Here is a 72,089-nt window from a genome sequence, read left to right as displayed (position 1 = left end):
TTATCAGATGCCATTAAGTGCATATTTTTTAACATTTCATGTAGACATCTTGCAAATAAAAAGTATAACGATGCAAATGCAATTATTGATTTTTTTAAGTGAACAAACATCATTATACAATTATTGACTAGGTATGAGGGCAACATATGATTTGTTGGAGCTGAAGGTAAACATGTTGCCCGGGCAACATTTAACAAATCATATGTTGCCCGAATCCCAGTCTATAAATGTTTTGTTATACCCTTCAGTGCTTTCATAAGATTTAATCAATGGACACTATATCAATTACTTTATATGGAAAATATAAACAAACAAGTACTTCTGCTTTAATTTTCTTTTGGTTTGATGAATCTTACATTGACAATAGCCACAGCACCTGGGCAAATCTTTCTCCTAACTGTGTCAATTAACGCTTCCTGTCGGGTAAAAAACAATGGAGTAATTAAACGACAATAGTCACAATATTAAAGAAATATACAGGATAATGAAAAATGTTAAAGCTTTAAAGTCTACCAAGCAATACAAATCATGAATAGAGCCAACACGGACTTTGAAAGTAAGAAATTAAATTAATCAAAAGTGCTTAACGGTAATGTTTTTAATTTTATTTAAAAGAACCAAAGGACTATCTGGGTAACGACATGATGTTATATAAACAGTAATTAAGGGACTCCGACCCTCAGCCAGGAAGGAAAAATCTTTAATTTTTAATTTAATTCAAAAATCCTTTAAAGTAGCTTGAAAATTAAATCTTTTCATGCAACAATTTTCATTATATGCCTCTCAATGAGCTTCAAGTTATTTGAACTTCTCAGATAGATCTAATTAAAAGTAGAAATTTGTATCCTGAAAAAGCATTTTTAGATACCAATGTTTATTAACATGACATAAAATTAGAACTGATTAATGGAGCTTTGCAAAGAAACATGAACCACATTGAGAGGCATATAATGAAAATGTTTGCATGAAAATATTTAATTTTCGGGCATCATTTTTAAAGACTTTTGGAATTAAATTATAAATTGTAGAGTTGTCCTTCCTGGCTGAGGGTCGGAGTTCATTAACACTTTAGGAATTGACCAGTTACCCTGCGATCTCAATCTGGAGTCCTCTAATTACCTCCAAATATTCTTTATTATAAGATATGTAAAAACACGAAATAAAAATCTACACATTGCTTTCCTTTCTAAAAAAAACAAACAGAAGAGGATTTTAAGGAATTGCACTCAAATTCACATATGTATTATAATTTTTCGACTAACCGATTACGCATTTTCTAGCCGATTATCATCGTTCCAACCGATTATCATCGTTCCAACCGATTAATAGGTTACAAATTGCCACCCCTAGTTAGAATTGAACAGCAGCTTTAAAATATAAAGCCACTGCTCATGGGTAACATTTGTTGCTCATGTTGAAAAACATATTCAACACTTACGGTATATCACAGAGCGTCCCGGAATAGCTATCTGGACAGATACATGTGTCGTGTATCCTACAAATTCCATTGTTTTTACATGGATTCGGTGTACACATAGAAACAGCCTCTTTCTCCTGTATAAATAAGAAAAAATAGTTTATGTTTCCAGAGAAAAGAAGATACGATTAAATATCAAGTCGGATATTAACAATTATTCTATTATAAGCTATTCCTTCTCTAACCTATTTTTTCTATAAACTATCAATGACGCTAGCAGCCTACCTTTATCCTAGATCCACTCCTTCTGTGAATGTTTAAAAAGGCAGCCATCTTATTATGGCTAGAGTCGGTATCTAGTCCTCCCTGTTTAACGATAAATAGACATTTATATATAAAAACCTTACATCTAAACCCAGAATTACTTCAACTTTCATATTTTTGTGGTTTATTTTTTGCAAAAAAATTCTTTCGTTAATACTGTGTAACTTTCTCCCATGATCATCAAGTGATCTTTAAGTTATTTCAAAACTCGAGACCATCTACGTACTATCCAGTCTATGACAGGCTATTGCCAAATATATAGATGTTAAAAGGGTATCACCATTTAAAACTTCTGATCTGTTATACTTAGTTTAATTCTTTGCTTTAACATGATGTTTTGTCTAATGGTCTAATGATGACTGACGTTCTTTTTTTCTTGTCGGGCCCTATTTTCATATTTATTCATCATTGGTTAATTAATCCACTTACATGATGAACATGTAGATACATTTTTGTTAGGTGACAGGTTTATGAGACATGCTTTATAATGGTTATTGTATTAGCGATTGGCACTCAGCATCCCTTTTTAAAGACGAGTGACATGAATATTCTTAAAAACTACAGACCATTGAGTTTAAAAAACGCCGATCACAAGATTATAGCCTTTGTTCTCGAAAAAAAAAAAACAAATTGTCAAAGATAAATAAATTAGTAATGAACAATCGGTTTTCAAATATCGTTACGTATAAATTCAAGGTAAATCTGAGAAATTTACAGTGGGAGCATGTCATCTGATCGGAATTCCAAAATGAGTTTTTAGAAAACCAATTGTGTCCTTCATAGCATATAAAACGTATCAGATGAAAATGTTTTGTAGATGTCAGGTTAAATGATATGTTGTTTTAAATGTAAAATTAATAGTAAAAAGCAAATTGACATTTTGATGAATGGAAAACCCATATGTTTAAAAATAAGATAGTGACATATGTAGAAAGTCTTTAATTAAATGTAAAATTTGCATCTCTACTTATTTTTGTTCTATAACTATCCTGGCTAGGGATATTTAAAAGTTGTAAATAGGTTTGAAGCCAATTTATAAAATATAACTTATTTTACATTGGCTTCCGTAAAATACAGTAAAAAAGAAATAACTTAGAGATTTAAGTAACTCTTGCAGGCATAAGGAAAGTCGACGATAGAAGAGTTGAAGCCATCACAGTAAGCATAAAAATAAAATTGTTATAATTGTTAATTTGTCTCATCATTGTCCTCATTAAGGAGGTTAAATGTTCGAACATAAACATACGTCTCATATTCAAGGGTGTCTTCATTTTGAGTTCAGTGGGATATATCGAAGCAACGTATAAACGAAACACATATTCATGATTTATAAAAAGTTGTAGATTTATATCAATGTTTAAGTAAAACAAAAGTTTGGCAGAAAATATCAGTTGATTGCTCACCAAATGCCATAAAAATTGTTTTTAAAAACCGTAGCATCCTCCTAATATCTAGTTCTAAACTCAACCCAAAGAATCATTAGTTAAATAAAATGAATTTCAGGAAGACAAGACATAATTTTTTATACTGACCAGTTGGTATTCTTGACATAACACTGTGACAATACAAATGAAGAATACGACTTCTCTCAGCATTGTGTTGAGTTTTAACAATTAGATACAAAATCAGCTGATTTTATAACAAAGAGACCCCGACTATGTACTATTGGTGATGAATTTGATAAACTTTATCAATTTCCTATATCTTTATAAGAGAGTAAAAATAAAACTTAAAGGCTTTTTTTCCCTAGCAAAATTTCCTATCATGTAAGGTGCATCAAGTTCTTTTATGAAAGTAATGAATCAAACCCCTCTAGCAAGGAATTTAAGGACAGGATAGCTAGCAAAACCTTTTCATCAAATGCATAATGATTTTTATTAGCCTACATAAGACATGATTTACTATGAAGAACCCTGTTTAGATTATTTTTAAATTTTTTTTCCTTAAACAAAAAATTTAAGGAGAGGTTTTTTTTCTGTATATTCCCATTGAATGGATTCAAAAAAGAAATCCATTATATTTCAAATAAATTAATATGACGATTATCAACAGTCGTTGAGGTAAAACAAAATTACTCTAAATAACTTGAATGGGTTCTGCTTTTTAACTTAATTAAGCTCATAGCTCATGTGATTTTTTATTAATCATATGTTGGCTAAAGTCCATCTGTTTGTCTAGCTGAACGTCCTTCCGTTAGTACACTTCTGACTTTTTTGACTTCTTCTTCGGAACCAAGTCGTCAATTTTACCCAAACTTTCCAAAAAACATCCTTGGGTGTAGAGAAGTCAAGTTTGTTCAAATGAAAGGCCATTTTTTCTTATTTAAGGGAAGATACAGGTTATTAAGAAAAAAAATCTTCTCAGAAACCACTCTACGATTGACTGATTGTATACTGTTTAACGTCCCTCTCCAGAATATTTCACTGATATGGAGACGTCACCATTGCCGGTGAAGGGCTGCAAATTTTGGCCTATGCTCGGCACTTACGGCCTTTGAGCAGGGAGAGATCTTTATCGTGCTGTGACACGGGGTCTCGATTTATACGGTCTCATTGGAAGGACTGCCCCATTTAGTCGCCTTTTACGACAAGCAAGGGGGTACTGAGGACCTATTCTAACACGGATACCCACGGGATACCACTCTACGAAAGAAAGGTGATATTCATATTTATGGGGAAACACTCAAGGTAGTGTACATTCAAGTTTATTCAAATCACGACCCCTGGACGAAGAGCAGGACTACAAGGGACGATCATTTTAAAATAGGAATATAAAGGAAAGATCTTTGAAAATCTTCTTTACAAGGATTATGACAAAGAGCACACGGCGGGTTTGGCCAGTCGGCAGGGGATGCTCTTCAGAGCTAATGGTTTTTTGTTCAAGTACCCGACTTTGAATAAATATTATCTTCTCTCATTTCATCTTATGCTCACTCCTCCATTGTACCCCAATGCAACTGAGATGTTTAGGAGTTCCGTGTTTGGTCTGCTCCTATTTTAATTGCTCAATGAACTTTTGAACTTGAACACTGTTCGTTATTTCATTATATTTCATTTTACATAGAGATATATAAAAGAGAAATTTTTCAAAATCTTCTCAGGAAATACAAAGCCATGATTGGTTATATTTGATGGAACCATCCTCAAGTAGTGTAGACTCAAGTTTGTTCAAATCTTGACTCCTTGGGGTAGGATGAATCACAATGTATAATAAAATTATTTACATCGTTATATAGGGAACCTATTAAAATTATTCTTTAAGAAAGTCATGAATAAACATATGTATGTGTTGAAATCATAGTCCCCTCCCTTTTAAGGGTAAGTTGTGACCAATTATGGATGTAAATTTCTCTATACCGAAAATGATATCTGCTTTTTTTTGTAGCCGCAGTACTCGGGTGAACGATGTTGCCCATGGGCATCTAATAGTTTTTGTTCCAATTGACTTTTGGTAAGATTATTTTTATACTTTTCAAATATATTCTAATCAATGTTTCTGTCAAATTCACCAATAGATGAAATTAGTCATTTCATACAAAAAATTGATGTTTAGATGAATTTTGTGTTTTTATGATCTGAAATAGTACTTATTTGAAATATTGCTAAAAGTCAACAGTTATATGGTTATAATCATCTATGAATTGTTGTATTTCTTTGTTAATTCTATATATATTCGTTCCATGTAGAGTTTATGTCTAAATTGGCTTCTTTATATGAAATTGAAAAGATCACGAGAAAAATGTTAAACAAAAAAAATATGTTGGTAATAAAATATATTTTGTTGTCAAAGTTTTAATCTTAGATTTCCAAGGGAATGGTGCTAGAAATAAAGTTGAACTGTACTTCCCGTGTGCAAAGCTTTGTCAAAGTCTTTTTATCGGCTTTTTTTATGTATAAGTGTTTCATTTGATCAAAGAAGGATATGGAGATAAAAAAGCAGTATTCAATCTCCAAGTCTCTAAGTCCATAAAATAATAAACAAAAAACAAAAGCAGAGAAAACACGGACCTCCCAAACATCAGAGGTGGGATCAGGTGCTATGGAGGAGTGAGCATCCCCTGCTTACAGTTCACACCCGCCTTGTGCTCATTGTCATGATCGGGAAAATCCGTCGTCAATTCAGTGTATAGATAATGGACTAGCAATAGGTATGAAAAACGTCAGTCAGCATTTGACTCAATGATAAATTGTATTTACTGACAAGGTCATTGTATAGACCATAGAACTTACGAAATGATGACTTTAAACGAGACTCTTGATATTCTTGTTTCATCAAATTGCTTGTCAATAATTTACCTCATTTTAGAAATTGTTCATACGTAGAATATGCTCTTGCATATCGAATGAACTGAGCTATATACACTCCGTATGCAGGTGATGAAGGTATATTGCTGCATAAGTAAGAGAAGTTGACGATAGAATAGTTAAAGTCGTCACGTTTATCATATAACTTGGTTGTTAGATTTCCATTAACGTCTTTTTCAAGTAAAATATTCAAGTATGAAACAGAATTGTCGTCCTCTGTGGTATTTTTTATCTCAAGCTCACCAGGATATATCGAATCGACGCAGGAATGGAAATTACCATTGTTAATTGACAATACGTCAATATATCTGAAGGTCAAGGTGAAGGCCACAGCAAATGTTTTCGTCGTTTCATGCATAAAATTTTGTATAAATTCTGCTTCTTATGAATGCAAAAATAGGTCTGCTAATAACGGAGCGCAATTGGATCCAATGAGAATTCAAACAGATGGTTGGAAGACCTGGTCTCCAAAAACCACATATATATTGTCAATCAGAAACTCAAGCATCTTCTTAATGTCAACTTCAGAGTACTTGTGTGTGAAATCAGAATCTTTATAACAAAATAATTTTGCAAATGACCAATGACCAGGTGATGAGTAAGTCTACGAGTTCCATTTTTATTGCAAAAGCAGCTGTAAATGAAACTAGATGCTGTCATGAGACAGTAATACCCGCACTAAGGTGTTTGCCTCTAAATACACAATCCTTCATGCGCGGATCTAGAGGGGGGGGGGTCTGGGGGGTCAGGACCTGGAATTTCCATGGTTAGAAAATGTATAAATGAAATTCTTCCCAGGTGTGAGAGAGTCTGTCGTTACTGCACCTCAATTCCAACTGAGGATGAATTGCATTTTTTGCTAGAATGTCCATTTTATAATGACTCAAGAAGAGAGTTTTTAGATAAAATCTTTAAAACCTTTCCTAATTTGATACTTCTTAACAATGTTGACCTGTTTACATGGATTATGTCAAATGAAGATTCTGAGTTTGTTGTTTTATTATGCCAACTTTTAAATGCAAATTTTAATAAGAGAAAACAACATAGTTTAATATAGGCATATTGCAGATATTATAAATAGTATACTTATAATGTACATTTTATACATCCTAAAAGAAGATAGCTCACTCTCTGTTCATTATACAATGTTTGTTTTGTTCTGTTTTGTATATGTATAACTGTGATGATTTTGGACACTGTTCTGTATGCTCCACTGTGGGCCCAAATTGGTTGAATAAATATTCTAATATTCTAATATTCTAATATACTAAAGCATGAGAAAAGTCACCTTGGACCCCCCCCCCCCCCCCCCGGAAAACGCTGACCCCCCCTGGTGAACATGCACATGTTTGAAATGGGTATGAAATGTGAGAGATTTGAGGCAGTAGAAGTTTTTCATTACCCCCCCCCCCTCCCCCCAAGAAATAGGTTTTTCACGTTTGGGCGAGTTAAGGTTTTTGTTTTTTTTTTTTTGATTGTCAAGAAATTTCTGGGATTTGATTTCTTTTTTGAACTGGGTGGACCCCCCTGGAAAAAATTTCTGGATCCGCGCCTGCAATCCTTCATATTGGACTTTCCAAGGAAGAAGTCAAAATAATTCTATAATTATCACCGTACATGTATTCGTCAAATTGAACATAAAATTTTCAGGTGACCATATGATCTACATGTATGAGCCTCACATATGTATTTTGAATACTTAATTCATTACCAGTCTGAAATAACAGAATTTGATTAATGATTGAAGTAAATTACTTAATTAGATTCAGATAAATGTTTTGCCCATAATTTGGAACTTTTTAAATTTACTTTCTCAACGACATAAAATATTATTTTAGTACAAAGCGTTTTTGATGAATTTATCAAAATGTGCAAACTGATTTTAGTACTTGGTCAGGAAAAAACCCCATTGAAAATACAACCCGATTAATTTGTCAGTGCCTATCTCTCCCCCCCCCCCACACACACACACTCTCTTTCACATTTTTTAAAAATAAACCTAGATGGCAAAGTTATGTTAAAACATAGTTAATTATGATAGTTTGAAATTTGTTTTTGTACTAAATAGTTTTACGTGTGAACATCTTATTTTCTACATTCACATTGGATTTGCGTCATGCACCCATTATCATGTTTATAGATATCACCTCTCGGCACACCTCGGCCGATTCATACTGGCAACGGAATCAGCAAAGGTTTGTCGAATGAAATTATTTAGCACATGTATGCTGACGATGCAGTGTGGTCAGTTAAAATCATTTGTGTTTTAATTGGATTATATGGATTATATTTCATGAATTCGTTGTCACGACCTATGACATTCGGTAAGTACAAGATTTAGTATAGATTGCATTAAAATAAATAAATGCAAATGGTTAGGTTGAAGTTCAAAAAGGGTCAAAGATCATCGCATGCCACAGTCGACAAATTTCACATTGTCAAGTTATCTCCCGTTGCGGACATTAGCAGATCCAGAATTTTTTTTTCAGAAAGGGGGGGTGTGTGTCACACCTAAGTCAAAAAATCAGCCCAAGAGTTCCTGAGAAGCAAATAAAAAATAAAAATAAAAACAATGATGGTGGAGTCCCTGTTTTCTAAGGGGGGGGGGGGATGTCCAAAGTCATTTTTACTCTCTACAGTACAAAGTCTTATTCAAATAACTGCTAATTCCAGGGGGGTGTCTGATCTCCCTAGCCACTGACTCCCTGTACCTGAATGACAATTGATCTTATGACTCCATAATAGTAGAACTTTTTTTCATTTGATTATATATACATATTTTGTTTCCTATGCTTATGTATGTTTGTCTGTCCACAGAAACTTTAACCTTGCCCATAAGTTTTAAGTGGATTGGGCTATACACATGGCTTCGATATTTCATAGGTAAATTTCTTTTGGCAAAATCTTTTAATGGGTACCACCAATTTTGACCTCTTGATCTCTTGACCTTGGGGTTTGACCCACTTTTACAAGAAAAATACCTTAAACTTGGCCTAAGTTTTGAACAGGTGGTGCTAGGACTTTAATGCTCTAACATGTGTAATCATTGTGAACTTTCAACAGGTATAATTATTTTTGACCTAGACCTTAGAGTTGAACCCAATTTAACTTAACCTTGGCAATAACTTTTGAACAGGTGAGGAAGTTCTAGGGATTTCTCTCTTTTTTCACATGTGTATTCCTTGTGACAAGACTTTCCCTTTGATACCAACAATTTTGACCCTTTGACCTTGACCTTGGAGTTTGACTTACATTTGAGAAATTTCAACCTTTGCCAAAAGCTGCCGTAACAGTTGCTGTCACAACAAACAAACAAATTACTAAAAAAAAAAACACAGTATACATGTACATATTTTATATTCAACAGATATACATCTGGTCATATCTCTAGTTCTCCCTTGAATGAGACATGGTGATATAAATTTTAAAAAATAATTATGATAAGAGTTGAAAAGGTTGTGCATATTAAAATATACTTAGCTCTGCGGATGAATTAGATATACCAGTTTAGCTTTATTTTGCTACCCAAAGCACCTTGATCAACTATTTATATTAAGCATACTGTTTTCTGAAATGTACTGATTTCTGTTGTCCATCTATTTGTCTGCAAACTTTTCACATAAACTTCTTAAGAACCAATGGGTCAATTTCAACCAATTTACATGTAAATATGCAGGGGACTTTTTCAAACATAAATCTTCTTCTCAAGAACTGCAAAGACATTTATTGTCCCCCATTTTCACTAAAGGTAGGGTACATTAAATTTCATTTGTTAGTCAATCTGCCCATCTGTCACAATAAATTTAACCTTGGTCATCATGGTCGTATATTTTGAATGAGAAGAGACAGGACTTTTATATTAAACATGTGTATTAATTAGTATTAAATGAGACAATACCATTCTAAATACACTATGATTTTTATTACCCATGAACTTGAAGTTTTACCTAATTTCATAAACAAATTAATTGCTTTAAATTGATCATTGAAAGATAAATGAAAGGGCATTCATATTACCTGTGATAATACCTTTGCAAATGTATCATGACTTTTTGACTCTGTGACCTTGACCTTGAAGTTTAACTTAGTTTGCATTAATGTTGTATTTCCTTTTCATTGAGAAGAGATTCGACTTTCACATTTCAAGTGAACATTACCCATAACAAGATGTTTCCCAACATGCTATGATTTTTTACCCTGACCTTGATGTTTTAACAAAATTTCAAAAGAGTGAACTCTCCCAAAAGAGGATAAGACCACTGTTTAAAACGAAAAAGGAGTTTAGGGAAGACTAAGCTTTTAGCATAAAAACGTCATTTTTCGACCCCCATTTGACCCCCTGGGGCAAAATCAAAATTCCTAAAGCTTACTGCACATCTGCATGACCCCACCAATTATCTCCCAAAAGATGATTAGGCTCCTGAGTAAAATGTAGAAGGAGTTCAGGGAAGATGGGGCTTTTTGCTTAAAAAACATCATTTTTCGACCCCCATTTGACCCCCCGGGGCAAAATCAAAATTCCAAAACCTTACTGCACATCTACATGACCCCACCAACCATCTCCCAAAAGCTGGTTAGGCTGCTGAGTAAAATGTAAGAGGAGTTCAGGGGAGACGGAGCTTTTTGCTTAAAAAACGTCATTTTTCGACCCCCATCTGACCCCCTGGGGCAAAATCAAAATTCCGAAAGCTTACTGCACATTTACATGACCCCACCAACCATCTCCCAAAAGCTGGTTAGGCTGCTGAGTAAATTGTTGAAGGAGTTCAGGGAAGACGGGGCTTTTTGCATAAAAAACGTCACTTTTCGACCCCCATTTGACCCCCCGGGGCAAAATCAAAATTCCAAAACCTTACTGCACATCTACATGACGCCAACAACCATCCCCCAAAAGATGATTAAGCTACTGTGTAAAATGTAGGAGGAGTTCAGGGAAGAAAAGTGTGACAGACGGACGGATGGACGGACGGACGGACGGACGGACATGAGTAACAACAATATACCCGAACTTTCTTTAGAAAGTGCGGGTATAATCAAAATTTATTTATCGTGGCGAATGGTTGTGTATAAAGTTGAAAAGACGTAAGTATTGAAGCTGTTGATTTTGGTAAAATCTTGTGATTTCAAATTGTCCAAAAATTATTTAATGACAAATCTCAGTTTAATTACCTGTAAACGCTAAATAAACGCATTCACATGTATCAAGAAGCTATTCCACAGATATTTTTGAGTGGTTGATTGCTTTCTGTTTTATGCCGAGTAGGCAATATTTCGGTGGTTAATTTTGTTTTATCCAGCTTCATTATAGTTGTGCATTATTTTGCTTAAACCAGTAACTAAGACTTCAAGTAATAACGAATCGTTTGTGATTCTTTTTTGCATAAGCTTTAAAAGCTTGTTATCGGCCTTTATGTGCTTCATAAAGTAAAAGTAGTTGTACAGTTCTAAAAAGCTCATCATGCATCGAAGACAAAGGTGCTTCTTCAAGGTAAGTACAAACCTTTTAACTATCTTTTAATTATATAACTTGGTATACCTCAATATTACAGATTACTTAATACACACATGCTTTTTCTATAATCATCAAGAAAGCATATATTAAATGATATTAAACAAAAAGTTTTTCGGTACTTCATTTATCTAGTTCCATTCTAAAACTCTGCAATGATTATAATTTTATTTCAAAGTACTTAAATTAGATAGATGGTGGACTCGATTGATCGGATATTGGTGTGTCATCTTTTACATAAAGATTTGAGGAATAATCTGCTGATCTGCAGGTAACGCTTGTTATGAGATATCGATTTGATAGGTACATCGCCCACGGATAGTTAACAGGCTGATGATTATATGATAATCGTTAATTTATCACACACAATCAGAGAAGAAGACATTATACCGTCATAAACATAAAGCACAGTATAAGACATACAACTGTATAACCATTAAGCGTTTTATAGAGAACCTTTTATATCCGGTCACAATTTAGCAAAACGTTATTAATGATCAGCGTGGACCCCCAGTTTATTGTACATATACTCTGTGTAATTTGTCAGAGTCGATAGTTATGATATTTTTTGTCGTCAAAATAAAAATTTGAAGATTGTATTTTATATTTAGTACATGTTCTTAGTTTAGTATACCTTTGCGTTTTGAGTCAACTGAGAGACATACATGATGCAGATAAATGCAGGAGATAACGGTAGGCTACTCTATAAATGAAGAGGCTTACGATAGAAAATGTAAAACCATTACGTTAATCATAAAATCTTGTTCTTTTGTTGCTATTTTATAGAGCCTTTTTCTGGTGAAAAATCTAAACATGGAACTAATTTGGTAGACTCTTTGATACATGTATCTTCATTTTACGAATTCAAAGTGATATATGCATATACCCTCATGCTGAACTGAACGGCACAAAAATAGACATTCAATCTCTATGATAAACATGATAACAGCTAACTTTTCAATTGTTCACTTCTCTTTCTTATGCGGCAATATACCTTCACCACCTGTATATGGAGCTTATATCTCTCAGTTGATTCGACATGCAATAGCATGCTTTTCGTATTTTTTGCCAAGTATATTTTTAGTTTCTACATACAAAGCTTAATTAAAATTCAAATCAAAAACTGGGGGTCAATATGCTTCTTTTAGCGCTTCAGTACATTTAATATGACCTTTCTGCACTGAAATTTGTGTCTTAATTAAAAATTACATCTTCGACGTTTTCCCTCCAATATTTTTATCCAATTAAAGCATGAAACAAAATGAACTCTAAGTCTGTTTAAAAAAGACACTTAAAATTGTGACTAAGAAAAAGTTTCAAATTGCTTTGCATAATCAATTATTTGACCTTTCTGCACTAATAAAATGTTATTTTTCCGGCATTGAAAATATAATAAGCAAGAACATTATTTTAAAGTCAAACTTTTTCTGATTTTCAGCAAATAGGTCAAAGGTATCTTGAATATTTAGAAAAGAACATCAAAATTGGGGGTATATGATGTACATTTTCAGATATAACCAAAAAAGTGTGAATTTTACGTTAAATTTGGCTCAATGTTTTCCCGGATTTTCAGAATATATTTACTATATTTGGCACACTTTGCTGATAGAATTCATAAGAACTAATTTAATAGATATTTCAGAACCAGCATAACATATTTCACTGCAAAAAACAGCTTTGTGTGCAACCAGCATGGAAAAATAGGCATCCAAAATTAACAGTACTGTTATAGTTCAAATGGAAAAAAAAATGACCATTTTCGTCTAAAAAAAACTTCTGCCACAAAATATAGTCCCTAGCTTAATTCTACTTGAAAGGAATTTAATCGCGGTTTTTTCATTGAATATAGTTTAATTTGCATTGTAGAATTCAGTTCTATTGTTAGAACCTAAAAATGATGCTTAATTTTATGAATAAAGGACCTGCGCGAAATACCTCAAAATATCAGGATCGAACGTCCTTAAGTTATCATTTCGTAGGTTCTATGGGGGATATAATGGTTTTGTCAGCAAATACAATTTATCAATGAGTCAAATGCTGGCTGACGTTTTTCATACTTATTGTTAGTCCATTATTTATACACTGAATTGACAACGGATTTTCCAGTTATTTCTAAATTATGGCAACGAGCACTCGGTGGATGTGACTGGCCGGCAGGGGATGCTAACTACTCTGTAGTATGGAAAGGAGGAATAAGTAAACTTATATTGAAAAATCATTATTATATTACATTTTGAAAACATATGGCTGGACCGGGAATAGAACCCGGGTCCCCTGTCTGGAGTTCTAGCCACTGAGCTATCCAGGTCGATGTCCTCAGTCCAGCCTAAATTCCTACACTTCCATGGCACCTTATTGCACCTGTGATATAGTATTGAGGTCCTCCTTTGCTCTGCTCTTACTTTGAATTATTTTATGGACTTCAGGGTCCAAACACTTTAATACTTTGACACTTTAATGAAAACTTTGAATTAATTTAATGATCATAATGATGACTTTGAATTTTTAATTTACTACCGTGAATTACAGTAAACTATAGTATTTTTTGTTAGGGCTCCCCCTTCCTTCACTAAAACAATCAATCACATAAGTGATTAACCTCTAGAAAGTCTTTTGTCTTCATAAACCTTGTACAAATTATAAAATGCTACTTCAAAAGAATTTTCAAGTTATAGATTAAACTCAAGAATCCCTCATTGTTCGAATAAAAACTGTGTCAATCATTTTTTTCACAAGTCACCTACATAATATTTTGACAATTAATAGATAAGCCTTTGCTATTTTACGTGTGTAATATTTGTCATAAGACGATATAAAAAAAACGAGAAAAGTAAGAGAACTTTACTCTTGACTTAATAATTTTATATCAGAACATTTGCTGGATTACACTGTTTTCAAAAATGTGTTTAATGATTGCTTGTCGAGCTCCATTTTTTAAGTATTTAATGAGAGTTATCTTTCGTTCAGCTACATTACATGACGTGCCTTTCTTCTATAATGCATAATACACGTATATATATTAATGTATCTTTTCGCAAGGATAAATGACGAACCTTTCAACTTATCATCAGTATTTCTCATAGATTTTTGATGAAATATATATCTTACCTGGATAATGTTATTTAAAGAAAATTGGGGAATTTTTGTGAAATTATGTCACAGTGTTTAACATATGTACAATTTTTTTTAATAGAATTACAAAAAAACGACACAAATTCGCATACCTAAGTACGAAGAAAAACGAAAGAAAGATTTCTTTGTGTCAGGGATTTATTTAAATTATTGATGACATTCTAATTAAAATATGTCTCAGATTAAATACATAAATCAATGAATCATTTTTTTGTTTGTGAAATGTATCCTTAACAGCGTTTTTGTCCTGTGATCGACTTTGGCTTTTGTGCAAAAAGAATTCCTCTTCTTCTCAACTTCAAATTCAACCAAGTAGGGCTTTCGTTAAAAAACAAAAACAAATTATGTTTTATTCAAAGACAATAAATATTGGTTATAGTATAAGTTTCACAGAACTTAAGAGGTAAACACAAAAAAACTCAGCAGAAGTATTTTTAATATGTATTTGTCAACAAAACTGTAATAAAAGTTTTTATTGTGCATAAATAATTTATCAAGGTAAAACAAAACATAAATAAAAGAGAGAGAGAGAGAGAGAGAGAGAGAGAGAGAGAGAGGAGTATATTCTTAAGTGGACTTTACTATAAATCTTTTTACAGTCAAGATAATATTAAGTCTGGCCCACACATGCGTCATTTCTACGTATTGATTTTTATGTTTACACACGTTATCTCTGACTCGGTATTAACCTGTTACCTGGTTGTTTGAAATGCTGTTACCAATAATGTGAAGGATGTATTTAAACCTAGGAAAAATTACATTTCTGTGCGTATTCTTATTTCTCTAATATTATTTAGTGTTAAAAGAAAAAAAATCAACCACTTCAAAGTCTCTATTTTCGATTCATCAAATGTATTTGCTTTATAACATGGCTGGCAATACTTTGATAAGAACAATCAAAGGAAACCAAGCAGATTCGCTTTCAAAACATTGTTTAATGAAAGAGCTCATATGCATCCTCAAAATAGATAGTTCGTATTCAGATAATCATGTGCCCTTTAATAAAGGGCATATCATTGAAAAATTAAGGTTTTTCCATCCTCCTATGATGCCATAAGTTTTTGAAAAAACTGTTATTTATTTAAATTTATGCCGACTAGAACAATAATTTTTATAAGAATCCTTATCAATAAGTGTAATGATAAATATTGTTAAGTAAAAGAATGTAAAAAATGTTGTTTTTTTTTAAAATAAATTTTTCAAACTTTAAAAAAATTGACAAGGGCAATAATTCCTCCTCAGTTAAACTTCATTCAGACAGTTTCATTCTTGTAATTCTTATGTAAAATAGTTTCCATGGTATTCAGAAATCAAAATTATTTCAGAAGTAGCAAGTATATCGGAACTTTCAACGTCAGAATTAGGCATTTAAACCAGTTTTTACATAATTTTATCATAAAATTTACAAAAAATGTACAATTTTTTTATGTTGAAATGCACTTCTGTTTATTTATGTCACCTATCTTAAATAATATGTCGACCTATACATTTTTAAAAATAATTAGTGAATTTAAACTATATTTAATGAAAATAAATGCAGCTTTTGTACTTTGAATCATTAAAATCGTGAGAGTGGAGAAACCTTAACACGTTCTAATCTGGTTTTCAAAATTTTAAAAATTACCTCTTTTTAATACTTTTAAGATATTGCTAAGCTTAATTGGTCAAACTCTTGATGAAGTTATGTTCTAAGTAGAAAGCACGGAAACTTACACATAATAAATTGATATCACCGTCTCTTTTATTTTTAGATATATTTAGCGGTACGTGTGTATTGTATTCACTGATGGATGATTTTTTTTCAAGATATAAACTCATAACTGCAACGGTGTGTGCAAACAAATTTAACAACGCGCAAATAAAAATTTGTTTGCACACACCGTTGTAGTTATATGAGAATGTATCTTTAAAAAATGACGATTTATTGTTTAAATCTACATTTTGAACTCTTGTCTTTCATTGCAAAGGTGATTTATATTTCAAAATTACTGTATTATCGTTCGGTTAAGTTCAAGTTAATGGGAGAGCCAATGTAACAGCTTCTATTCAAAGTAAACGTGTTATTTGATTTTTTGTATATGACGTTGCACTTCAACGACGTTCAACGTTTGTGATATCAAAATGAAACGTAATCCTTTACCCTTTGACCCCTTGTCCGTGTTATGGTGTTTTGAGTGCCGTAAATTTCCAAACAGTGTTTATGCAAAATATATCTGTAATGTAAACATTTAAATTTTAACTGATACGGATTGCAAATTAAAAACACATTGATCCTCCTTCACATTGCAAAACCTTTTATATAATTATGACATAAATCAGACAAGGGTAAATTATATTGTTCCAAATTGTATACGATCTATTAAATGATATGAATTTGTAAAATATTTTGAAAGGAATTATACGATTATTAAATGATTAGTATATAATTTAATTTTGTTTGTATTCTAGCCTCTCATTGGTTGATTGCCGAAAAATAACGCAAATTATTCTGTATAATCTGGTTTGGTATCAGGACACACCCCCTTAACAACCAGCCGAATCATATGTATCCATGCGATCCCCTCATTCCCAGTCCTTGGTATACATGGAAAATTCCAGATCTAATAAATATATTACATTAATTTAAAACAGTATCTCGATCTTAACTCATGTAAATAAACATCATAGCTACTAGGTCTATAAATCAGTTATACCCTCGCTTCTCATCACTTCTGTTACTATGGGTGCATTATTGAGTGGCAAACTCATTAAAAGCAAAACAATTTTACATCCACAGTTGTTTAATTATTTTAAAATTAAATTATAAGGAATAACTCTAATTCTTAGCCACATTATTCGATTTACTTAATTATTATAAAATCAAATTATAAGGAATGACTCTAATTCTTAGCCAAAAAATTCGAGTATAACCTGGTTTTGATCAGTTTACGCTTTTTTATAATCCGCTTCCGTATAATTTAGCCAGGAATGAGAGTCCTTAAGGCTGAAAAGCGTCATTTGATTGGACAAAAATAAATCTTAATTGTATAACCTGGGTTGCCTACATTACAATAACCTACTGTAAATCATTTTTTATTCGCGAGAACTTTATTTTCGCGTAATTACGCGAAACGATATGCTCGGCAAAATTTCATTCTCGCGTATAATAGAATTCCATAAGATTATGTAGAGTAATGACCACAATTCGTGAAAAATTTGTCTCGCTAAGAAAGAGTCAATGACTACCTCGCGAAAATAAGGTGTCGCGAAAATTAAGTGATCTACAGTAGTCAACAACATATATAAGCCACTTGATGTTATGTTTAAAATATGAACAATTTGAAAAAAAGTTTTAAGGGATATATTGTCTTGTTTTCTATATTTAGTGATTGAAAATAAAATTAAAAGTAATAAATTAAATAGCAACCCAAGTTATACTGTTATAACCTGGGTTGGAACAGTTTAAGGATGAATGACACACAACGTTTTATTTCAAAAATCTCTGAGTCAACCTTTTCAAACAACGGTTTCAGCATTGAAAGATCGACATCAGGTCTCAATTATTTTATATGATTTTTTTTTTGCATTTTTCAAAGAAAATGAAAAAAAAATTTACATCCAAATTAGATGCTTTGTAGTAAATATTTTGCTGTAAATGAATGCATCACATGAATACGTCATAAAATATCTAAAGAAGAACCGTAAAGATATCCAAAAAATAATAAAAATATATATTTATGAAAATTTAACACATAATTTGTGAATATTTTTTAAATTTGTGGTTAACTGGGGTAAACGTGTTCGTGAATCATATTTATAAAAAAATTGAAACGAAAGAGCCAAATTTCAGAGAAAATATTAAAAAAAAAATCTTTTTGGCCAATCCCGATCAAAATTAAACCGATCCTATCCATAATTGTAAAATTATTGGAAAAAAAACACAAGTCTGATTAGGTGTAATAAGAGTTAAAATACTATTGAACCTGACAATAAAATAAGTTTCTTTATTGTAAATACACGAAGAGGCAATAAATTAGCATTTTATTCATTTTGTGTTAATTTTGATTGGGATCAGTTTATTTTTGTTCGGATTAGGTTCAAATATTCGAAAAAATTAATTTCACTAAAATTTCTCATTTAGTTTCATTTTTTTTTTTAAATATGATTGACAAACATGTTGTCCTCAGTTGTGACTAGTTTTATGGTGTTTTTAACTACATGTACAGGTTTATTAACATATTCACAAATAATGTTTTTTATTTTCATAAATTATAATTTATTTAAAAAATTTAAAAAGTCTAACCAGCTTTCTTTTTATTATACATATTTTATTTATGGAATGCCATATACGACAGCCAACTGCTTACTGCCAACTGCTGACTGCTTACTGCCAACTGCCAGCTGCTTACTGCCAACTGCCACACATATTTGAAGAAATTTTATCTTTATATTAATATTTAAGTAAATTTAAAAAAAAAGGCGCGGATCTATAGGACATTTGTTCCAAGAGGGTCCCTCTGGTAACAAAAAAAAAATCCAAACCATAAATATTTGACAAGAAAAAAAATACGTAAAGTCCTTTCCTAAATATGAAAATTTATTTCGGCCGGGGAGAGGGGGTTCTTATGCGTCATACCTTCATGTGTATGACATTTTTCATACCAACTTAACACGAATCCACATTTTTGGTCGGGGAGGCTCCTTTTTAGTTGATTTATTTTATATATGTAGCATCTTTATTGGCTTATACATTGCATATAAATGCCACATCTATGCATGTAAAACATATTTTATTTGTACAAACAAAGAGATATAAATGTTTGATCGGCGTTTTCTAAGTGGATGGTCCAAGATCACTTTACCGGTAGTTCGTTTAGTTTATTTAACGTATGACTGCACAAATTTTAAATCACCCCCCCCCCCCTGGTCTATGCAACATTATAACACACAGATATATACATCTTTAATTTGAGGAAATGTTTAACTATAGAATATATTGGAAAATGGAAATTTATTTTCAAAACATCTTTCTCTGCGAAACGAGAAATCTTTTTTATTATTATTCTCTCTTCAAAGGTTTTGTTGTCTCCGGATGAAGGGGGGGGGTTACTTTAAAGATTAAAAGTAGAAAATAGCCATTTTATTACCTATTTCAAAAAGGAAAACAAATAAAATAAACAATGTACTTTATCAACCGCATATATTGAATATTACATAAGATAAAACATATTGGTCATTTTATTCTTTTCAATGTTACCAGGGTGATCCTCTTGGAAAAAAAATGTCCTGGATCCGTGCCTTTTTCCCCTTTTTCGTGAAAATTCATATAAATATCAATACAAATATAAAATTTCTTCAAATATGTGTGGCAGTTGGCAGTAAGCAGCTGGCAGTTGGCAGTAAGCAGTCAGCAGTTGGCAGTAAGCAGTTGGCTGTCGTATATGGCATTCCATATTTATTAGATATTCACATGATTCATTCTTTTACAGCTAGCTTTTATCTCGAAAACAACTTGTTTGGATATAAATATTTTTTTATTTTCTTTGAAGAAATACAAAAATTTCATTTAAAATAATTTAGAGCTAGTATTGCTCTTTCAGTGTTGAAGCCATTGTTAAAAAAGGATGAATCAAAGATCTATCAAAAAAAAATTGGTGTGGCATTCCACCTTAAGGTTATTTTATAAACCGCTTCGAGATTAAGCTTACTGTTCAAACCCAGTTTATACAATTTAAAGGACAGTATGCACGGTAAGATTTGTATAATAAGATTTGTATTATAATACAAAATCTTACTGTATATACACTCTTTATACAGTATATCATAAGATTTTTCGAATCTTATAAAACTGTATTAAGAAAAGAGCAATGTTCTATTTTCTAATACAAACCTTAATTTATCTATCACTTTCAACCTATGAAATGTAATGACACTAGGGGCATTCTATTTTTATCATTAGTAAAAAAGCACTTGGTAAATAATAATGATAGACTTTACAAGTAAAGACATCGAGATACTCGTGGCTTAATGAAAAGAGAAAAAGGACTTGTGGAATATATCAAACAGTGCATAGTACGATTATAGACACTGCTATCAGAGCCTCATCCTCCATTTTTATTATCTTGACAGAAAGAGAATAATGGCGGGGGAAAACACATTGGAATACGTAGTTTATTTACAATCTTATAAGATATGTATTAGCGTGTGTACAAGAAAGTGTTATAATACAAATGTATTATAATACTTGTATTATACTACAAATCTCATCATGTATACCGACCTTTTTGTAAATTTGAAATTAATTTTACTAAAATCAATACCTTGAAACTTATATATATTTTAAAGGTTTTACACTACCATTCCAATCGATAAATTTAAATCCCGGCTGGAACTCATAAATTTATTTACCTTGTAATTAATAGTTTGCTAAAACATTCTTATGGTACACAGTACTCTGAACATTTAAAACAAGCTCGAATTTTCGATTGACAATACAGTGGCTGCAACGTTATTGTTGACAACTAACACGAACGATCACGTTACGCGAACGATTCCGCACGATTAACGCATGATTAAACCTATCAAATTACACGAACGATCCTTCAGGCACACCATTCTATACACGTTGCACGATCTTACACAATTGCTAACGCAAACGCACGATTCTTCAAAATATTTAGGAATCGATATTTCAAAACGGCTACATACTATATTAAGATTTCATAGAATTATCAATATTATTTCATAGACTTTTAAAAAATCCGGAAATGGATGTTTCTGTAACTAAATAAATGTAAGACTTCATATTTTAGATTATAAATAATTATTTACTTGGTAATTCTCCGACCTAAGAAAACAGATCTTTTTCGTTCGATCAGAAGATGTACATGTATGTGAGCCATATATTTTGATTGAATTGGATCTCATGATATACAGAATGAGGGATACGATTGAGAAAAAAAAGTGGCAGCATGGAATGACTTCAGTTACAAATATATCCTTCTATTTTCATTGATTCAATGTTTTAATGTTTCTCTAAAAATAAGCTTGCCAATTATCTAACTTTTTTGCAGAAATTTTAAATTAATTAAAAGTAAGCTCAGATAATCAAAAAACCCAAAATCATGTCGCGTGCATGTATATTCTTCGACTAAATATTCATGTAAGCATTGAGAAATGTTTATGCTGTTGTAGAAAATATTTATTTTTGATGTATTGAATTTAAAAATATCTTTACCAAAATTAGCAGTAAACAAGAGTGAAAATTAGATCTAAAAAAACGTCGAAGATCTAAGTACGCTTTATCACAGTATTTATCGCGCCTATTTGACGAGAACTTAATATTGTACGACTTACTATATTGCTTGTTTACGAGCAATAATTAGTTCGTTTTGCATTCAATTACGTAAATTGCGCTTCATTCATTTTATTTGCATTTAAATAAATTAATTAAAAGAAAATGTAAATCCCATTGAGCTTGAGAAAAAAAAAAATACCACGTAGTCATGACATATTTGTCTTATATATCTGGATATTTCATATGTAAAGAACGTTAATTGTTATCTAGCAAACAAGGTTTTTGATAAACGTGATAACTTTGACTTTTCCATCGTCAACTTCCCTTACTTATGCTGCCATATACTTTCATCAGCTGCATCTCTCAGTTGATTCAATACACAAGAGCATGTTCTACGTATAAACAATTTCTTAAACGAGACATATTGAGATAACGAACAGTATCCAAAATCAAAAGTCCATTAAACAATACAAAATAGGAGCTGAGCAAACACGGTAAATTATTGACAATTAAGTTGATGAAACAAAAACTGCAGTATCGTATATTATCATCATTATGTTAGTTCTAAGGTCGTTACAATGTCCTTGCCAGAAAATGCAATAGATCATTGAGTCAAATGCTGTTGAAGAGTTTTCATACTAATCGTTAGAACACTGTTTTCACAATACATCGCTTTCAACCGGGGTCTTTCCAAATAAGCTGAAACGTGCACTAGTTACACCACGTCTAAAAAAGCCAGGACTGGATATGAATATCTTCACTAACTATAGACCAGTCTCAAATATTCCTTTCATCAGCAAGGTCATCGAACGTGTTGTTGCACAACAGCTTAATGGTCATCTCACCAGAAACGGTCTTCATGATGACCTGCAGTCAGCTTACAAGACCGGTACCAGCACTGAAACAGCCATCCTACGAATAAAAGCAGACGTAGAAGCAGTACTGGATGAAGGTGATGCCATGCTCCTGGTCCTTCTCGACCTGAGTGCTGCATTCGACACCATTGATCACACCCTCTTACTGGAGAGACTACATGTGGAAGTTGGACTTACGGACACGGCACTCTGTTGGATACAGTCTTACCTGAGTAGCCGCACTCAAGCAGTAAAGATCAACAACAGTGTGTCCTCAGATGTGCCACTGTCCACTGGAGTGCCACAAGGGTCTGTTCTCGGTCCCCTCCTCTTCCTGGTGTACCTCCTACCACTCAGGAGAGTCATCAATCAGTATGACATTAGCCGTCACGGATTTGCAGACGACACCCAATTGTACAACCGTCTGAGTGTTAAAAACAATGTCAGGTGTACGGAACAAATCAAGGTTATGGAAGAGTGCATAGCGAGTGTCCGAACCTGGATGACGGTAAACAAACTCAAACTGAATGATGCAAAAACCGAGATAATGGTGATTGCCAGCGCTCATAACCAGAACCGTGTTAAGAACATTCAGCTGAGGATTGGTGACGCAATAGTGACATCTCAATCTACTGCTAAAAACCTCGGTGCTACCCTGGATGCCACCTTATCAATGGAAACGCAAGTCAAGTCCATGCTAAAAAAGATATATTTCAACATTAGGAGAATCTCCAAGGTGAAACAACATCTCACCCAGGAAGCGTGTGCAAAGGTCATCAATGCAACAGTCGTATCCCATCTCGACTATCACAATGCCCTTCTGCTTGGCATAACCGATCGAACCATGCACCGATTACAAGTGGCTCAGAACAATGCTGCGCGTTGTCTCACAAAAACAGGCTACAAACAACATATCACGCCAGTACTTCAACAACTGCACTGGCTGCCTGTAAAACAACGTGTCGTGTTTAAAGTGCTGACAACCATGCACAAGTCTCTACACTCCTCCTCAGCATCACCATATATGAGAGAGTTATGCCCTACTTATCAGCCACAAAGGACTTTAAGATCATCGTCTGACAAATGGAAAGTAATAGTAAAGAAATCATCGAACAAATATGGCGCAAGAGCCATAAGCACATTAGGCGCACAACTGTGGAACAACTTGCCTTTAGAACTACGAGAGCTAGAAGCACATGGATCATTCCGCAAGAACCTAAAAACACTCTTGTTCAAGCGTGAATATAATCTATGAATGTAAATATCCCAACATAACACCTAGGACTCCATGTGTACCCTCTCGTATACTCAACTTCAGAAGTACTTTCCTGTGTACATAACAGTTTTTTATTTTCATTTTATTTTGCCTTGTCTACGTTAACCAATTTCATCTTACTACCATGTTTTATTTTAAGGTCCCTTTGTTTTATCGATTATTTACTTTCAATTACAGATTTATAGGTTTTATTAATCTATATTGTTTTTGAATATTAGCAAAACCATTGTACAGCGCATAGAAACTATATGTGATTTTGCGCTTTATAAATTAATAAAATAATAATAATAAAATAATAATAATGAGATGTCGACATATTTTTCCATTATATTCCGATCACGACAAAAAGAAAACTCAGGGTTCACTCCCCCATGGCACCTATATTTGCTCTGTTCCTGTTAAGTATTGTTTTATGAACTGTTGAGCTTGAGTACACAGTTTGTTACCTCAATGTGTTTCATGACATTGAAGATATTATACTAAATCAATTTAATTTGTAGGCTTGCCAGCGTCTTTTGTTGTAAATGTGCTACAATGTGGAACAGTAAGGTCAGTATTGAAACTTTTATTTATTAAGTATTGAAAAGAAAGCTGACTGCACTCAGTGGCAGGTAAAATGTTGTAAACTTCACATAAAAGAAATGCAACCAGTAGTTTAATTAAACATCTGTATTTTTATACATGTAAAATTGTATTCACAATTTAACATAGATTTTAACTGGAAGAAAAACTTAATTGAAAAAGACCAATCCGTAAATACTACAGATAATCGGTAACTACAGATGCGTATTAGTGCTACCTTCAACTCAACATTAAGAAATATCGACGACGCATTGTCAATTAACAATGGTAATTTCCAGTCTTATGTCGATTCGATGTATCCTGGTACGCTTGATATAAAAGATATCACAGAGATTGACAAATCTGTTTCATATCTGGATATTTTATTGTAAAAGATGTTAATGGTTATCTTAAAACCAAACCCTATGATAAACGTGATGACTTTAACTTTTCAATCGTCATCTTCCCTTACTTGTGCAGCAATTTACCTTCATCACCAACATACGGACTTTTCATTCTCAGTTGATTCAATAAGCAATGCTCTACGCGTATTAACAACTTTCAAAACGAAGTTGATAATGAAAAAAACAAGATGATGAAACAAGAATATCAGCAATCTCATTTAAAGTCATCATTTCGTAAGTTATATGTTTGATACAATAATCTTGTCAGTAAATGCAATTTATTATTGAATCAAATGCCGACTAACGTTTTTCATAGTAATTGATAGTTTCATATTTTTACTCTGAATTGACAATGGATTTTTCTGTTAATCCCTGATAATGACAAGGAAAGCACGGCAGATGTAACCGTTCGGCAGGGGATGCTCACTCCTTCATGGCACCTGATCCCACGTCTTATGTTTTGAAGGCCCGTGCTTGCTCTGCTCCTATTTTGTATTGTTTTATGGATTTTTGATCTTTTATGCTATACGTTATCTCCATATGTTTCATATAGATATGTTCACCTCTTGACATTGAAAGTTGTATTCCCACTTCTAAGAACAGATTGTTCTTTTGTAGAAGATGGGAATTCAATTTCATTCCATAGTAATGTTGGTACTGATTAATTCGAGGTTGACTTTTATTACTTGTTATCCCCTATCCAGAAACAGAAATTTTTTCTGTCCTGATTCTTGGATATGGAAGGGATTAGTTTATTTCTCTCCAAGAATTATGTCAGAGAGTCATTTTGCACCAATAACAGAGTTGAACTTCTAAATTATTATCTTATAAATTATCAGACAATTGATTGATCGCCTGCCGTAACACAGGATATCGAATTTTAAGGTCTCTCCCGAAAGACCTGCAACTTTTAAGTTGCTAGCCATTTTGTATCGATTCAGTTCAGTCGCGACCGAGATTTGAACCAACGACCTCCCGATCACGATGCGAGTGCTCTACCGAATAAGCTACTGTGAACGGTGTGTACAGTAATTACTTATAGACTTATTTTAAGAGAAACTATATTGAAATAGTAATACATATATCATGAATATATTTTCAATAAAAAAATCTACAGATTTTTTTGACAAGCATAGTGAGTATTATGCCCGATGAACACTTGCATGTCTTACGGATTTAAAAACGGCTGTGGAACAACTTGCAGTTGTGTTACAGTATCAAAGACATGCATGTATAAGGTACAATATTCAACTGTCGAACATTTTATACAATTTGCTTTTGTATTTTATAATGAGTAATAAACTTTTTGAAAGTTGAAAGTGAATGAGAAAAAACAGAAAATTTTTATATTGAAGAATGATAATTGAAATCCCTAATACGAATGAATAGTTTACATTAAACGTGCGTTTGTTTCCTAAGATCTATAATAATTTCACGGTATTAAAAATCCTGATGTGAGGTTTCCAACTCCAACATTTATCATCATTGAACATATTAACATATAAAAACAGAACACGACAAACATTAATCTTTGAGCTCCTTGTATGTCAATGGTAATAATTACAATTCGTTGGAAAAGAATAGTTTAATTATAGCTTTATAATTGTTATAATATTAAAACGAAGTAATAGGTTGTATTTGCAATAGGTATGAGTATCGATTTTAGATTAAAATCGATATAGAATATAATTATGTAAGTCATGTGTAATTTAGATAATTTTTTTTTCATTATTGAAAATTAATTGACTGTATAACATTTCGCTGTTTTTGTTTTATGACATTTCTGTGCAAAATAACTGCCTACTAAACTTAATGTTTTATTAACCCATTAAATAAAAGGCTGAAATGCAAAGTGAAAGAATATAAAAAACTACTTTGATCAACAGATACGACATATGAATTCTCTTTCATCTCTTGATATAAATTACAATGTATGGCTACTCCTTAAAAAGTAATAAATAATGGTGGATAATAATTCAAAAAATACTTCTGTACGTCATTACTACGAGCAAGAAAATATTGCAGTAAACACTGATATTGTCACTTCCATCGAAAAGAAAAATTTATGTCTAACTGGTAATGACTTAAGCAACAGATTTATTACTTTTAGGAGGTTTCCACCCAAAAAATAAATCAAGGTTATCTTCGAAATTTATAGCACATCTAGTTTTATAGTAATATTTGAAACATTGATCTCCCAATGATGTCAAGTACAATGTATCATTGATTGCAACGCGTGTACTTAGTAGATTTGCACTAAATAAAATGAGTTAGCCAACTAAACTAGAATGACACCCTCAATGCAAGATGAAAATATTGACCTAGAATCCGTAACATTCCTCGAATAATCATACATTATAGAAATACCAAGGCTCTTTGGAAGTTATTGAGACATTTTTTATACTCCATAATTGAAAGAACAGAGATAAATTCAGTAAAATTGGTCAACATTTTACGCAGAACGAATAAAACAGTTGTGCAAAATTTCTAATTTCTGTAGTAATTAGAAAATTTCTTGTGAATTTATAAACTCGTGTATGTTTAAGGTCCTGGAGCAACGAAGCTACGTTATTTTAACGCCACGTCAGTGGGAGATGTTTTTGCATACAAAACGATCGGGGATCGTTTACTTTCCTGTTTTTGTTCTCACATTTAACATAAGAAAAAACAAACTTTCTCTTTTCGTAAAGGATTCTTTAAAAACACATTTTGTAACAAACTGCTTATGAACTTAATGAAGTAGTGACTTTATTACGATTGATATAAATGAAGAGTATATGTTATGATAGGCTGAGCTCTTATATATTTACCGTAATAATGTTATATCTTTAAAGACTGCAGGATGTTATAACAAGATCTGCAACGTAACTGATATAGAGGATCCAGATGGAAAGGAACAGTGGTATCTAGTAAGTAATTAAGCATTAAATTCATATTTTGGGATGTTTTCGGTCCTATAACACATCTGGCCGTCCAGACAAATTGAATACCGTAGAATATGAATTCAATACTTATATTTACATTCTTTAATTTTTCTTCTTCATAACTGTTTATTTCGGTAATTTTAAATGTGAATTTAGAGCCCTTCAAAACTGGTATGCATTTTAGACGTAAGAGCCAATTGTGACTTCCGAGACTCGTTAAGTTAAATTACGCAAACGAATATTGCAAGGAAAAAAAGTGATAAATTAATTTAAAATGTGTTCGCATGTTGAAAACTGTTTGTTATCTCTTTATCCTTCATGTAATTAAATCACAACATGTAAGAATTAATCACAAAACTAATTGTAAGCATTCTTAGCAAATTAACGAGAACTTATCTACTTGGAAATTACAAAAACAGATTGTCAAATATTTTTTTAATCTTTAATACACTAGTATACTTGTACTACAACTACATAAATAATGGAATTAATAAATAATTATATGAAGGAACCCCAACAAACTATTGATTTTTTTTTTTTGCTTTTCACATATTATGCAATATCCAATAACATTTATTGAAAAAAAGTGGGAATAACCTTTTTGTAGTTAAAAGAGGGCATATCAAAAGAGAACATTAAAAAAAGCAATGTACCTTCATCAGCTGCATACAAAGTGTATATATCTCAGTTGATTTGATGCGCAATAACATGCTCTACGTATTAACAATTTCTTAAAAGAGGTAAAGTATTGACAAAAAAGTTGGTAAAACAAGAATATCAGCAGTTTCATTTCATGTCATCATTTTGTAAGTTCTGTGGGCGATTTGATGACCTTGTAAGCAAATGCAATTTATCATTGAAAAAATGGTATAATATTTTTAATCATTTACGTCGGTATGTTTCTATACATTTTAGTTTTCGACAAATCTGACGAAATATGACATGAATGTTTTGCCAGCATGGTGTGATTGCATTACAGGGAAGGGGGTTAATGTAGCTGTTGTTGACGAAGGTGTAAGCAACCATACAGATCTTCGACTTGTGAGTGAAATAATATATCAACATGTTTAATGTAAATTAATTAAAAGCAATTAAGCTAGGTTTTCTAGTCCAAAAGAGTCAATAATGTTTATTTATGTAAGAGTTGTAATTTGTAACTAGTTCTGCACGCACACATGTCCTTTGACAAGGTTCACGTATAGAGTATGTGGATCAATACAGTTGAACTGAATGGTCCAGGTAACAAGAGCCAATAACCTATTTTATATCAAAAACCTGATGGTTTTAAGTGTATATGAACAAAAGAATCTCACATTAAGCATGTATACATATTTACATACATTGAGAGAGGCCTTCTGTTTGTTGAGATTGATGGCCTCTAAATCGGACTCGGTGGTCAAGACCTAATAAAATGGCAGGTCGAAGCAAGTACATAAAAAACTTCATACAGTATTGGTTTATTAACGGTATGAATTGGCGCAAAACTCTCTGAGTTAAATTTGAAAATATGAATCCCGTTTTCTTTATATACTAATACTGTGTCCCTTAACATTTCCTCTACATTCTAGGTCATCATCGCTAAACTTTCAGCTTGCAGAAATATATTGCGATTTGTAGACCAAATCGCTAGATTAGCATTACTCGTAGGGCATTTACTTGTTTCAAAATGAAATGTATAATGTTATAAACGTAAAGTTTATGAAAGAAAATTTGGATATTTTAAAGGGTATGGTATGTGAATGTTAAATGAACATCGCTTGTTAAAAAATTTACTTTTAACAGGACTTAACCTTGGGCTTTGATCCTATCCATGATGAAATTCGTGAGAATAAGTAAGATTCTTATTTAATTATCTTCTAGCATGCTTTGCATTCCATAAAATCTAGAAAATACTTATTTTTGCATATTTATTTCTTTGTGTATTTAATGCTTGCAACCCTCTGTTATTAGTTTTCGAAAAATATTTATTCTAGTGTTATGAATTTAAATAAAAAATAAATTAGAAGTAAAAAGGAACATTAATTAAAGGAATATCGGAATTGATTACTGTATTAGCCGAATAGAACAACATTTACATTCGGAGTCTGTGTGAAAAATTTGAAACATATGAGCCTCTCCATGTGTTTTTCCAGGGAAATCTTTATTTATACAAAACAAAGCTACACTACTTAGGTTATATTATGCTTTTGAAGTGTCATATATATGATTTGAAATACATCTTTGGATATAAATATTAAAACAACATTATCTCTTAAGTTCACGCAATTTAACTTACAATATTTATGACGTCCGAAATTAATTAGTGCGACAATTATTCCAAAAATGGCCAACATTCAGGGACCACCGATAGTTTTAATGGTTTCATGATTTAATAGATATGATTGAGATCTAATTCTATAAGTAACAATCAAGTAATACCCACAGATCCTTTCTGAAGATGATATTCTTCAAATAAATATATCAGGTTTAAATATTTACAATATTTCCATAAAACAAAACGAATTTGAATCACCATATCTGTACTGGGTTCCGAAACTTCAATAAAACCCGACAACAAAAAGTACATAGCGAGTTTCAGAAAAATTCTAGTAAGCCCCTTTCTTTGTAATACGGAAGCGTAAATGGCTCTACACTTGTTGTATCATAACTTTGTATATTGTCTTATATTTTATCGACTTATCAACATATAAAGGGTTATACTTCCTTATTTATGTACATATATTAAATTGTTTTCAGATTTCTTAACATAATAGATGGCAACTTCTTTTGTTCAATAGATTTTATTGCTTTAAGTTTTATCGACTGAAATAATATTATTAATATTGATTTTCAGATATTGACTAAAACAAGATATTTAATCATATTGATAAAATATTGTTGATATGATAAAATAAAGATATAGTTTTATCAATTTTAATTCATGAATATTTGCGAAAAAGAAGTCAGAATAAAGTGTTTTTTGGATTATTTTGCCAGGGCGAGAATTCCAATGAACCTTCACTTCTCTCGGGATTCAGTGAAAGCTTATGTATCATGTCAGCATGTACGATTAAAGGCTGAATCAAATTAAAAAGTATATTAAAAAAGGGAGATGGAGACAAATTGAACGTTATAGATCCATAGTGGGCTATTGCACCGATCACCACTTTTGAAAAGGGGAAAAAAAGAGTATCTTTGTGCCCCTTATCCAGCTATAACCCCCCCCCCCCAAAAAAAAAAAAAAAAAAAAAAAAAAAAAAAAAAAAAACAAAAAAAAAACTGAGTACAGCAGAGATCTACTGATATGTCCCCAAATTTAAGAAAATTCTCGCAGTTAGATTATTAAATCCCTTGGAAGTTTTTCTTGTTATGAATTTATTTTGGCTGACACTACACTTTTCTCCTTTAAACTTTGTGACTAAGCTTATACAGATTGGCTGAATTCAAAAATTACTTTTATAATATTATTTAAAGCAATAAAAAGTTAGATCTAGTGTTATTATATTTTTATGCAGGGGGGGGGGGGGGAGGACTTCATATCTATTTCTTCAAATCGACAATACTATATTGACATGAATAAATATTTTGTTTAGATCGATATTTGAAAATTAGTATAATATTTCAGTCGATAAAAGTTAAAGCAATAAAATTTATTGAACAAAAGAAGTTGCCTTCAATTATGTAAATACACCTCAATACAATTCAAAATATGGGCATAAATAAGGAGGTATAACACTTTTAATGTTGATAAGTCGATAAAATATAAGACAATATACAAAGTTAAAACATAACAAGTGTAGAGCCACTTACGCTTCCGTATTGTAAAGATATAAAGCAGTTAAGGAGAAATGTAACAAGAACTGTGAAGTCGAGAAAATTAGATGATGTTACTTAAAACCCCCAATAATTTTTGAAAACTTAAAAAATATTTTACAAAATATCGATACCATGAGACGGTACAAGTTAATGCTCTTAAACACATCCAACAACAAATTAAAGTCCAGATTTCATGACAATCATGGACAGGTGTTTTAAAAAAAATAATGGTACTGGTTAATTAATAGGTTATTTGCAAAATTCTTTTATTACAAAAAATTTTGATTGTACGTACGCGTACTTTGAAGTTGATTTGTCAATAGAAAAGAATTGGTACCCTGAAATACCGTTTATCAGGGTTTTTTCCGCGTGTGTCCTATTTCCGCTTTGTTCGCGACGAGTTCTGAATCGCGGAAAAAAATCGGCAAAAATTTAATACAAAGTTTTTCTTCTTGTTGTAAAGTTATTTCTTCATGTTTACCTTGTACATGTAGAGGGTAGAAATATCGGGATCAGAGGATAAGCGCACGATACGGTAATAAGTATAAGCCCTATTATTTGTTTAATTGACAAGCTAATTATATTGGTCACGTTCCTTGCGAAAACCCATTCTAATAATACTTGAGCTGCTAATCAGTTTGGAACATTAATGACCTATGGTTGTTTAAAGCTTTAAAAATAATATCTTGAGATTTGAGATTTTGAACGCAACACGGATGTGTAATTAGCTGATCGAGTCTTCCGAAATAGACGAGGTGAAGGCCGATCGATCTATTTCTCACCCGTATAATCGAAGTACATGTAACTTGAGTTTCACACTTCATATATTCATCCAATTCTTTCGTAGGCTTAACAATTGTTAATGAAATATTTAGTGGGACTTTGAAATGGTGAAAATTTGATTTGCGTTAAGAATGACTGCACTAAAGCTATGAGAGTTGGATCCCGATGTTTTGCGCAAAATAAAATTTAAAAATTCATTAAATTTATGTTTTATAGGTATTAAACAATATCTCATTAGTAGGTTTTGGTATATTATACAACACGAAAGTATTAAATAATGCCGAGCGACACTAGCTTTTGAGACGGGGGTCTAACAGTGATGTCTCATTTCTATTGTTATTCATTTGCATACCAGTTTTCAACGACATTGTTTACATCGCGCCGCAACTTGGCCATTTTTCTTATTTGCACAGAATGTGTATTTTAACTTAAACTTATACATATCCAAAGGACAATGTTGGCCAAGTTGCGGCTCATATCTAATTTAAAAAAATAAATGTACTCTAACCACAATCGAGTTAGCTACTAAATTAGCAGGTCACCGAGTGTCAACCCATATGACCCGTTTGATATTATAATCACTTTTCCCACGTGACATTCAAGTATTCGATACGCTTTCATTGTGTCAGTCGTTGGAAATTTTTTTCTAACTACTTCCATCTTCAAAATATTGAAGATCCTTGCTTTATTCGGTAATAACCAAAATTTGCCCCCCCCCCTCAAATCAAACTTTGATGGAGATATATTTGATTAAGTTCTTAAACAGGGGAGTTTATGCTGACTTCAAAGCACTGAATATTTTCATACTTAATGACGTCATATGTACTAAATGACGTCACAAGCATGACGTAAATTTCAGTTTTTTATGAATTTTACAGAAAAATGTACATATTACGTCGATATTTTGAATAAAAGTCATTGAGCGCATGTGTGTTCAGGATCAATATTTTGATATAATGTGTAGAATGATAATATCAATAAAATATGTCAATATTGTTCCGGAACAAACTTGCGCTCTATAAATTTTAAAGCTAGAATTGTTGAAATTTTGTCCATTTCGTCCTCTTTCTGAAAAAGGATATAAAATCGGACTAGTTTGTGACGTCATAAAAACGAAAATTGTGAATACACGGCTGTGTCACTATGATATTTTCTGTGAATTTATATTTCTCATACAATTTATTGAATTCAGCATATTTCAGGAAGTTTTCAAAATTTGACTTTTGTGGGGGCCAATATATGCAATATATTCCGCATGTAGTTCTTTTATTGGCGTTTTAAAGTTTACGTTGACTTCTTTCACTATAGTGTTTTTGTTCGGGGTATTTTAAAGGGAAAAGGTATTATTTTGCTGATTACATGCTGTACATATATTTATTACACACTTAGTAATAAATACAGGTTTTTTGCATATGCGATATGGCTGACGTCACAATAGCCGTATCAGCCCTGCAGGGCTGATACGGCTATTGTGAAGTCAGTATCACACCCTTAGTAAATTAAACAACAAAAACAATACTTGTGATCATACACAATTTTTGGTGGGTTCATAATCTCTTAATTTTAACTTTCTGAAAATAAGGTTAATCTTTATTTACAAATACATGTAATAGATTATTTTCAAATTACGGATCGAGTGCATTGAAATAGAATAAGAAACAAACCCAAATCGTATGAGACAATAGACCATATGCATGTATGTAAGAAGTCCATACATGATTATTTACTTTTTTTCTTGTCAACTTAATGCATGCTGTATTTTATTACTAAGTATGTAATAAACATATTAATACATACCTTTTCCATATCACATCTTGTATCAACCCTCGACCAATATCAGCCCTCGGGCCTTCGGCTCTCTGGCTGATATTGGTGTCTAGGGCTGATAGGTACAGGATGTGATATGGAAAAGGGTATGTATTTTTCTCTATATAGCACTGTATAGAGGTAATATTTTGGCTTGGGTGGGATATTATTGGATTTTTACGAGTAGCGCTGACTTTTACAGTTGACGCTTACTTTTACAATAGGGCTATGTATGGTAGCTTTTTTATGATATAAATATTTTACTCAACATTTAATTAAACGAAAATAACCGGATATTTCAATGCACAAATAAGTTGTCCTTGAAGAAAACGACAACCACCCTACCTTAACTCCTGATATTCACATGTTAGTGACCCTAACACAATACCTATGACCACTAGAAAGATATTCTTATGCATTATCAATTCTGTACTTCCGTACATGATACAAGTTTAAATGTCATAGTAACCGTCAACTGTAGAAGTCAGTGCTTCTCGTAATGGTCCATTAGTAGTATAAACATTTATTAAAATCAAGGTAAGTACATTTGGGGCTAGTTCTTGGGGTGGTTGTAGCTTTTCGTAATTTGCTAGGACGTTTTGATCCGACGCATATTTTGGGTTTCCCGGCCACAACAAAACAGGGACTTTATCATTATAACCATATGGCAGGCGGGGGTATCATTAAGTGAGCTCATTGCTCACAATACCTCTAGTCTTAATATATTTTATGCAAAATTCCTAATTTATAGCTATTATAAGGTCTTGATGGGGCTAATCTGATCAAAGCCATTACAAAAAAAAAATTATGAAAATATAGTTTATTGTACCAACATCACAATACAATTTACTTCAACAACATAATCAATGTACTTGAAATTAATTTCTTTCCCAATCATACGACACGATTATTTGTACATCATTAATATCTGAGCTGGTTAACTATACTTTTTATTTTATTTTTACGTTACTAATAAGTCCACAATTATTATTTAAGATGATTAAGATAAAGGGAAGTGTCATTTTTTTTATTACACTGTAGGTACGATCACATAATTATTTTAAGATTTAGTTGATTCGCTGCTTGACAGCAAATACATGAGCAGTGAGATTTAAAGCGTTCCCAAATTCCGGACTTGTGTTAATTTTAAAACATCGTTTGGTAGGGAAAATTATGTAATGCTTGATAATGTAGAAGGCGAAATTCATTTTACAATGCATTGTCCTTTGCACTCTGAATACTGATCAAAACTTTTTGAAAAGTGACAATAAATCAAATGGCATGGTCAGATATGGATTTACTGTGTGTACGTATCTCAAGTTATCCCATAGGCAAATTGCAAAGTATTTTTCATTGATACGAAGACAGTCCTTTATGTTCACAAAAAATATTTAAAATGTATTTCATTGTCATTTTTATCTAGCAAATATGCTTAAAACAGACACTACCAACCTAAGCATACAAAATGCACATAGGCGTCGGAACCGGGGAACATTTTTTGTAAGCATTGTATAGGCATTAAACATTGCGGCATTGGTTTAGCCCCCCCCCCCCCCCCCCCCCACTTTCCATAGACACGTTGAAGTAAAGGCAAAATAAGGGGAAATTGTTGGAAAGTAGTGGGATTTAGAAGAAAATCTGGTACTGAAAGAACCTCGCCTCCCCCCACCCTGAATAGGATTTTCGTGTTTGGACAATGGACCCCCCCTTTTGAAATTTTTTTTTCTTGTCAGGTTTGTAGGTCTAAAAAATTCTATTGAACTTAGCCCCCGTCCCCACTTTCAATTTGCTTCCGACGCCAAAGATGCACATATATTTATAACAATTGTGTTTATTTTAATTAACGGTTTTGTTTTTCTCTTCATGTTATTCTCTTTATTTTCTATAAATTGTATTTCAATTTTGTGTTTAAAGTGGCATATAGGCCCGATGGGCCGGGTGGGGTGTTGATTGTTTTCTTTTATAAAGTCTGTAAACAATAGAATTTAATAGTTATGTACATATCTGTCACTATAAATAAATAAACTACAGTAACGTACTTACTTTACTTACTGACGGGGATACAAATAAATGAAATTATATGCATGGTTATAAATCATTTATTTTTTGTATACAATGAACACAAACAGTCCTCTCCGCCTTTTTCATATATAATATAGATTGAATACGGAAATCCATGTGCTTATGATCCATTTCCATGCGATTTAAATGCCTCTGCCCCTTTGCTGCGACCTTAAAATCGAAAGCGGCCCAGTTCAATATTCCGGAATTTATACCTTATATATGTTCTTTTCAAAAGCGTTGTCTGTAATTATGGAAATATAAATGACTGTAAAATCGAGACACACATATCAAAAGCATATACATGCACAATAATCATTTATTAGTTTAGCGATACATTAAAATCAAAAGCTTCATTAACATGGATAGCCGAAAGGTTCCAAATAACGTCCTTAAGTGCAGTCATTCTTTGATATAATGATTTAAGCTCGGATTCGCGGAAAAAAACCTGATGCGGAAAAAAACTTGATTTACGGTAACCAGAATTATTTTAAAAAGCATTATATTTGAAACAGAATAATCCAAAATACTAGAAGAGGGATACTTGCATATAGATATATCGACGTTGTTTTATCAATTGACAATAGTTATTCACATTCGCATGTCGACATGATATATCTCTATTAGTTTTGAAATAAAAAAATCCGACACGTCAGTTTCATACTTCTTTATTTTAATTGAAAAAGACGTGATAGTTTACTTAACAACAGAGCATTATGATTAACTCATGAATTTATCATTTAATCGTCAATTTCATTACTTATGTGGCAATTTGATTCTTGTCTAACAGTCAAGCTATACGATAAACGTGATGACTTTAACTTTTCTATAGTCAACTTACCTTACTTATGCAGCAATATACCTTCATCACCTACATACGGAGTATATACATCTCAGTTGATTATATACGCAAGAGCATCCTCTACGTATAAACAATTTCTTAAACGAAGTAAATTTTTGAGAAGCAAGTTGATTAAATAAGAATATCAGCAGACTTATTTAACGTCATCATTTCGTAAGTTTTACGGTCGATACTGACCTTGTCAGGAAATACAATTTATCATTGAGTCAAATCCTGCCTGACGTTTTTCATTCTGATTGTTAGTCCATTACTTATACACTGAATTGACGACGGATTTTTCCGTTATTTCCCGATGATGACAATGAGCACACGGCGGGTGTGACCGGTCAGCAGGGTATGCTTACTTCTCCATGGCATCTTATCACACCTCTGATGTTTCGGAGGTCAGTGTTTGCTCAACTCCTATTTTGTATTGTTTAATGGAATTTGTTATTGAATACTGTTCGTTATCTCCATATCCTTCTTGTATTTCTCACCATAAAAATTGCTTTTTATAACAAAGACTGTTCATTTGTCAGAAATGACTAAATCGCAGAAAAAGTATGGGTAGATAAAAATACGTTTTTCTAAAACTAGCTTGGAAACCATCATAACCTGAATCCTCTGCCTTTGAAGAGTCGTGTATTTAAATACAAAGTAGATAAAGTACGGGTGCCTCCTTTGTATCATATTTATAGAATGATTTAGAGATTTAATAATTATTTAATTGTTAATATATTCAACTATTCCTCTCACTTTAAGTTGGCGATCTTTTCTGTAAAATTGTTTAACAAAGGATATATCTCTTCCTCAGTTTGCATTCACTTAAGAAATGAATTTAGATTTTAAATTATGAATTTTTGAAATCATGAATCTTCGAGAATTTTTTAAATTTATATTATTTTGTTTCTGATGACTTACCAAAAGTTTACGCCAACTGTCATTTATAAAGCAAAAACAGCGTGGACTATATTTTTTGACGTAAAAAAATTGCATTTTTTAAAAAAGAATCATAGGGAAATTTATTGGATATGTAAATATTAGTCAAAAGATTAAACATCATATTTAAACACATTCCTTCCCTCACTAAAACAATCAATCAAATTAATGAATAAACTTCTGGTAAGTATTTTTGTCTTCATAATTTTTATACAAATTATTATGAACTGCTGCAAAGGGATTTACAACCGTTCTTTGCTCTAGATCGACTGGGTCAACCATTTTGTGTCACAAGTGATCTACATTTTGAGGTCATTTTCACATTGGTAACGTCACAAATATGGAACATAATATTTCATTGCATATGCTATCAAAAATATGCATATAACTCTATGTGTGCCATTTTTTGTTTTATAGAGATACTTCGCTATTTTTTTTTGATCACCCCTCGTATTTTAGCGCTGATTTGTAGACGAATTTATCCTTCATTTTTGTGAATTGTCTCGAAAGTTTTTTTTACAACCCACATTTTGAAAATTCATTTGACCTTTATATACAATTTTATGACAAACTAATTTTAATAGTTTATATTTTTAGAACAACTCCTTTCATACTAATATCAAATTTCAGCTAAGATAAGCTAACTCTTTGCCAAAATTATTATTATTTCTTATATTAATTTGCTTAATTGTTTAGCCATGGAACCAATGTTGCAGGAGTGATAGCCGCAAAAAGAAATGGCCTTCTTGGTATAGGAATTGCATATGATGCAACTATAGTAGGTAATTTATCAAACATTCAGTAATTGTGATTTTCAGTGAAGACTGAATGATCTCGGACCATCGTGGTGTGTTCTTTTTGTCCCTTCTCTTTGACATTTTAGCATATTTTGACCATTTCACTTCTATTTATGCATACATTAGATGTAAGAGTCTTAACGCCTGGCTCAACACCCGAAATCATAGGACGGGCACTGGCTATCAACAGGGATCGGATTGATATTTACTCAAATAGTTATACGAATTTTCCCAATGGAATAAGCATATATCCACTCCACCCTCTCATAGAAGAAAGTCTTCGCATGGGAACAAAATATGTATGCAGTTTCTTTTACATCAAACATTCTTTACGTTTAATATTTGTACTACTATAAAACTAACAAGAAACATCTATATTACGTTGACCATATATATCAGTTTTAATCAAATTCAATGTATAAAAGGCAACACAAATATTATTTCGTGTTTTGTAGGGCAGAAAGGAACTTGGTTCGATTTTTGTTTGGTCAACAGGAAACGGAGGTGAAGAAGGGATTTTGAAGGACTACTGTTCTTATGAAGGACTAGTTAATAATCCGTGGGTTATACCCGTTGCAGGTTCGAAGAAGAGATGATCACATAATGAAATGTGATTTTTCAAAAAAAAGTTGTTGATTAACTGTTGGTGTCTTATATATTTCAGGGGTGACATATGATATGAAAAAGTTAACTTCTGGTGAACAGTGCAGTGCTATTTTCATAACAGCTTTGACAAAAAATCCTAATGATACTATTCATAATATTGTAAGGAACTTTCGACAACTAATTAAATAGAAAACACATTAAAAATAATGTTCATTGAATTATAAAGTTTATTTTTATGTTAGAGAGAAAAATTCAATAACGTTTCACTGTACTATAAACCCGGAATTGAGGATACAAAGACAGTTTATGGTGTCTGAACATATTATTCATTTCTATATTTTATAGGTAACAACTGAAGGGTTTAATGGAACCACAATAAACTTTGGACGCAACTCAGCTGCAGTGCCTATGGTGTCAGGAGCAATAGCTCTAGCACTCCAAGCTAAGTAAGCTTTATGATCATAAAATTTGCCATATGTATATTTAAATATTTTGCTCACCCAAACTTAAGTTACAAATAAGCTGCTTATATGATTGCGTGACTTAATTCATGTTTGTGAATTTGCTGACATTTCATATTTTCCTCTCAAGAACCACACGCATTTTGTTAATTAAAACCAAATTTGCCGCAAAACGGTCTTGGATGAACACTAATCAACTTAAAACTCTTACAAACATATTTTTGGTTAAGCAAATGATCTAATAATATCTAAGCTAATCGTTATAAGCAAATCTTTTTTTGTATTGATATGAAGTAGAATTTGTGCAAAATCTTTTGGGTGAAAAGAAGAAAACACTCGCTGTGGCGTTCAATTCGACATTTAGATATATCGAAGACGACGTATTGTCAATTAATAATGTTAATTTTTATTCATATGTCGATACGATACATACTGGTAAGCTGGAGATAAAAGATACCACAGAGCCTGACACATCTGTTTCATATTTGGATATTTTACTTGAAAAAGACGTTAATAGTAATCTAACAACCACGCAATATGATAAACGTGATGACTTTAATTTTTCTATCGTCAACGTCCCTAATTTTTGCAGCATTTACTGTCAGGGCAGCCGTCAAGCTCTGTTCAATTATATATAACAAGATTTTTTTTCTATTTACAATTTTTTTTTATTAAATCAAAATATAAACAGTATATACAACATAGTTTTACAGCTATTATTTACAATAAATAGTACTTAATGTCTCTTTAAAACCTCAATGTTATACTACTGTTGGCACAGAGCCACGTCCATACAGACACGCCTCGTTTCACAACGGACTCCCGGTGGGCATCCCGGTCTGGTTAAGGTCGTCGCCAACATACACATGGCTAAATGTAGATTATAATTGGATTACATCAGGAACCTTTAAATTAAATAACATTTTTGAGCCACAGGTTACGTATACAAAATAAGCAGTAACAAAACAATAATTAATTCAAATTCGTACATAGCTTTACGTCTTAAATGTAGTACAAAAAAAAAAAAAAAACGCTTACATATAAAAGAAAAAACAAACTTACCCTTCATGGAGAAATAATTACCGTTGAAAAAAAAAACGTATCCATACATCTTGGATTGTAGTAACTCCAGCATGTAAAAATTTATGGAAACGTGTATCCTGGCTATGTGGTCAGCTATGCAGCACTTTAAATACCCTCTAAACAATAGTCTGTAATTGACCAATGCCTGCAAAACTTAAGGTTCAATGAAAGTAACAATATAAATAGGTCCAGTAAAGGTTAAATAAAATAAAAACCATAAACATAATGTAAATACAATTAAAATTAAATATTGATTGTGACATATACCGTCTCTAGCTCATCAGGGTATATCATATCGGCATTAGAATGGAAATTACTATTGTTAATTGACACTACATCGTCTTCGATATATCTAAATATCTACAAATTCTGCTTCGCTTGAATACAAAAGCATGTCTACTAATAACAGGGCGCAATGGGTACCCATGGGAATTCCGATAGACTGTAGGAAGATCAGGTCTCTAAAAACACAATTGTCAATCAGAACCTCAAGCATATTTTCTTGTCGACTTCAGGGTACTTGTTTGTACAATCACAATGTTTTTAACAAAGTAATTTAGCAAACGACCAATGACAAGACAATTTGTTCCCATGGGTATTCAAATGGATTGTTGGAATACCTGGTCTCCAAAAACCACATATTGTCAATCAGAAACTCAAGCATCTTCTTGATGTCAACTTCAGAGTACTTATGTGTGCAATCAAAATCTGTTTTAACAAAATAATTTTGCAAATGACCAATGACGAGGTAAGTAAATTTACGAGTTCCACTTTTACTGAATAGGTAGTTGTTAATGATATCGTAAAGCCTGGATTTTAATTTATCGTGGAGAATGGTTGCTCATAAAGTTGATAAATCGTTAGTGTTAAGCTGTTGATTTTGATAAAATCTTGTGGTTTCAAATTTTCCAAATGTTATTCTGAATTTTTTAGTATTCACATCTGATGCACACCACTTCTTGAATATTATGTCGCACAGTACTCTTGAAATTTCTCCTTCACTACTGTTAGTATCTTAGTGAGAAGTAAAGACAGAGGCTTAGATGAACATTTACTGGAACCCGCTATGGATCTTTGTTTGTAAGAACTCTTATGAAGTTTTGGAATCCAAAATATATATATGGTAGTTCAAAATCATTTTTTTTCTTTAGGATATTAAAAGTATTTAAAACCTACATATGATTTTCAAGAATTTCCTCCTCAGAAAGGGAAATATGAGTATAAGTTGGATTGCCACTTGTAAAAATAAAATCCAAGTTCTTCTAAAATACAATCCATATAATGAACCTTTCGAACAAAGACAATGTTGATACCTGCTTTGTCAGCAGGGACCATTACGTACTGATCACATAATCTATCTAATTCTTTTTTTTTTACTTCTTGATTATTGAACACAGAAGGATAGATGGTTTACCTATTGCCCCTTAAATTTTAATGCGCGATTTTATCATGGATCTTTTTTTGAGAGAGTGAGTTATTTTATGCCACAAAATGTATTAATTAAGGTTTTTAATAGTATTGTATTTCCGCATTTTCTTACTGTTTCACTGTTTTGTGCAATGTGAAAAATCAAAAGTATTTAGAAAAGTTAAGAGTTCAAAAGAGGGCAGCTAGGATACTCTTAAATATTCGAGATATTTTAACTCCTCCTTTTTTTATTTTCCTGTTTAAACTGGATGCCAATCAAACATTATTTTATGTTTAGACAGGTCATTTTTTTTATTCTAAGGTTTTAAACACTTAAATGCCAGATTATTTGAATGTGTTTCAATATACAATAGATGTCAATCGTCGCCAAACCAGGTCGAATGCTTTTATGTCAAATATATTTTATTTACCAGAAGCCAAAACAGAAAATAACAAACGTTCATTTAGATATTCATCTGCATATTTATGGAATAAACTATCACAAAATGTTCGAAATTCTAGGTCAGTGGATTTTTTTTTTATTTGTGTATCCCACTGAGTATTTCAACAGACTCAATACTTAAAATGGATTTTTTTTTCAATCTTTGAGTGTAAATTCTTCAAAGATATGTCTCTTCATGTTTATATACGTATGTTTTGTACTTTTATATCTTATGTGTATAATAAGATGCCAATTTTGTATGTCCTTATGTTTTAATGCAGGACCACGGTGAAAACTAGCTTGATGCTATTTGTGTTATCCTTGAAAAATAAAGATTAATAAGGTCTTCCGTCTTCACGGAAGACCTTATAGTGATTGTACTGTTTCTTATTAAGGTCTTCCGACTTCCTTCGGAAGACCTTATTGTTTTCCGTCTGTTTCCTATTATTATTATTATTCTTTTTTTCATTTTTCTGGCGATATCTCAGCTGTGACTGTACGGATTTCAAAGATTTTTACAGGAAAGATGCACCAGGTTATTATCTCCAGATGTGTTTTTCATTTTTTTCAAAATTTACTTCCGTTCGCGATTTTTGGGGAAATTTGTATTTTTTAAATGGATTTTTGTACACTACTTTTCTCGAAAACGGCTAAAGATATGACATTGAAACTTATGGACATGAAAGAACATCAAATGTAGATGTGCCGAACGTCCTTCATTTTTTGTCGTTCCTACTTCCGGTCGCAAACGCAAGTGAATTCAAAAAGTCCAATTTTTCAACTTTTTTGTTTTTCAATATTTTTCTTTCGGATTTACAGGGTTTATAGAGCGTCTTCAAAGATATCTATATATGTTTTCATTTTTTAATGCGTGCGTTTTTTGCAAAGATATGACCAAACCAAACTTTATCTTACTGTCGGGGGTTCAAATCCCTTTGGGCGTTTCCCAATTTTTTTCTTTCTTTTTGTCTTTTTTCAGTTGCAAATTACTTTTCACTCTTTTATAACATGTGTGGAACATTTTGCCGATTTTTAAAAGCTATATTTGGAGGAATTTTGTGAAATACCTGGAACAATCACGATCTATGTTGAGAAACTACTCTAAATGAACGTAAACAAAAAATACATTCTGAAATCTATTTCATGGCATGACGCAGCATAGAACTCTAAAGAAAAGTCGGTCGGAAGACCTACTTGTTGCCCTAGCAACAAGAACGCATCTAGTTATTATTCTTTTTTTGACAAAAATTTTGTGCACGCGATTTCTCGAAAACTATTCAGCGGTTTCTCATGAAACTTTCACAAAATATGTGTCATTATATGAAGTTGTTACATCCGAAGAAAAATTTGGAAAATTCGCTTCTGGTGCCAAGTTATGGACAATTTCCTGATTTTAAAATGCGATTTTGTCGCGCACTTTTATCAAAAATGGTTAAGAATATGAACTGGAGACTTATTGGAGATGATAGATCATGACTTTCTGGTTTGCAGAATCACCTTTTCGTGCGTCGTCAGTACTTCCGGTCGTTACGAGATGCAAATTTAAAAAAATTGTATTTTTTAACTTTTTTGTTTTTCAGTATTTTTCATTTATTTTTGGTATCTTAATAGAAATCCTCCTTATTATGCTTACTATTTAATTTGTTTGAATGTTGATAAATCTAAACTCTAGATATTAGCATTCAAAAATCTGAAGCGGGTCCAAAATGGCGGCTGTCTCAGTCAACGCCGACATTTCGCAATAGTGGTTTATGGAGTCAGCCGTGCGTTTGCTTGAACAAAAGTAACAAAAGTGTAAATGGAATGTAAAGGAATACTTGGATTGTCACGTCGTAGTTACGTTGCAGTTCTGTGTCAAACTAACGTCTTCTATAATTGGATTTAGCTGGTTTTCAAATTAGAGAAAGAAAAGACTAAATGTGCAAATGAAATTCGATACCTAATATCTTTTGTACATTACAGAAAAACAGATCTTAAATCATACTTATAAGTAATACTTTCTCAAAAAAGAATATCAATTAATATTGTCAGTATATATCTCAACCACTCGGTTTTTCCTATGCACACTTGTGTCATATAAAACTTATAAATTTTACAAAAATAAGAAAACGATTTTTTAAAATATCGCCTCATGGAGTTTATTTGAGCACTCTTCTCTCAAAGACCTGATTCAAGTTATTTAGCATAAATGATATCTGATTCCTTGACCGTCGTAGGGCAAGCCATGTTTTTCGGCGAAACGTTTCAACCTTTTTCGATTAACTAATCGGGATAATTCACTTTGGGGAGAAACAGGAAATTGAAAAAAATTCATAGCTTTAGTGTTACATGCATATATACAATTGGAATTTGTAAAATGTGTTAAATATACTTTCTAAACCTCGAATCTTAGGCTATAAGAACGTTGTTTTCTTAAGTTCATTGAAGCTATCACACCTAGAACATTCCAAAGAAAAGGGGCAAAGATTAACTCGTGGCGTTTGGTGCTAAATTTTGAATAGTGACCCGTCTTTCATAATTTTAAGAGAGAAGCACTGTTTCGTTAATACATACAAGTAGATTTAGAGTAGAGGTCCCGATAGCGTTATATTTAGTGCGTTGGAATTTCATGCTGGCGACTTGGGTTCAACCCCCTTGTGTGCAATTTTTTTTTTACTTTTTCAGCTCGATTTTACTTTTTCTTTCCGGAATTGGACGGAAGACCTCTCGTTGCTCGCAACGAGTTTCTCATCTAGTTACTATTATTTTTATTATCTGATACATTTAATCCACCCTGACATAGTTTTAATGTCTTTTTGTCATACCTGGCTCATCGTCCAGTGTAATCTTCAACGGAATCCATAATTTTTATGAAATTGCGACACCAGTTGAAAGTTTGGGGTTCCCTTTATTTAGAACCTTTAAAACAAGTGATCTAAGGTCCTCATTGTTAACTTTAATTGTGAAAAGTTGAAGACCGGAATGGAATATTAATAATATCTTGACATAATTATGTCTATAGCCATATCATATTCCTTCATTTTGGAAAATGTGAGAATAAAGAAAACAATGATCGATGTAAAAATACATAAAAATAAGCCAGGGAAAATCCATTTTTTGATTCCTCGACACTAGAATATAAGCTTGTATCTATGATTATGGATATTGCATAACATAGATTTTTAACCCCCCCCCACGATTTACTGAAGAAAATACAACTGAGTCAATCCGTCTTTTCCTTAAACTCCAATATGCCAATAAAGGAATTGACGCGGTTAATATAGGTAATATTCTTAATCACAAAGGGTCCAATCTTGTATTCTACCACATTTCAAGTTAAAGACTACACTTTGTATTTCTTGCTAACATACATCGAGCAGTGCTTCAAAACTGTTTATTAACCAAAAAACTTTACATGGCCTGGCTATTGAGTATCTGAATATAATTTTTCATCGTGTTTTTCTTCTTCACCCTATAACTATTGTGCTGCTGTACACGTTATTACAGGTTACGTAAATAAAAGTTGTTTGTATACAAAGAGTGAGAAATGACACTTGATAGTCTTTTTATTGTATCGCCTATTCATTATATGCATAAACATTTTTCAAATTCACATTTGCTCATTATATAGGCATAATATGGTATAGAGGTACAATTTTAAACATTTTAATCGGTGTACGTGTTATATATTTTCAGTCCTAATCTAACATATAGAGACGTGATGTATCTTCTGGTGAGCACGGCAAGAAATACACTACCTTTCGACCCATACGATTTTCAGACTAACGGCGCTGGAATTAAAAGTACATTTTTGCCATTATATAAAAAGTAAAAAGTTTTCTAATACAGGTGTTGCTATTTGCCTTACATTAAAATCTTTATGATCAAAATATGTCCGACGTTTGTTTATTCGTCTTTTGTTTGTCATGTGTATACTATAAATTTTAAACATGTACTATTTCAATAATTGACTCAAGCTTTAGAAGAGTATTGAAAAATTCATCGCCACTTTTTTTCGAAAACCACTAGGTTAAGGAAAAAAAAAATGCAAAACGAATGTGAAAGCTATCATAAAACAATCTGGTTCATATTTGCTTCTGCACCTAGATCTCCCAGTGTTTCGATTGGGCATAAAAGAAGATGAAATTTTAAAAAATGATGGATATAGAATTTTTTTTAAATTAATGAGTAGTTTAATAGATACGCAAGTATTCGTCTAATATTACTTCAGATCCATTTTGATAATAGTTTCTAAGAGATGGTGAGGGCCACTGTAGGGGATTTACGTTCTACAAATGAAATATCTCGAGAAAACGAAAAGTAATTGAAATAAAATAAAAAAGCCATAAAACAATACAAAATAGAATCAGAGGTACACGAGGACCTTCGAATCATCAGAGATGGAATCAGGTGCCACGTAGGAGTTAGCACTGTCTTGACAAACCCTGGCTATATTGAATCGGGAGTACAAACGTCGAAAAAAGTAGGCAAACTGCGTGCACCCGTGCCCCGGTTAGAGGAACACGGACAACATAATGTTTACCAGCTCGAAATATATATTGCCCAACTGGCTTCCTTTAGTTTTAGGATTAATGTTACGTTTATGATAGCCTCCTCTATTTAGAGAAGTTTTGTGGTAGTAAACAGTCTATTAAACAGGTTGAACGATAAATAATCCTATCTTGACCTTGCTCTGTTTGACGTTAACATCATCGTCACGAGTGGTTGGAAACCCTTTCAGATCTTCTCTGACAAAGAATAAGATCTTCTATGGGAGAAAAAATTGCCAACAGCATGCATCAAATTGTACAAAAACTTGTCATCACGTTTCAATGTTTTTGGCTCCTCAGTACTTACCCTACGTTACGTCAATATATTATGGTTGCGTTATTCTAAACACAGATTTTAGTTCATAGTAACCAAGATTCTCATCTAATAATTTTTCGAACTTTTTGATCATGCAACAAAAAACAATTGGAATTATGTGACCCTGCATATCTTTTCCTTTCCATATATTTTACATTACCTACTAAACAACCCTCGTGTTTAATTGCCGAATTGAAGGCGAGTTGAAGGCAACAGCAAGTGTGTTTCCATGCATAAGATTTTGAACAAAATCTGCTGAATTCTTTTGAATCCAAAAGTACCATATAACGGATATCTTTACATGCCGCCAATCTTTACTATTTGCTTTAAAACCATAAAATTTAAATGTGTGAAATTCTCCTGAATTAAAAAATAACCTGTCGTAAATTGTCAACATTTTTTGAGAGTAATGCTGATACCGGTAAGCATTTAGCTCAGTACCGGGAAGGTATAAAATGCGTACCATTGTTATTTTTCAGCACTGTTAAATTGATCATTAGTTGAATCCTATTTAACCTGCATAAGCTATACAAACATCGTCAATTATCTGTTTACTGTTTTCTACGGGACGAAAAATTTCTGATGAATTATTATTAATTATTAAAATCTTTCAATTTTACTCTTTTTTAAGCTTTTTTTTCTCACTTTCATATGTTTTATATTCTTCAAATAAAAAACCCCTACTTTTTAGTACAATTTATACTGACAATTAATTCATGATTGTTTCATGTTACCGGTAAAATGAAGACGAGCACGTGATGAGCAACAGTACTGAAAACTTTTTAAAGCTATGCGTATCAAAAAATTAAAAAAAAAAAAAAACATGTGGTGCATAAAAAATGAACACTCATAGCATAATGAATGAAGTATTATTACGTGAACAACGTTTTTAACATTTGGTTGCCCAGCCAAATGTACGAGGGCTGTCCGATAAAATTGTTGGCAAGTTGTCTAGTGTAAAAATAATCATCACTACGTTCTGAAATTTTTACACTCTTTAGTACATATTCTATGAATAAACATAGTAAATTTCACATAGATATATGCATAAATAAATTATTACATTCAATGTTATGTATTGTAAGGCCTTACGTCGCACGAATGATAACGTTAAAGTGTCTAAAACAGCACCGCGTTTCTTCTTTGTTAAAAATAAAGTTGAATAGTCCCTCCACAATATAAAAATTTCATTGTGCACATGCGTGGGTCTCCATAAACAGTTGAGAAACCAATCTGGCACACTAATGCGATCTTCTGAAGATATTTAGTAAGTTACGGACAAAATTTTCACCATCATTTAACTAAATAGACAATCTTATATCGACGGTTGACATTGACAGTGTCTTTTTGCTATTACAGTAGCAGTTTGTCTTGTACTACCCTGTGACTCGATCTAAAAGAGTTCGCAAAGAAAAATATTTTATTTTTAGGCTCAAAATCTGATCTGGTTCTGGTGATTTTTATTATTTTTTTACTATATTCATTTAGAGTCTCAAAAGGTGTCATTACAACATCTAAGTAAAACTGAACTGTTCTCCGGCGCGCCGTGAAATAATCAAACATTGCCATTTTTAATTGTTGAGCTTTTCACTTTCCCACTGTGATTGCTCGGGAAACTTTCAAAAATTAACCTTGACATTTTTGAAAAGACGACAAAATGGATTATGGCATCAAATTAGTAGAAGTTTAAACCTAATCTTATCTTTTTTAATTTTTTATTTCAAATTCATAATTGTGTATTTTGTAAAGAAAATCTTTTTTTACCTCGTGCCGAGGACCAAGGACATTCAAGCTTAATAAAATCTTTATTTTTGTCTATATTTTATTGAAAAAAATATGATATACTTAGATATGATAAAGAAATACTGAAAAGATTAGTGTAACCTTTATTTTTTGCATTGAACAGGAGCCATTTGTTGATAATATTCTTTACTTTAAACGTTTTTACATGCTTGTTAACACTTTAGACATGATGCATTAAAACAATATTTGACTTTACTAGGGATGATAATATGAAATCTCATTTCAGCTTCACCAACATTTGGATTTGGACTTCTGGATATAGGTGCTTTAGTACAGAAAAGTAAAACATGGACTAGTATATCACCAGTAAAGACCTATACTTTAAAAGGAATGCCAGTAAGGTATAAAACATATTAAATATTAAAGAATTAGGATTGAATTTTACCACGAAACAAACTTATCATTGAATGGAAAATATGATGACAATTTAAAATACCGATCGTTTTAACAGCACAAAAAACTATAAAATTACTTTCAAGATTGGTTTGAGAATCATTGGTAAGATGAACAAAGAAACCTACTTCTAATTAAGGTACTCCGATCCTCAGGTTCTGAAAATCAAGCATTGACTAATTGAAAATGCTCACAAAAATGTCTATGAATTTTCAAAGTAACGTGTTTTTACCCATAATAATTCTTCAGACTTTATCTTTCAAGTTAATCATATTATATAGAGAAAATTAGCAAATCTTAAATATATTTCAGGAATTGCGAATAAAAGCACCTGCTATCCATTTTCCAATTCAAATTTGATCAATTAAATCATTTCAAAAATAAAAATCGTAGGTATCCAGGCTTTTGAAGAAATTCCACAATTTTTATACATATATTGTTCTTTACTTTTTTTTATTTACTTCGATCATTTTACAATTCAAAGTGTATAAAGATTATCCTGTCATTGCAAAGCTCCATAAATAACTTCTAATTTCATTTCATGTTAATAAACATTGAAATCTCCGGTTATATTAAAATAAACATCAATTTCTTGATACATGTATATGTAATTTTAAAATGCTTTTATGGGGTAAAAAATTCGACTTTAAATAAGACCTTTCTGAGAACTTCAAAGAATCCTGAAACACATTGAAAGGTATATAATGAAAATTGTTGCAAGAAAAAAAAAATAATTTTCAAGCTTCCTTTTGAGACTTTTTAAATTAAATTATAAATTAAAGAATTGTCCTTCCTGGCTGAGAATCGGAGTCCCTTAATTTGAGAAATTATGAAATCGATATCTGTATATGAAACCTTACAGATTTTGTAACCTTTAGATTATTTGTAAAATTCTTTGCTACAGAATCTGATAAATTTTACATATAATTATGAAGATTTTGGAGATATCTATAAAGTGTTAATTCCCTTTGTAAATGTACGAATGGTAAATGAAGCCATACCCCGATTGGTCAATATTCCTTACATAATTGACATTTTTCATTTGATGACTTAAATTTCCACTCTTTTAAACAAAAATCAAAGACAATTTGTTTTGACAATTTTTTCAACACGACGTGAGACTTATTCCTTCGAATTTGACCACATATTTAGGCCAATATTGTTAAAATCAGTATACTATTCAAAGCATGATATTGAATGTTTGCAAAGTAATCAAACCATAAACTGATTGGCATATTTTATCATTGTTTCGTCGTTTTAACAATAATTTTCGACTGTTTAAATGATTTAATTCGAGAAACATCAATGAGATAGATCTTTAAAAAAGTTACTCCCTATTTCTTTACCTTTAACAAAGACCGCTTGGTAAACTTTTATTAACTAGCACATGTACTCGTTATTTTGAATGGTAATTATATTTGCATTTTATCTAAAAATTATATTACATATCGTATCAGAAAATATTTTCTTTGTTCTTAAAAATAGATTAAAATGTATTCCGTATTCATTAACAATAAGAATGAATTGCATAGCTATCTTTATAAGATGGTATTCTTTAAATTAAGCAGTAACAAAGAAAAAGTAAGTACAAATGATCAATTTCTAAAACGAGGAAAATTATTGACAATCAAGTTGATCAAACAAGAATATCAGCAGTCTCGTTTTAAGTAATGAATTCTTAAGTTCTATGGTCGATACAATGACCTTGTCACAAACACAATTTATTATTGAGTCAAATACTGACTGGCGTTTTTCATACTAATTGTCCCCTGCTTTTGCGAAAGCGAGGGGACATTAAATCTCATGCGTCTGTCCGTCAGTCTGTTTGGCTGTCTGTCTGTTAGTCTGTCCGTCTGTCAGTCAAAAATTTTAATCTTGCCTATAACTTTTGATTTAGCTGAGCTCATTTTTCAAAAGTGTATTCCTTGTGACAAGACCTGTCTTTGGGTACCACCAAATTTGACCTTTTGACATGACCTTGGAGTTTGACCTACTTTTACACAAAAATTCCTAAGTTTAACTTTATTCATATCTTTTGAATTGTAGAAGCTAGGACTTTCATATTTCACAGATGTATTTTTTGTGGCAAGACCTTTCATTGGATACCAACAGGGTAGCAAATAATTATTGCGATTAAACGCAAAATTTATTGCGATTAAACGCAATAATTATTGCGTTTAAACGCAATAATATTTTTGCTTTTAATCGTAATGTTATTGCAATTAAACGCAAAATTATTTGCATTTAAACGCAATAATTGTTTTCATTTAAATATAATACGCTTTGCATTTTATCGCAATAATCCTTCGGTTTAAGGATTTATTTTGATTTTAAACACAATGATTCAATGTTGTAGTTTGAAATCAAACATCGGCTAGCCCAAAATTATTATGAATACTACGGTCTGATTCTTGTGACTGCAACGTGGAGTGATATTTTCTCCCATAATTATTTCTTCTCTAGTCTTTTATTTCGAAATTCCTTTAAAATTGTTTGCATAGTTTTGCATGCTAAAGCTTTGTTTCTTTCTAAGGTTGTCTCTGTTTTAACAGACCGACAATTCGTTCTTCTCTTTATATCCATACCATGATTTAACCATTCAGAAAAAGCTTGTTCAGAAGAATCTATGAAACATAACAATACACAATTCTCCTTATAGATTAATGTACTAAAGAAAAAAGAAACACATATTGCGTGGATCTAGTGCACTGTACAAAGATCAATAGAAATGCTTGCTTTTAAAAAAACAAGGATTATTGCGTTTAAATGAAAAAACTATTGCGTTTAAACGCAATATTATTACGATTAAAAGCAATAATTATTGCGATTAAACGCAATGATTATAATTATTGCGTTTAATCGCAATATTTTTTGGGTTCAAACGCAATAATTATTGCGTTTAATCACAATATTATTGCGTTTAATCGCAATTTTTTGCGTTTAAATGCAAAGTTTTGCGTTTAAACGCAATAATTATTGCGATTAAACGTAAAGTTTCGCGATAAAAAGCAATAATTATTGCATTTAAATGCAATAAAAAATAAATATTTCTTAACCTGGACTGGCCTCAACGGGCTTCCGTACTCAACACATTTATGTGAACATTTGTTTTTGTAGGTTAACAGGCTCTATATGTGTTGAAGTTAAAGAACATTTTTACAATTTTGACAAGTTGGAACATGTGTCGCTTTTCATAAGTCTTAGATCGGATCGAGCTGGTTTTCTAACAGTTATTTTGATATCGCCTTGTGGGACGAGATCAACCCTTATTCCAGGCAGAAAGATAGACAGGCGAAAACAGCTAGAAATAAATGTAACATCTGTTCAATTTTGGGGGGAAAATCCCATCGGATTGTGGATTATTCAAGTGGAAGACAATGTTAAAATAGAAGGTATGATATATAGTGCTTACATTTGTCGAAAAATAAAAATCATATTTTGAGTTATTAATTAATTTTAATGCTTTAATAATTAGGAAATGTAATTACATGGGAACTTAATCTTCTCGGAATAAAGAGCAATGTACTGCCAATGCAATGTTTGAAAGGAAACCGTACTTGCAACAATGAGAAGATTGGAGCAGAAAATTTCCATGGTAAGTCTTTCAAACAGTTCACAGAACATAAATTTCAAAAATTTATTCAAAGACATATGCGAGTTGTCGGTGAACAATAACAAATTTCCATATTTACAATATAATGTTCTTCACAGTTATTGAATATAGATTTCTCAAGAAATTGCTTAAGATAAAAGCTTGAGATATAAAATACCACAGAGACTGACACATCTGTTACTTACTTGGATATTTTACTTAAAAACGACGTTAATGGTAATCAAACAACCAATCGTAATAAATGTGACGAATTTAACTTTTCTATAAAAAGTTTCCCTTAATTATGCAGAAATATACATCATCTGCATACGTAGATTATATGACACATGAATATGCTCTACATATGAACAATTTTTGGGGTAAATTATTAACAAACAAGTTGAGGAAAAAAGAATAATAGCAGTTTTGTTTAAAGTCATCATTTCGATACAATGAACCTATGAGTATAGTAATAATTTTTCATATATTATTTATACACCGAATTGACAAAGGGTTTTCCGATATTTCCCAATCATGACAAGGAGAACAGGGGGTGTGACTGGTCAGCAGGGGATGCTCACTCCTCCATGGCATCTGATCCAACGTCTGATGTTTTGAGGTCCGTGTTTGCTTTGCTCCTACTTTGTATCTTTTTTTGTTTTATCTTGAATGCTGTTCGATTTCTCCATTTGTTTAACGATTATTATTTTTTACAAAACAATGGAGAGAAAATTCGGGTGAGCGTTGTGGCCCCTGGGCCTCTTGATATAAAGGGAATCATTTCCCGCGAAAAAAGACTACGATGACTATGACGTTTCTTCTGGATTTCGATATAATGGCCCCTGCATACGGGGTTCTTGTGTTAGGACAGATTTCTATTTATCATGTAGGAATTTCAGTGATTGTTCCCTATAACTTAACTACAATAGTTAAATACGTCAATGATTGTTATCAGTAAAGTACATACAGTTACTGCATGATTTATTTAATCATTATTAGGATATTTCACAAAAGAGTATTTAGAAGAGAGATTGGGGAGAAAGAAAGAAAGATAGAAGAGAGAGAGAAAGAGAAAGAGATGTATAGAGTTATAAAGAGAGATTGATTGTGTAATGTTTAACGTCCCTCTCGAGAAATTCATCTATATGGAGACGCCACCAATTGCCGGTGGAGAGCTGCAAATGTTCTCCGAAACTCGGCACTCAGGATCATTTTTGGCTAGAGAGAGAAAAAGAGAGAGATAGATAGATAGAGTTTAGATTTGGTTTTCGTAAATTAGACAAAACTAACTGGGATGTTAAAAATTACGCATCTACAATCCTATTAAGGCGTGTAAAAAACAATTTGAAAAAAAAATGTGTTACAGACTAAAGATGTAAAATCAAAAATAACATAAAAATATGAAAAATGGAATAGTTTCTTTTTTATCATCGTAAATTTCCCTTTTTTATGTTGTGACATTCAACACTCATGTGTATTTCGTGTTTATGGCACCAAAATGATTTGACATTCATGATTAAGAGCATACTCAGAATACGACCAATTTTAAGACAGAGTCAGGCTGACAGCAAGTCATGTTTTGTAACAGGTCATTATTTCATAATTTTGATTATCCTTAAATGCAAAATATAGAGATAACAAACAGTATTCAAGATAAAAAGAAAGTCCATAAAACAAATTAAAACAGAAGCAGAGCAAACATGGACCTCCAAAACATCAAAGGTGGGAAAGTTACTATGTTTGCAAATACAACCTATTTTGACTGACAAGTCTCCTTCTACTGTCATTGTTTCTTTACCCTTTGACCCCGTTACCTTATCAAACCCTTTGTTCTTTTTATCATCTTTGTTCATGTTTAACGCATATAAGGACCTTTAAGCTTGATGAGCTAAAAATACTAAACCCGTTCTCGGAATTAGGGTCTTTGGATATTTTACAAAACAGTACCTTATGCAACACGGACCTAGGCGAACGATCAGTTTTCACGTCAAGCATTGGGATTTGAATCTGATACATAAGGATCAGTTCTGTACTCCGTTATCCCAGAGAAATACCCCCTAACCACTCCGCAAAGCGGTCCACTTAGATCGTTTTATTTGTTTACACCCTGTTCACAAATATTATCATTTACTGCTTTCATGAGATTGATAACTGTGCGTTTATATTTCATCACAATTTAAGATCGTTATTAATGCTGATATCTGTTCTTAAAATCATACTATTAAGGTTTAAGAAAGACTTAATTCTACAACATTTGTTCATTGGTGTCATAAAAATGTTTCAAATAAGGATATGGAGATAACAAACAGTTTTCAATCTCAAAAATACAAAATAAGAGCAGAGCAAACACGGACCTCTGAAATATCAGAGGTGAGATCAAGTACCATGGAGGAGTGAGCATCCCATGCCGACCGGTCACACCCGCTGCGTGTGCTCCTTATCATGATTAGGAGATAAAGGAAAAAATCCGTCGTCAATTCAGTGTATAAACAATGGACTAACAATTAGTATAACAGTCAGCATTTGAATAAATGATAAATTGTATTTGCTGACAAAGTCATTGTATCGACCATAGAACTAACGAAATGATGACTTGAAATAAGACATTTGATATTCTTGTTTTATCAACTTTCTCGTTAATTTTTTTTTAAAATTATTTTTGAGAATAACAATATGTTCGATATTGAATGAAGAATATGGAGATAACGAACAGTATTCAATATCCAAGTTTATAAAACAATACAAAATAGGAGCAGAGCAAACACGGACCTTCGAAACATTAAATGTAAGATCAGTTGTCATTGAGGAGTGAGCATCCCCTGCCGACTGCCACGTGCTACCTGTAAAGATCGGGAAATAACGAACAAGTTCGTCGTCTATTCAGTGTATGCATAATGGACTAATAATGATGAAAATCATCAGTCAGCAATTGATTCATTGATGAATTATATGTGTTTAAAAGGTTAATGCATCGACCAGTCTGCTTACAAAATGATGAATTTATTCAATGAATAACATTCATTTTTTGTACCTAATAAATAAATGATTGGATATTTTTATTCATGGTACCATTTTGAAGATGTTACCAAATAAACATAGTCTCCCGCGTGGCGCTGTGTTTAAAGCTTTTATCAAAAAGTTTGGTTGTTAGATTTCCATTAGCGTTTTTTTTTCGAGTAAAATATTCAAGAATGAAATAGTTGTGTCACACCCTGTAGTATCTTTTATCTCATCAACAAAGGAACTGAAAGCATAGCAGTTCATAGTTACTCTTTGTCGTTGTAGAACCTGGCCAGACGGACAAAACATTGATACTTGAAGTTGTAATCCCTTGTTCTGTTTTAATGGCGCTTGCATTTTTTATCGGACTAGCTTGCTACTTTCATAAGCGACGCGATGTTTCCAAATCCTGCAGAACTGTAAAATTTGATAACAGAGTAGGAGAGACTAAGCATTAACGCAGAGGATTTAGTATTCGAAAACCCTACGATTAATAATGTACCAAGTTATATATACTGGAGGGAAAAAGAAATGAACGGATGAAAACGTAATATGCGATTTGTTTACTAGGTGGCTAAAAATTACGAAAATTAGTTAGAAGTGTATTCTTGTTACTTTGAACTAACATCTGTGCTCAAATCTACCCAAACATGACGTGTATTACTTTATGTACCCGTACGAAAAGTGATAAAAAGCCAAAAATCAAATCCATGTTGATGATGACAGTTTTGTGGTCACATTCTGTAGTACCCATTGATGCACTGGAGGTATAAACAGCTTTTTACGTATATGCAGACCGTATAAATTTATTGCGATCACGGTATAGCTGCCAGATGTTTCACTTGGTCTAGTTATTAAATTGCGTAAGTGATAAAGGGCAACAACATGTTATTCTGCAGTTTATTTTTAACATTTCCGCCCAAAAATATATTGCGTGAGAGTAAATTAAAAGGTTTCCAACCAACCATGACGTTGACATTGGATTGTAATAAAGTGACATCAAGAGGTTTTTTTAATTTTGCCATCTTGTCAATATTCGAAGAAATATCACTGAAGCCGATGTTAATACAATGGGAATCAATTGTGGAAAAAATTCACCCTGAAATGACAAAAACTTTTTGATCCGCCAGCTAGGCATCCTTACTTTGATAAAACTCTCAGTCGTCCCATACGTAATGTTCTTAGCATATTTACAACGGGAAAATTCTGTCACTGTATACCAAGACGTTCTTACAAACATAAACAAATACCAAATAAGCTAGAATCTAGAAATTCAACCAATTTTTGTTCTTCGAAAATTTTCGAGATGAACTGGGCGGAAGGATTTGTTGTCGTTTAAATGTTGCAGCTATTCTCGACCAACGTATGCAACCCTGTCGGAAAGGTTGATTAATATCCCTTTTGGAAAGATAAATTTTCTGATGAACTTAATGCTCAGGAAATTCAAGGCTTTTACTGATGCTCAAGGGGAAATTACGAGAATTTTTATTACCACTTTTTGGGGTAGGGCATCGACATATGAATTTCAGAAACTCATAAATTTTCAGTCAAAATGACATAAGATTTTGGAAACTTGTTGAAAAAAAAAGATGTAAATGTTTGATAATATTACTGTTAAATACACTGGATATAATACTTTCAGTTCAATTCAAAAGTTAGCGATGCTTTTCCTTTTCCATTCAGTATATGTATATAGGATCTCACATGATTTTGTGTTGGATATGATTTTTATCAAACGAATGTCAACCGAGGCGCAGCCTCGGTTTTTATTTCATTAACCATGTTCATAGAGTTAATGTTACCACACTCTTATGCAAATGGTTTTCGAGGGGTGAAAGGTAAGGGGATGAAAACACACAACGAGTTGGATTTAAATTATACCCAACTACAAATCATGTGAGATTCATATTGTCCCATGTTTTATACACTACCTTCAATGTTTACACTGCTTTATATGGGACTCCACTTCATTTTACATCATCACTCTAACGCAGTACCATATGTGACGTTTAGGATGTAAAAAATATCCATTGAGTCATACTCATAGGATAAATGTGTAAACATGGGATAAATAATATAAATGATCACAATATGTCACCGTTTTATGTTTAATTTTTTTTGTATTCTTAAAATATGTATATTGATGACAATGCTATTCTGATAGGAATCGTTTGCACTTGCATGTTAATATCAACTTACATAAACCTTATATATTCAAGGTATCATATATTGAAATGGATATAAACACATAGTAGAATCAATTTGTATATCAAATGCATGCATCATTTTTTTAATGTGAGAATACTCATACTTTCACTTGCAATACCGAAGGTATGTCTTAAAATGCTTGAAACATGAGTTTATTCCTAAAATTAAGTTTAGCTGACATTGACATGAAAACACATTTTTTATAACTGTTCAAGCACCTTCTTCTGAGTCTTGTTTTTTTTTATTTTTACATTTAATCAGGGAAAACATACCACATAGAGGTTTTTATTTCATTAACCATGTTCATAGAGTTAATGTTACCACACTCTTATGCAAATTATTGTGATACTAAGATACACAATCATGAAAGAGTATGAAAAAGCACTTTCGTGTCATTCTTTATGTGTTCTTTATTTTGAAAAACTATCATAAAATATTTTATTTATTAATAAGTAAAATTCAATAAAAAGATAATTTGATATTGTTGTTGTAATTATTACGAGGGTTGTCCCATAAAATCCTGGACAAAGCGTTTTTCTCGAAAAGTAATGGGCGCACTAAGTTGAAATTTTCAGTAAATATTTATTCATCATATTTAAGTGAATCATAATGTTTTTGATAATATATATTCAAAAATAAAGATTTTATTCTGCTTGAATGTGCACAAGGTACAGTCCTACGGCGCACGGTAAAAATAGCAAGGTTATATTAGAGAAGACATAAAAATTAGTTCGTAATAAAAGTTTTCAATACATAAGATTAGGATGAAAATTATCCTTATTCCATTCCTTAATCAATTCTGTCGTCTTTTTAAAAAATTCAAGGCATTTGGTTAATTTTTGGCAGTTTCCTGAGCATTTGAAATAGGAAAGTAATAAACACAATACACGAAAAATGGCGACTTTTTATGTGTCAAATAATGACCTTGCGTAGAGAATAGTGATCCAAACTCCTCTTTGATAAATAACAGAAAATCTTTTCTACATTTAAACTTTACATTTTAATTAACAAAATATTGTACAACAAAATAAACTGCTTTGGTGTGTGGTCGTCCCTGTCCCTCGAATGCCGGTATTCTATGGTTCCAAACGGTGTTTGGGTTACACTACAGTCTCTTGCCGCTAAGGAGGCTCAGTCACCCCTCTCCAGTGCGAAGAGATTACACTTCCCCCTCTCCCGTGCCGAAGAGGTTACACGTCCGTCTTGCGTTTAAGACAATGAGATGTGACTGGTACGGGCCGCCATCTCTACACTACTACACAGGAATGATCAATGAGACCTGTTAAATATCATACACAGAATAATATAGACATATATACAATTTACGCTTTGAACCGTTACAGTACAGTATGTACAATGCAATAAATGCTATACTTCACAACAGTAAATACAGAACGTAGAACCGACAAATAAAGACACAAACAATCCACCATACTTTACAGACTTTAGCAGTTTCGAATACAATGTAACTATAAATAACAGAACTTTAAAAATATGAAATGGAATAGCTTAAAGTTGCATATTTTAGAAATTTCGTGTCTGGGTGTTTTAAGATATTTACAACTTCATAAAATAATAAAAACAAATACAAATAAGGCTTACCTCAGAGAAGCAGGACCAAATCATAAATTCTAAATAAGGGTTGAGTTGAAATACCCTCAGTGGTCTGCCATGTGTATAATAAAAGTCAATTATGTAAATCTTGAGAAGTTTTGAAAACGTCCTTCTACCTGGACTGCCGTGTCCAAACTGAAGCACGGGCTCACCAATATTTTAAAGGTCCAGTGATTTGAGGTATAAAACGGGGTTAAATGAACCCAGTGAAAAATGGAGGCTCCCCACAGGTGAATACAAATTACTGCGTGTTCGATTAGGAGATTTGAATGTGACAATTACCTCATATTTTTACAAAAGTACGCAGTACTTTAAAACACATAAAAATCTAATAAAAATTAGAAAGCAAACCTGAATCTTTACAGATAAGAAACTATTTACAAAAATTTACAAACGACTAAGATAATCTGCACCTACATTCTCTTTTCCCTTTATAGCCTGAATTCTAAATCGATACGGCTGGAGACTGAGTGCCCAGCGCATCAATCTAGGATTAGTGACCTTTGACTGATTGAGATACACAAGTGGACTATGATCAGTCTCTAGAACAAACTCTTGACCGTATAAATACTTTTGAAATTTCTGAATGGCCCAAACAATAGCCAAACATTCTTTCTCCACTGTTGCGTACGCACTTTCACTCTCTTTCAACTTCCTACTCGCGTATGCTACTGGTAACTTTTGATCTTCTACACTCTGCAATAACACAGCCCCTAAACCTCTATCAGATGCATCAGTCTGAGGTATAAAAGACTCCTTTATGTTTGGTAGTTTCAAAATAGGAGAATGAATTAAGGACGACTTCAATGACTGAAATGCAATTTCGTGACATTTTCCCCACACAAGTTTGGTTGGACACCCTTTTCTAGTCAAATCTGTTAATGGCAATGCAATACATGCAAAATTTGGAACAAACTTACGATAGAATCCTATTAACCCAAGGAATGACCGCAGTTGCTTCTTAGTTCCTGGTCTTGGTGCATCTTGTATAGCCTTGACCTTGTCAGACATTGGTCTCAACTGTTCATTGCCAATCACATGACCTAGACAATTCAAACTGGGATAGGCAAATGAGCACTTACTTGGTTTAGCAGTTAGGCCTGCGCTACGTAGACGCTGAAAAAGTTCGTCAAGTACTTTGAGATGATGTTCAAATGTCTCTGTAAAAAATGGTTATGTCATCAATAAAATTGTCGACATTTTCCATGTCACTCAAAACTTCAATCGCATCAATCGTGAAAAAGTAGCTGGCGCTGTGACTAAGCCAAAGGGCATAACACAAAATTGAAATAACCCTTTACTTGTTCTAAAAGCTGTCTTTGGTTTAGATGCTTCTGTCAGTTTTATTTGCCAGTACCCCTTTGATAAGTCAATTTTTGAGAAATATTTGTGTCCTGCAAATTTTGCAAATATTACATCGGCATCTGGTATTGGTTCAGAGTCAAAAATTGTCTGTCTGTTTAGTAACCGAAAGTCAATACAAAACCGATTGGTACCATCCTTCTTTGGAACAATAACTATTGGAGAACAAAAAGGAGACTCAGACGGTTCAATGATCTTTAATTTTAACGTGTCACTCACCTCTTTGTTGACCGTTTCTTCCAAAGAAAAAGGAACTGAACGTGTTTTGACATGTATTGGCTTATCACTTACCATGCAGATGTCATGTTCTAAAATAGAAATGGTTGGTCTTGTAAAACGTCAACATACTTGGCTATGAGACTCATCAGCTTTTCCCTCTCCACATTTGATAGCGAACCATTTATATATACTGCTGTGCCTTGGTCAGCATCAAGTGTCGGATAGTTGTCTAACTGTCCTTCCTGTGTTGCGTCTCGCACACAATCCACAAATGTAGCATTTACTGTACCAAATACACTTTCATTAGTCACAACAAGAACATTGTTACCTTGTGCTCTTTCGACATATTTCTTAAGAAGATTTATATGAAAGGTCTTTACCTTGCCGTTCATTTTTAGCTGGTAGTCTACACGGTTTACCTTCTTTACAATGTCAAAAGGGCCATTCCATTGAAGTAGTAACTTGTTGTGGTGGAGGCATTAAAATAAGAGCTTTGTCACCTACCTTTAGAGATCTATGTCTAGCTCTCTTGTCGTAGTACTTCTTGTACCTGGTGGCAGATTTTTCAAGGTTTTCTCTGGCAAGCTGAGCCATGGACTGCAGTCTCTCTTTCAGATCTAAAATATACTGATAGGTTGTTTTCACGTTTGGATCTTCTATTTCCTTTGTACAAAGTTCTTTTAAAATAGCCATTGGACCCCGTACTAACCTTCCATAAACTAATTCAAAGGGAGAAAACCCCATACTTTCCTGTGGTAATTCTCTATAAGCAAAGAGTACTGCATTTCAATACTTATCCCAGTCCTTAGGCTTCTCTGCACAAAGTCGTTTCAAGATTTGCTTTTAAGTTCCATAAAAGCGTTCGACTAACCCATTAGAGGAGGGGTGATAAGGTGTGGTTGTCCACTGCTTCATAGAAATGAGTCGACTTACCTCCTTCATAAGAGAGGACGTGAATTGAGTACCCATGTCCGTTAACATTTCTCTTGGTATACCTACCCTAGAGAAAATTTCCATTAACGCTTCTGCAACTCTTTCTGTCTCTATACTTGGTAAAGCTACAGCTTCTGGATAACGGCTTGAATAATCTACTAGAGTAAGTATGTACCTGTTACCCTTTTCCGTGATTGGCGATAACGGGCCCACTATGTCAACTGCAACTCGCTGGAATGGCACGTCAATTAATGGCATACGTTCTAAAGGCACTCTGCTCACCCTATCTTTTTGAAGAGTACGCTGGCATATATCACAGGACTGACAAAACCGTCGGATGTCACTCTTGAGTCCTGGCCAGAAAAACTCTGAGTTAACTATAGTTTACTATAGTTAACTATAGTGATAACTTTGACACTTTGAAAACTTTGATTTACTATAGTGATAACTTTGACACTTTGAAAAACTTTGACGAAAACTTTGACACTTTGAAAAACTTGAACGAAAACTTTGACACTTTGAAAAACTTTGGCGAAAACTTTGACACTTTGAAAAACTTTGGCGAAAACTTTGACACTTTGAAAAACTTTGGCGAAAACTTTGACACTTTGAAAAACTTTGGCGAAAACTTTGACACTTTGAAAAACTTTGACGAAAACTTTGATACTTTGAAAAACTTTGGCGAAAACTTTGACACTTTGAAAATCTTTCGCGAAAACTTTGACACTTTGACAAACTTTATCGAAAACTTTGATACTTCGAAAAACTTTATCAAAAACTTTGATACTTCAAAAAACTTTATCGAAAACTTGGATACTTCGAAAAACTTTGACGAAAACTTGGATACTTCGAAAAACTTTGTCAAAAACTTGGATACTTTAAAACTTTGAAAAAGTTTATTGAAAACTTTGACACTTTAAAAAAACTTTATCAAAAACTTTTATTCTTCGAGAAACTTTATCAAAAACTTTGACACTTTGAAAAACATTATCGAAGTCTCTGATACTTTGTAAAACTTAATTGAAAACTTGGATACTTTGAAAAACTTTATCAACAAGAGGCCCATGGGCCTTATAGGTCACCTGAGCATTATGCAACAACTTTCCAGTTATTCAATTTGATTCATGTTTTAAGCCAGATGCTATATGACGTTCACAATTATGAAAGAGGCACCATTGATCATCATAACAATACACTTAGCAGTTGCTTAGCTTGGTTACTGAATACCCATACACAGGGTAGGGGAACAAAAATGCATTCCAACTAATCAGTAGTGCCCCTAACACTGTGACATAAACCCCTGACCCTAGGTTCACACATTGCACAAATTTTAAAAAGGCACCCTTAATATAAAAAAAATAAATGTTCTATAAATACAAAAGAGCAGATTTCAAACAATAAATTCATTTTCAGTATATAAGTAGAGCCCCCACCCCACCCCTGACCCTGGGGCCTTGAAATTCACAAGTCTGCAAGATTAGGGCCCTTGCTCATCATAACTATAAAGGTAGTTCATCTGCTTCATACCCAGAGACAGAGAATAACATTTTCAAGATTCAATGTATTTTCACTGTATAATCAATAGAGCCCCGCCCCCCTTACACCAGAACCCCTGACCCTGGGGCCATAAAATTCATAATTTTAAAAAAGGCATTCTTGCTCATCATAACTATGTACTTAGTTTATTTAATTCCTAGGAGCAGTGAAGAAGATTTTCAAAGAATTCATGTATTTTCAATATATAATCAACAGAGCCCCCCCCCTCCCCAACACCAGAACCCTTGACCCTGGGGCCATAAAATTCACAATTTTGGTAGAGGCACTCTTGCTCATCATAACTATGCACTTAGTTAGTTTATTTAATACCTACGAGCAGAGAAGAAGATTTTCAAAGATTCATGTATTTTTACTATATAATCTATAGAGCCCCACCCTAACACCAGAACCCTGGGACCATAAAATTCACAATTTTGGTTGAGGCACTCTTGCTCATCATAACTATGCACTTAGTTAGTTTACTAAATACCTAGGAGCAGAGAAGAAGATTTTCAAAGAATTCATGTATTTTCAATATATAATCAATATAGCCCCCCCCCCCCTCCCCAACACCAGAACCCTTGACCCTGGGGCCATAAAATTCACAATTTTGGTTGAGGCACTCTTGCTCATCATAACTATGCACTTAGTTAGTTTATTTAATACCTACGAGCAGAGAAGAAGATTTTCAAAGATTCATGTATTTTTACTATATAATCTATAGAGCCCCACCCTAACACCAGAACCCTGGGGCCATAAAATTCACAATTTTGGTTGAGGCACTCTTGCTCATCATAACTATGCACTTAGTTAGTTTACTAAATACCTAGGAGCAGAGTAGAAGATTTTCAAAGAATTCATGTATTTTCACTATATAATCAATATAGCCCCACCCCCCCTCCCCAACACCAGAACCCTTGACCCTTGGGCCATAAAATTCACAATTTTGGTTGAGGCACTCTTGCTCATCATAACTATGCACTTAGTTAGTTTATTTAATACCTATGAGCAGAGAAGAAGTTTTTCAACTAATTCTTTTATTTTTACTATATAATCAATAGAGCCCCCCCCCTCCCCAACACCAGAACCCTTGACCCTGGGGCCATAAAATTCACAATTTTGCTTGAGGCACTCTTGCTCATCATAACTATGCACTTAGTTAGTTTATTTAATACCCATGAGCAGAGAAGAAGATTTTCAAAGATTCATGTATTTTTACTATATAATCTATAGAGCCCAACCTTAACAACAGAACCCTGGGGCCATAAAATTCACAATTTTGGTTGAGGCACTCTTGCTCATCATAACTATGCACTTAGTTAGTTTATTCAATACCTAGGAGCAGAGTAGAAGATTTTCAAAGAATTCATGTATTTTCACTATATATAATCAATAGAGCCCCGCCCTCACACCAGAACCCCTGACCCTGGGGCCATAAAATTCACAATTTTGGTAGAGGCACTCTTGCTCATCATAACTATGTACTTAGTTCATTTATTTAATACCCAGGAGTAGAGAAGAAGATTTTCAAAGAAATAATGCATTTTCACTATATACTTATTTAGCCCCGCCCTAGCACTAGAACCCCTTACCCCAGGGCCATAAAATTCACAATTTGGTAGAGGACTCAATGCTGATTACAATCATGCAAACAGTTTGACTGCTTGATGTCCATGAGTAAAGAAGAAGATTTTTGAAGATTGCATTAATTTTAGTGGTTTTGGCCCCACCCCTCAGGCCCCAGGGGGGCAGGGATCATGAAATTCACAATTTTTGTTCCCCTTCACCCAAAGATGCTTTGTGCCAAATTTGGTTGAAATTGGTTCAGTGGTTGCAGAGAAGAAGCTGAAAATGTTCAAATGTTAACACACGACGGACGACGAACGACGGACGATGGACGACGACGGACGAAAACGAATAGCAATAGGTCACCTGAGTTTACTCAGGTGACCTAAAAAATTTAACACTTTGTAAAACTTTGTCGAAAACTTGGATACTTTAACACTTCGAAAAACTTTATTGAATACTTTGACACTTTAAAAACTTTATCGAAAACTTTGAAAAACTTTATCAAAAACTTTGAAAATTTAAAAAACTTTATCGAAAACTTGGATACTTTAACACATAGAAAAACTTAATTGCCAACTTTGACACTTTAAAAAACTTTATCAAAAACTTTGAAAATTTAAAAAACTTTATCAAACTTTATCGAAAACTTGGGATGCTTTGAAAAACTTTATCAAAAAGTTTGAAACTTTGAAAAACTTTATCGAAAATTCTGATACTTTGGCGAAAACTTTGACACTTTGAAAAACTTTGGCGAAAACTTTGACACTTTGAAAAACTTTGGCGAAATCTTTGAAAATTTGAAAAACTTTGGCGAAAACTTTGACACTTTGAAAAACTTTGATGAAAACTTTGACACTTTGAAAAACTTTGGCAAAAACTTTGACACTTTGAAAAACTTTGGCGAAAACTTTGACACTTTGAAAAACTTTGGCGAAAACTTTGACACTTTGAAAAACTTTGACAAAAACTTTGACACTTTGAAAAACTTTGGCGAAAAACTTTGACACTTTGAAAAACTTTGGCGAAAACTTTGACACTTTGAAAAACTTTGGCGAAAACTTTGACACTTTGAAAATCTTTGGTGAAAACTTTGACACTTTGAAAAATTTTGACGAAAACTTTGACACTTTGATTTACTATAGTTAACTATAGTAAACTATAGTTAACTATAGTTAACTATAGTATTTTTTTGTTAGGGTGCTGCTTACCATCTATAAGATCTTCCTCACTTACCTTGGATTTACGGACAACAATTCCACTGCAACCAGTATCCCTCAAAACTGTCACAGGATTCCTGTTTATATAGCCCGTAGAAATAGGCATGGAAAAGTAGTTTGCAGACATCGTACAAGCAGAAGTAAGTGTAGACGGCGACATCTTCAACATCGAATCTACTTTAGAATCTGAAGGTAACGTACTTACAAACATATTGGTTTGCCTTCTTTCTGTGCAGCGGACGGTTCTCCTTTAGTTCGTACTTCAGATACACTACCAACAACCGTTTAAGCTTTACATTCTGAAGCAATATGCCCTACTCTGTTACACTTAAAGCATCTTCTATCTGATCTGGGTACAAACTTAACAGTGTTTGTTGTTTTACTATGTACATTGTCTCTGTTCTGAGTACTGTTGCACGTTTTCTTGACTGGTTCTAGTTTCTTCTGTAACAAACCCTTACCTTTATCGACTGCCTGGACTGAGCTCAAGTTTCTAGCATCTTTGTATTGGTCTGCAAGATCTGCCATTTTCTGAAGACTCTCTGGAATTCGCTCTTTCAGAAATAAACGTAGATCTTGACTACAAATATGTAAAAACTGGTCACGCAACATGAGATCGTACAAACCCTGAAATGTTTTGGGTGCTTTAGCCATTTCTATCCATCTATCAAAATAGCTACTAAGGCGCACTGCAAATTGAGCAAAAGTTTCTAACTGATCAGGTCGACAAGATCTAAACTTTTTCTTGAACCGTCATTCGTCAGTTCAAATCGTCTAAGTAGAGCTTTTTTCAAGTTACTATAATCTAAGGCCTCATTTTTGGGCATTAACGAATAAACATCTAGAGCTTTACCCCGTAATAGTGCACTTAATTTAACAACCCAATTCTCTTCACCCCATTTTTGTGCTTCTGCATACCTTTCGAAACGGAGAAGGAAACTGTCCATCTCATCGTGAAGTTCATTAAATACAGGAGGCTTTGGAGCTTTAGGTGTAACTCGACCTTGACTTTGATCAGAATGCACATCTTTGCTAGTATTTACTACCTGTGTTTCAAACTCTTTCTCAACTTTCATCTGTTCAATCTCATACCAATATATTTCCTTCTCTAACTCTAATGACACTTTCTCTTTCTCTGCCTCACAATCTAGTCTTTTCTTTTCTAATTCTCTCTCCGCATTTCTCTCGTCTCTCTGAATAGCTTGTTGTTCTCTAGTGAAAGTTGTTAACTGCTCATCTTTCAACCCTAAGGACTCTCCATATTCTTTTAATTCTTTTAGAATGTTCATTTTCTTATATTGATTTGAAATTGAGTTAAATGACCAAAACCTCACATAACATTGGACACAATAGATAGTTAGTTTTGAACTTACTATACAATACCCATGGCAAACAATTTGGATGCTGATATGGTCCAACTTACTGAGACATTGCCGACTTTTGGAAACACTTCTCAGAGGTCTCAAACATCCAGAACCGGACAATTCTTCTACAAAAAAAGTAAAATGATCACACAACAGAAACAAAATAACAAATGCAAAAAACAAACTTGAAGGTAACATAAATGTCCAAAAATTTGTAACACTTCTATTTGTAGAAATTGAAAACAAAAATTGATTTCTTTTTACAATGACTAGATACGAGTATGGATCGACTATCCCTCTGTTATCCCACTTCTGACACCATTTTGTCAAATAATGACCTTGCGTAGAGAATAGTGATCCAAACTCCTCTTTGATAAATAACAGAAAATCTTTTCTACATTTAAACTTTACATTTTAATTAACAAAATATTGTACAACAAAATAAACTGCTTTGGTGTGTGGTCGTCCCTGTCCCTGTCCCTCGAATGCCGGTATTCTATGGTTCCAAACGGTGTTTGGGTTACACTACAGTCTCTTGCCGCTAAGGAGGCTCAGTCACCCCTCTCCAGTGCGAAGAGATTACACTTCCCCCTCTCCCGTGCTGAAGAGGTTACACGTCCGTCTTGCGTTTAAGACAATGAGATGTGACTGGTACGGGCCGCCATCTCTACACTACTACACAGGAATGATCAATGAGATTTTACGGGACAACCCTCGTATGATTACGGAGATAAAAAAAACAAAGATATGCATGCCGCATATGGTTGTGTAGATAAGTTATCGTAAAAGGCAATGGTAATAAACATATTGCCATTGTATTTCCTCTGAAATTTAAATTGAGTGCGTTTCTGAGGAGGGGGTACTGAGTGTAATTCGGAGTTGGATACCTTGTGTTATAATTATACTATATGGTTAAAAATTTATTTCTGAAACAAGTGCCCGTGAGAGGTATCCATCAGAGGACAAACAACACGAAGTAAGGATCTCTGTCCGAATGTTTGCTTTCCAGTGCCAAAAACCTAACAAAGAGCATTGTTCTATCCAACGAGGAAAAATCAGATTTTAAATCAATGTTAAAATGTGTGCCTCTTCAATATTGAGATTTCTTAGAGAAGTTGAAAAAAATGAACTAAAACATGAAAACACTGTAAAATGAACTTGAAAATGTAAAAATGACAAAATCAATCGAATGTGTGGAAATAACCATGCTTTCAATAATTGCATTTCATTATTTTTTTTAATTTTGATTATAGCGAAAATTATTTAGTAAAAAAATCTTTGTGCTGCTGTGGCAGATACCTATTTTATTATTTTTCCTTTGCCTACATGTATATATTATGTACATGTATTGTAATCGTCGTATATTATAATTATTTGATTATACCCGCACTTTCTAAAGAATGTTCGGGTATATTGTGTTGTTACTCATGTCCGTCCGTCTGTCCGTCCGTCCGTCTGTCACACGTTTCTTCCCAGAACTCCTCCTACATTTTTCACAGTAGGTTAATCATCTTTTGGGAGATGGTTGGGGGTGTCATGTAGATGTGCAGTAAGGTTTCGGAATTTTGATTTTGCCCCGGGGGATCAAATGGGGGTCGAAAAAGGATGTTTTTTTTATGCAAAAAGCCCCGTCTTCCCTGAACTCTTTCTACATTTTACTCAGCAGCATAATCATCTTTGGAGAGATGGTTGGTGGTGTCTTGTAGATGTGCAGTAAGGTTTTGGAATTTAGATTTTCCCCCAGGGGATCAAATGGGGGTCGAAAAATGACGTTTTTTTTATGCAAAAAGCCCCTTCTTCTCTGAACTCCTTCTACATTTTACTCAGCAGCTTAATCATCTTTTGAGGGATTGGTTGGGGGTGTCATGTAGATGTGCAGTTAGGTTTCGGAATTTTGATTTTGCCCCGGGGGGTCAAATGGGGGTTGAAAAATGACGTTTTTCATACAAAAAGCCCCTTGTTCCCTGAACTCCTTCTACATTTTACTCAGCAGCCTAATCATCTTTTAGGAGATGGTTGGTGGTGTCATGTAGATGTGCAGTAAAGTTTCGGAATTTTGATTTTGCCCCGGGGGGTCAAATGGGGGTCGAAAAATAACGTTTTTTAGGCTAAAAGCCCCGTCTTCCCTGAATTCCTTCTACATTTTACTCAGCAGCCTAATCATCTTTTGGGAGATGGTTGGGGGTGTAATGTAGATGTGCAGTAAGGTTTCGGTATTTTCATTTTGCCCCGGGGGGGGGGGTCAAATCAGTAGGCTCATCATCTTTTAGGAGAGTTAAATATTTTGAAAATTAGGTAAAACATCAACATCATAGGGTAAAAAATCATAGCATCCTGGGAAGCATCTTCAATTCTTATGAGTAATGTACATGTCAAATGTGAAGTCATATCTCTTCTCAATCAAAAGTTATAAGCAAAAAGTAGGTAACTGTAGGTTAAGCTTCAGTCAAGGTCACCGAGTCATGATTTATTTAGAAAGGTCTTATCATAGGTAATAATATACATGCATGTATAATATGAATTTTACCAAAATAATAAATTTAAAGCAATGTAATTTTTTTGCAAGTACGTCAAACTTCAAGTTCATGGGTAAAAAAAATTATGCCATTGTCACAGGTAAATACTAGTACATATGTTTAATACAATGCCTTGTCTCTTCACATTTAATAGATATGACCGTGATGACCAAGGTTAAATTGACAGACTGACATAAAGATGTACATATTTCTATGTGAATTGGTTAAAATTGGCCAAGTGGTTGTAGAGAAGTTAAAAATGTAAAAACTTTCCAGACAAACAGACGGACGACAGACGTAATGTGATAAGGAAACCAGAAAAGCTCAAATGAGCTAAAAATGTAGGATTCACAAGTATTTTAAAGGATTAGCATGGTTACAGTATTTGAAAAGTTTTTTTTTCATGCAACTTTTGGAGAAACTGAAAATGTATGACATATGAATCCATTATTAAAAAAAACCTAAACATTTCAGAAAACAGTATGATTGAAAATAATTAATCAAGGTGTTTTAAGTAGCAAAATAAAGGTAGTAAACTTTTATTAATAGCTAAATCAATAGCAGAACTTAGTCAATTTTAAGATATGCACTACCTTTTCAAATCTTATAATTATTGTTATAAAATATTTATAGAATCAGTTCTGATTCAAGGGAGAACAAGAGATACAACCAACATGCTCATGTTTTATGTTATTTTTAGTAATTTGTTTGTTTATTGTAAAACATCTCTCTCTTGAATTTTTCCCTCATATGGAGACACTGCCACTTCAAAATAATGAAGACAAGATGTGTTTGTTAAACACTGATGCCCATGTATGGCAGCTTATGGCGAAGGTTGAAGTTTCTCAAATGTATGGCAAACTCAAAGGTCAAGGTCAAATGGTTAAAATTGTTGGTATCTAAGTCTTGTCACAAG

General features: G+C 32.8%; 2 protein-coding genes and 1 long non-coding RNA gene across 3 annotated transcripts; 2 read left to right on the top strand and 1 right to left on the bottom strand.

Annotated features, from left to right (window-relative positions):
* Window positions 1-15,406: 15,406 nt before the first annotated feature.
* Window positions 15,407-29,082, top strand: LOC134255642 (uncharacterized). The gene is made up of 4 exons (XM_062738164.1): window positions 15,407-15,451; window positions 24,593-24,641; window positions 27,892-27,966; window positions 28,897-29,082. The coding sequence occupies exons 1-4, from the start codon at window positions 15,420-15,422 to the stop codon at window positions 29,050-29,052; spliced, it is 312 nt and encodes a 103-aa protein (XP_062594148.1). The 5' UTR covers window positions 15,407-15,419; the 3' UTR covers window positions 29,053-29,082.
* Window positions 29,083-29,769: 687 nt separating this feature from the next.
* LOC134255639 (furin-like) lies at window positions 29,770-54,690 on the top strand. Its single transcript, XM_062738162.1, has 11 exons — window positions 29,770-29,813; window positions 38,903-38,988; window positions 39,130-39,302; window positions 39,459-39,582; window positions 39,668-39,768; window positions 39,955-40,055; window positions 46,678-46,784; window positions 49,877-49,991; window positions 53,161-53,435; window positions 53,519-53,638; window positions 54,635-54,690. Exons 3-11 carry the CDS (start codon window positions 39,288-39,290, stop codon window positions 54,688-54,690), a joined length of 1,014 nt encoding a protein of 337 aa, XP_062594146.1. The 5' UTR covers window positions 29,770-29,813; window positions 38,903-38,988; window positions 39,130-39,287.
* Window positions 54,691-59,772: 5,082 nt separating this feature from the next.
* On the bottom strand, window positions 59,773-62,105 carry LOC134255643 (uncharacterized). Its single transcript, XR_009989596.1, has 3 exons — window positions 62,039-62,105; window positions 61,540-61,617; window positions 59,773-60,122 (listed from the first exon to the last, which is right to left on the bottom strand). It is a non-coding gene; the product is annotated as an uncharacterized LOC134255643 (long non-coding RNA).
* Between the last annotated feature and the right edge of the window lie 9,984 nt (window positions 62,106-72,089).

This window comes from Saccostrea cucullata, unplaced genomic scaffold (assembly GCF_032062105.1).
Source record: "Saccostrea cucullata isolate Sc308-1 unplaced genomic scaffold, CSIRO_AGI_Scuc_v1 ctg1570, whole genome shotgun sequence".
Classification (NCBI taxonomy): domain Eukaryota; kingdom Metazoa; phylum Mollusca; class Bivalvia; order Ostreida; family Ostreidae; genus Saccostrea; species Saccostrea cuccullata.
Note: the sequence above shows the minus strand (reverse complement) of the source record. Positions and strands in the feature narration are given on the sequence as shown.

Excerpts from the sequence above, each read along its gene's own strand:
- LOC134255639 (XM_062738162.1), top strand. Across the intron at positions 39,583-39,667 it reads GTGGGTTATACCCGTTGCAG|GGGTGACATATGATATGAAA; the intron begins GTTCGAAGAAGA and ends TATATATTTCAG. Across the intron at positions 53,436-53,518 it reads AGACAATGTTAAAATAGAAG|GAAATGTAATTACATGGGAA; the intron begins GTATGATATATA and ends TTTAATAATTAG.
- LOC134255642 (XM_062738164.1), top strand. The coding sequence starts at position 15,420 with ATGTATTTAAACCTAGGAAAAATTACATTTCT. Across the intron at positions 24,642-27,891 it reads CTACAATGTGGAACAGTAAG|ACTGCAGGATGTTATAACAA; the intron begins GTCAGTATTGAA and ends ATATCTTTAAAG. Across the intron at positions 27,967-28,896 it reads GAAAGGAACAGTGGTATCTA|TTTTCGACAAATCTGACGAA; the intron begins GTAAGTAATTAA and ends TATACATTTTAG.